Here is a 72,089-nt window from a genome sequence, read left to right on the forward strand (position 1 = left end):
TGCTGAATTAGCTTTACATATATTTCGTTACTTAGATCTGCTCGTCCAAATATCTTGCCATAGCTTTAGACATCGACCTAGGTATTTTTTTCTGGACTTCATAAAAAAGCATATATGTTTTTCCTGTAATATCTAGTAGAAGAACTAATTTGTATGTCTAACAGATGGACAGGACTTGGATAACTTCTGCTCGAAGATTCTCCGCTGCATATGTCGAGGGGGTTGAAAACTTCATGAACTTTATCAGAGCTGAGTACGGTGGTCCGAAATCAGATGTGCTCTGCCCGTGTAGCAGTTGTATGAATTCAGTTACAAGACCCCAGTCAACTGTGCAAAATCATCTACACTTGTATGGGATGTCGGTCACATATACTAGGTGGGTTCATCATGGTGAAGCTGTGAACGTCAATGTTATTGACTACGTGGAAGCAGCAGATCACCATCTTGATCTGCCTGATGCTCAGGTGGAAGAGGAGGAGGAGGTGGTGGTGGCGGAGCCAGTGAGTTTGACCAACATTGAAACAATGCTACGAAATGCTCGTGCATTCCGTGAACTTTCACCTGCAGAAGAAAAACGGTGGGCCCGCATGTTGGAACAATGCAACGTTGCTGTCACCCCAGGAAATAAGCTGTCAGTATTCTCAGCTATGGTCACCTTTCTTCAGGTGAAGACATCTGAGCGGATGACCAACAAATCATTCGATGCGATGTTGGCTGCTTTCCGCAAATCTTTCCCAGATGCGTCTGAGCTGCCACACACCTACAGTAAAATGAAGAATTTCCTTCGTGCAGTTGGAATTGGATATGATATGATCCATGTTTGTAAGAATAATTGTGTTCTGTTCCGGAAGGATTATGCCAACTTAAGTGAATGCCCGAAATGCAAATCATCAAGATGGAAAGATGGCGATGCTGTGAAGAGGGTTCCTCATAATGTTCTGAGACATTTTCCAATTACACCAAGATTGCAGAGGTTGTTTCATGATGCTGAAACAAGAGAGGATGTACTGTGGCATTCTAGGAACCAGGAGTACAGAGATCAGAATGTAATGAGCCATCCATCTCATGGTAGTGAGTGGAAAAGCTTCAATGATAAACACAAAGAGTTTGCTGCTGACCCGAGAAACATTAGACTTGGCTTAGCTTCAGATGGATTTAACCCATTTGGCCACCAGAGCGCCACATATAGCATGTGGCCAGTGCTTGTTATCCCTTACAACATGCCTCCAAATGTCTGCACCAAAGAATCAAACTACATGATGGCCTTGCTCATCCCAGGTCCAAAAAGTCCTGGAAAGGATTTTGATTTGTTCATGGAGCCTCTTGTGGAGGAACTTCAACAGCTATGGAAGGGTGTTCTCACTCGAGACCTATATAGCAGCCCACCAGCTGATTTCTTTCTGCGTGCTGTTGTAATTTGGTGCATCCATGATTATCCGGCTTTGGGCACTATGTCAGGGCGAACGACACATGGTTACAATGCATGTGTTCGCTGTGACAGGAATCCGCTGTCATACGCAATACTTAGCAAGATCTGTTACATTGGACACCGCCGTTTCCTTGCCAAGGACAAGCCGCATCCTAGAAAATACCGAAGACATGTGTTCAATGCAAAGCATGAAAACCGTGATGCGCCAAAGAGGCTCACCGCCGATGAGTTGCAAGTGGAATTAGAGAAGGTCAGGCATATTACACCAGGAAACCATCCTGGTAATGGTAGCGGGAAAAGGAAGCATGGCACGGTAGAAGAGAGATTATTGTTTACCCGCAGGTCCACTTTGTGGGACTTGGAGTATTGGAAAGATTTGGATCTGCGGCATAATCTTGATGTGATGCACATCGAGAAAAATATATGTGACAGCATTATCGGCACACTTCTTAACATTGAAGGCAAGACGAAAGATACCTTAAAATCTAGGATTGATTTGACACACCTGGGTATCAGAAAGGATTTGCAGGTGCAAGATGAAGGTAAACCACGGGATATGGCACCAGCTGTGTACGTCTTGGACAAGGTAAAAAGAAAAGAATTCTGCGAGGTCCTGTCACGTGTGAGATTCCCACATGGATTTGCTTCCAACCCTGAAAGGAGAGTCAGTGCAGATGGAAACAAGGTACAAGGGTTGAAAACTCATGACTGCCACGTCCTACTTCAAAGGGTTTTACCTGTTATCCTTAGAGGATTGGGCCGCCCTGACTTATACAGAGCAGTTGCAGAGTTGGGACAATTCTTCAGGGAACTCTGCAGTAGAAATATCAGGATAGATGCTTTGGAGCGTCTTAGAGACAAGATACCAACTATCCTATGCGACCTTGAGAAGATATATCCTCCAGCCTTCTTTGATGTGATGGTGCATTTGGCTGTTCATCTACCTGATGAGGCACTACTTAGAGGTCCAGTACAGTATGGCTGGATGTACCCTATTGAAAGGCGGCTAGGCACTTTCAAGGGCTATGTTAGGAACAGAGCTAGACCCGAGGGTTCCATTGCAGAGGCCTACATTGCTACAGAAGCATTGACATTCTGCTCAAAATACATTGAAACAGCTGATCAGCTTAGCAAAGAGGTGGGTGAAGATAATCCCGGGCTCAATGTTTTCGATTATTCTGTTTGAGTTACATGGAAGAGTCGACAAGAGGACAAACCTAAAGATTTGGACAAAATGGTTTGGTATGTGTTGAATAACTGTCCTGAGATACTACCTTATATCAAGTAAGTGCAGTACTGCAGCTTATACATCGTAATCTACTAAACTTGCAGCACATTCTTATATATTTAGATGTTTGACGCGATCACTATGTTGTGCAGCATCTACAAAGAGGAGTTACTGTCGCAAAATCCAAGAAACATTGACAAACTGGTTATGGCGGGATTTGCGAAATGGTTCAAAAACCATGTAAGCTTTTGAAGTGCACTGTCAGTTTTTTTAATATATTGAGTACATAAGATGATCAGCTGTTGATGATGCCCTTTACTCACTAGCAATGGGTCCTGATACTTGGGTAAGACATTATGAATCTTGTGTTGTTGGAGATGTGCGCTACAACACCCTTGCACGAGACGAAGGCAGGAAGACACAAAACAGTGCCATCATGAGCACGGATATGTATGACAAAGAGACAACTGAAATGTATGCTAACATAACAGACATTGTTCAGTTGCAGTATATCTCCAGTTCTGAGGATCATCGGTGTGTGGTTCTGTTGTGCTCGTTGGTATAACATGTTTTCCAGGATCGCAAAACCCAGAGCTGATGATTATTTCAAATCCATCAATGTCAAGGCGGCGTACCAGACCAACGAGCCTTTTATTTTGGCAAATCAAGCAACACAGATATTTTTCTTGGAAGACACATTTGCACGTAGCGATGACTAGAGAGTACTGCAAAGGTTTGAGCAGAGGAATTCGTTTAATGAAGTTGCACAACAAGATGATGCTTACACTGCTCCTGATGTACAAGATAACACAGGTGTTCCTAATATCTTTGAGAACCATCATGTCAATGACGCCGGCGAAAAGATTGTCTGTCGTGCTGTGGACATACAAGCGTTGATCAAGAAGAAGCCAACGTTCGAGGACGTTGAGGACGAAGAAGAAGATGACACCATGGGGAATTACGATTCAGACAGATACACATGGCGAAGATGTTGACGCTGCTGCTGCGGATGATGATTACATTGCTTTTGTCGTATTTGCCTGTCAGAAGACGTTTTTTATCTACTATGTGAAATTGTGTTTGCTATGACAACTGAAACCTGATGAACATGTTGTTTAGTATTTTGCTGTGAGAACATCACTTGTTATGTATGCTGATTTGTGTTTGGTGATTGTATGACAACTAAAACATGATGACATTGTTGTTTAGTTGTACTCATATTTGGCTGTGAAACTTGAATTTGATGACATAGTTTGCTGTTGGACTGCAATTTGCTCGACGTCTTCGAATGAGAACAAAGCTGACCCGACAGGGCCTCTGCTATTTATTTATTTATATGAGCAAAAGGGGATACCCCCTGATTTCCGTTAATAGAAATCATTAGATGTTCACAACACTACGCCCAGCCTGCTACACAGGTTTCATTCATTACTAGTTTCAGCAAAGTGCTCATGTCGTAGCCACTGAATACATCACGAGTGCTACATACACTGCAAATAAAGAGACAATCATCCTACAGAGCACATCGATTTTGCCCATTATCTTCACAAGCTCTTTCATCTCCTCATTGCTGTCAAGGCCGTTCAGCAGCTGTTGCTTGGCCATGATCAGAGGAACTGCATCTTTAACCTTCTGCTCTGCATCTTCCTCTTCTGTCGTTCCTTCAGTTACTTGTCCAACACCCCAACCTGCTGGTATTGGGATTCCTCGGCTAACCAAATAATCAACGTAGTTGCATTCCCCCACATCAGCAACTTCCCAGAAATACAAATCACACGAATCTTCCCTTTTCTGCACGAATCAAATTGGAAGATCATCAACCAAACTATTAAAAAAATCAGCAATTGAAAGCAGCAGAACAACACTTAAACATATTATTACCCCATGATTCGGGCATTTGTAGAAGACTCGGCCAGGGTTGCGGATTGTGGTTGAGACGCGACGGATGACTCTGCATGATTTGCAGCAGTGGCACCACACCAACAGCAGCAGGTTGCGATGAGCAATCGGCTGCGGTGCGCGTGCCGGCGGGGGTTTGATGAGACCCATAGGCGATGGTACGGGTGGCGACTTGGCGCATATCTGGTTGTTGCCTGCTGAAGAGCAGGTGGACGAGCAGCCAGCGAACATGGTTGCTGCGGCCAGAGCTTCTGATGCTAGGCAGAGTAAGTAGAGAAGAGGAGAAGCGAACGTTGGATATGTCAGTTTCATTACTTGCAGAGTAGCATAGCACCATATATAGTCATAGTCTAGGTTTGGATTCGAACCGACTACAGGAGCACGTCTTTCTTTTTTCTAAAACTCGGCAATGTCTCTTTACTGGTACACTAGCTTGTTCCGTACGCCTTCCCAAGTCTTCGATTTTCTTTCCCTTTTTTTTGAGAGGAAGGAAGGAGGACAAAATTGAGAGTTCCTCGGACTCGTACCCAAGAACTCTCGGTTGAAAACCAAGGGTGCTAGTCACTTATGTGGCGAACGTTCCCTGTGAGGAGGACAGCAGACGAACGCATTTTCCTCGCAGTTTTCTTCCTGTATATAAAAAAGTATGCTACTTGGTCTCCGCTTAGTCAAAAAACAATTGTGCCAACCTTGACCGTTCGATTGACATTCAACGTCTGTCGTGTTTCATCAGTCTCTTCTTCCTCGAGCCGCCAAAGCCAAACCAGCGCCAGCGGGACCGCCTACTCCCGCCTCCCACGGCTGGCTATGATCTTCCCCGGCTCCTGTTCATTCCCATCCGAGGCCTCACCATCGTCCTCCGCCTTGGTTTGCTTGCCGCGGCGCCGCCCTCCAGTGTTGTCAACATGGTCAACAACCAAGAGTAATAAGGAGATGAGTGTACGTGGTGAGGATGACAGTAGGGACCCAGCAGCGCACACGGTAATTTTGTTTTTTCGGAACGGAGAAGGGTATCAACTGGGTTGTGCGGGACCCGTGGCCCGTCTAGCCCAGGCTTTTATTTCATATGTTTAGCACATGACCAGCCCAGTTTGTTTTTTTCCTTTCTGAAAAATGGCTAGCCAGCTATTTTGTTTTTTGCAGAATTACCAACATAGGCCTACTTGCTTTTCTACGCCCTGTTGGGCCAGAAATCTTTCAAGACGAGGAGGGATGCATTTTGCCCAGAAAATGGGGTATAAGTAATAAGAAATGGGCTATAAGTAATAAGATATGGGCTATAAGTAATAATAAATGGGCTGTAAAATGAAAAAAAAAATACAGCAAACAGGCAATTAGTTCCCAAATACTGTTTTCTTTCAGATTTTGATATTTTAAATTTCATTGTTTTTGTGCGGGTAAAATTTCATTGAAATTAAATTAAGGTATATTTAGATTTAAAATTAATTTGAATCTGGCTAGAAATTTCGGGCTGTATGCTGTTTGGGACAGATTTGGAGGCTGACTTATGGGTCTACTAGGTTGACGTGTACTTTGGCCTTGTCAACTTATTCCACAAACGATTCTAGCAGCAGTGACCGTTGGATGTTAATCCAACGGCCATGCTGCTTCTTCAATATCTGATCTTCTTGCTCCAGCCGCCCAAACCAGCTCCGGTGGGACTGCCTGCTCCCGCCTCCTGTGGCCGGCTGTGCTGCCGCATAGGCCGCACCGCCCCACCCTACTTCATTGCTGGCCAGGCCATTCCTCTTCTCACCCACACCGCCTGTTATTTTCCGGCGACGGCAGCCGGACCAGTAAACCCTCGTACTCCCCACCGCGTGGGCAACCATTGCCGAGTCTTCCCCGGCTCTGTGTCGTTCCCTTCCTAGGCCTCGTCGTCGTCCACCGCCATGGTGCTCTCGGCGCGGCCTGGTCAACGTGGTCAACGAACGACATCCATCGGCCGTGGACTATATGCGCAAAATAATGATTCCTCCACCTAACAGCTGGGACCCACCGGAAGGGCCTCTGTATTTCGCGAAAAAATGTTCCCCCCGCTGACATGTCGGACCCACCAGCTATATCTTCGCACGCAAGGAAGTGCCTCCTTATTACGCACAAAAAAATGAATACCCACCCTGCTAGATGGGACCCATCATAGTGGGAGGATGACTTGTGGGCCAGCTAAGTCGACGGGGACGGAGGGCTTTGTCAACTTAGTCAATATGAACGATTCTAGCTCTAGTGACCGTACGATGTCCATCCAACGGCCATAGTGCTTCTTCAACCTCTAGTCTTCTTGCTCCAGCCGCCCAAAGCAGTGTCGGTCGTGCCGCGTGCTCCTGCCTCTCGTGGCCGGCTGCGATGTCGCGGAGGCCTCACCGCCCCCTACTACTCCCACCGCTGGCCCAGGGTATCCCTCTACTCACCCACACCCCCTGTTATTCTGCGGTGATGGCAGCCTCACGCTGCAGCCGAACCAGTGAACCCTCGTACTCCTCTCCGTGCGGGCTACCACTGTTGCGTCTTCCCCGGCTCCATGTCATCCCCTTCCTAGGCCTCGCTGTCGTCCAGACCACCGCCCTGGTTGTCTCGGCGCGGCGTGGTCAACGTGGTCAACGACCGACTTCCATCAGAAGAATACTGTACATGGAGAGGCTGACAGCTGGGTCCAGGCAGCCGCAAGGAAGTGCCTCCTTATTACGTGCAAAATAATTATTCCTCCACCTGACAGCAGGGACCCACCGGACGGGCCACCTTATTTCGTGAAAAAAAACGTTTCCCCCTGACTGTTGGGACCCACCGGATGGGCCAGCGTATTTCATGAAAAAAACATTCCCCGCGCTGTCAGCTCGGGCCCACCGGAAGTGCCTCCTTATTACACACAAAAAAATGAATACTCCCCTTGCTAGCTGGAACCCACCATGGTGGGAGGCTGACTTGTGGGCCTACTAAGTTGACTGGGACGGGGCCCTTTGTCAATGTTAGTCAATATGAACGATTCTAGCTCCAGTGACCATACAATGTCCATACAACGGCCGTAGTGCTTCTTCAACCTCTGGTCTTCTTGCTCCAGCCGCCCAAAGCAGCGCCGGTCATGCTGCATGCTCCTGCCTCCCGTGGCCGGCTGTGCTGCCACGGAGGCCTCACCGCCCCCTACTATTCCCACCGTTGGCCAGGCCCTGCGGCGATGGTAGCCTCACACCGCAGCCGAACCAGTGAACCCTCGTACTCCTCTCCACGCGGGCTTCCACTGTCGTGTCTTCCCCGGCTCCCCGTCGTCCCCTTCCTAGGCCTCGCCGTCGTCCACCGCCCTGGTGCTCTCGGCACGGCGTGGTCAACGTGGTCAAGGAATGACTTCCATCGGACGTGGACTGTACGTGGAGAGGCTGACAGCTGGGTCCACGGCCGCAGCAAGGAAGTGCCTCCTTATTACGGGGAAAATAATGATTCCTCCACCTGACAGCTGGGACCCACCGAACAGGCCACTGCATTTCGCGAAAAAAGCATTTCCCCCTAACTACTGGGACCCACCAGCTACATCTTTGCACGCAAGGAAGTGCGTCCGGGCAAAAAAACAAAACGATTCGCCCCCCTGACCGCTGTGACCCACCAGCGAGACCTTCGCACGCAAGGAAGTGCGTCCAGGCAAAAAAAATGATTCGGCCCCCTGACTACTGGGACCCACCAGCTACATCTTCGCACGCAAGGAAGTGCGTCCGGGCAAAAAAACGATTCACCCCTGACTGCTGGGACCCACCAGCTACATCTTCGCAGGCAAGGAAGTGCCTGACAGTCAGGACCCACCTGGTCGAAGCGTACGTAGCATTGTCATTCTGGTCGCGAACGTGTACGTACATACTGGTCGTTGTAGAGGCGCGCACGTGTCGTAGTAGAGGCGCGCACGTAGCATGTATACGTACGTACAGCGGCGAGGGTGCAAGAAAGAAAATACGGCCACGTACGTACATACGGGCAGGGTCTCGAACGCCTACTCGTGCATACGTACGGCCAGGGCTTGTGTACATGGCTAGGTCGAAACGGAGAAACAGCGTCGTCGTCGTGCTCATGGGCAGGCAACAGAATGCGTCGTGTTCATGGGGAGGCAACGGAATGCGTCGTGTTCATCGGGAGGCAACGGAACGCGTGGGAGCCAACCAGCTTGGACGGAACAGGCGATGGAAACGAGGCCTGGCGTACCGCACAACGGAGGAAACGGACCTCCTACATTCGGAACGGGTCATGTTGATCGGGAGGGGTGTGGCGGACCGCAAAACGAAGGAAACAAACATCCTACAGTCGAAACGGGGTTCCTGTTGATTAGGAGGGGTGTGGCGTACCGCAAACGGATGAAACATACCTCCTACGGTCGAAACGGGGGTCCTGTTGATCGGGAGGGGTGTGGCGTACCGCAAAACGGACGAAACGGACTTGTGTTGGAGCGCTACGGTCGAAACGGGGGTCCTGTTCATCGGGAGGGGTGTGGCGTACCGCAAAACGGGACTCCACGTGATACTGTTCATCTCCACCGTCGACCTCCTCCAGCCTCCACGGGCTACCGTCGACCTCCTCCAACCTCCACGGGCTCCTGTTCATCCAGCCTCCACCGCACGCTACTCCACTGTCTACTGTTCAACCACCTCTCCACCATCTACTGTTCATCCAGCCCTCCACCATCTACTGTTCATCCATCCCTCCACACCACGGGGTCCTGTTCAACCACCCCTCCACGGGCACCCCTCCACCGTCTACTGTTCATCCAGCCCTCCACACCACGAGGTCCTGTTCATCCAGAGGCAACGCCACCGCTCACTGTTCATCCAACCCCCCCCCCCCCCCCCCCCCCCCCCGCAACGCTCACTGTTCATCCAATCGATCGGCTTTAGTTAGCAGCAGTAGCAAAGGAATCGCTCCATTGGGTTCAGTTAACAGCCATCGATCGATCGCTCAGGTTCAGTAACACGTAGCCTGCAGTGCAATCGCCCGGGTTCAGTTAGATCCCAACGCCTCGCTCAGGTTCAGTTAGAGCCAACGCCTCGCACACACGCGCGTACGTGTACGAGAGAAACACGCATCGCTCGGCCCCCGACCTCCCACCATAATCGGCAACTCCCTAAAATCCCCCCCCCCTCGCTTCTACCATGGTTTTTTCCATCATGGACGGCCCAAAGAATGTCATGCAGCTGTGTCTCCAGCCTGCCCAGGACGAAAAGCCCATTTTCTGTCATGATTTTTTGTCATAGAAGTAGGAGCCCGCCACATCTATGATGATACCGGGTTTTGTCACAATTATCGTCATAGAAGTGTCATATGTATGACAGAAAAAAAATTCGTTCGGCCCAAAATGTCACGTATGTGTCTTTTATTTGTAGTGGAGTGCCCATACCCATGTGATTATTTCCTCGGAGGTGGTGAAGTAGGAGTTGTTGATGATGTAGGCTTGTTGTTCGTCTTCCAAGGCATAGGTTCTCCATCATAAAAGGATGATCGAGTCTCCAGGATCCTTAAATCTACAGCCAAACTCATTCGTTTGAATCTATATTCATACTCACAGTTCTGGTTTTGCAGGTCATAGATTTGGGCCTAGAGGTGCTCGATTTTCTCTTGAAGCTTGAAGATGGTATCCCCAATGACTTTAGCATCTAGTTTGTGATTTTTGATGAACTCCGTGATCATCATCTGGTTGGCGTTGAGTCCATGCTCCACCATCCCTTGACACTTGAAAACTTCCTGCTCCATGGCTTCGAGCTTTGCACCACGCTTACGGTACGCCTTGGTCCCTCCACATCGCGGATGTGCAGCACCCCCTCACACATCTCAATGGTTTGAGGGTGTTGCAGCACCTCCGCGAGATAGGGGTTGATAACCCTCTCAAAAAACTTGTCCTTGGGAGCGCTTGGAGACGCCATGGTGCTCTAGATCTGAAACAGAAACAGCTCGAAATGAAAACAAAGGATATTTGCCTGATACTGTGGTCAAAACCTTCTGGAGTATATATAATGAATTTTTACCGACCAAAATACGTAACATACAAGAAAACAGAGTCCGAGAGGCACACGAGGTGCCCACGAGACAGGGAGCGCGCCCTATAGGGGGGGCGCGCCCTCCACTCTCATGGGAGCCTCGTGTCTCTTTTGGACTACTTCTTTCTTCCTAAAATTCTTAAATAATCCAAAACTGATAAAAATTGCCATTGGAGTTGTTTTGGAGTCAGTTTACTTACCGTACCACATACCTATGCCTTTTCGGAGTCTGGGACATTCTGGAAAGTGTCCCTTATGTATTCCTCAGGGGTTACGGTTTAAATACTATTAGTTTCAACATTGATAGGATTACCTGAGATATAGTGTTTAATTCTTTGACCGTTTACCACCCTCGGATTCGTGCCTTCGAAGTTGTTGATTTTTATAGCACCAGAACGATAGACCTCCTCGATAACGTAGGGACCTTCCCATTTTGAGAGAATTTTTCCTGCAAAAAATCTTAAGCGAGAGTTGAATAATAACACATAATCTCCTACGTTAAACTCACGCTTTTGTATCCTCTTATCATGCCAGTGTTTGACTTTTTCTTTCAAAAGCTTGGCATTCTCATATGCTTGGGTTCTCCATTCATCAAGTGAGCTAATATCAAATAACCTCTTCTCACCGGCAAGTTTGAAGTCATAATTGAGCTCTTTAATAGCCCAATATGCTTTATGTTCAAGTTCAAGAGGTAAATGACATGCTTTTCCATAAACCATCTTATAAGGAGACATACCCATAGGATTTTTGTATGCAGTTCTATAGGCCCATAATGCATCATCAAGTTTTTTGGACCAATTCTTTCTAGATCTATTCACAGTATTTTGCAAAATTAATTTGAGCTCTCTATTGCTCAACTCTACTTGACCACTAGACTGCGGATGATAAGGAGATGCGATTCTATGATTGACATCATACTTAGCAAGCATCTACGGAAAGCACCATGAATAAAATGTGAACCACCATCAGTCATAAGATATCTAGGGACTCCAAACCTCAGAAAAATAACTTCTTTAAGCATTTCAATAGAAGTGTTATGATCAGCACTGCTAGTTGGAATAGCTTCTACCCACTTAGTAACGTAATCAACAACAACTAAGATATGTGTATAACCATTAGAGGCAGGAAAAGGTCCCATATAATCAAAGCCCCAAACATCAAACGGTTCAATAACAAGAGAGTAATTCATAGGCATTTCTTGTCATCTACTAATGTTACCTATTCTTTGACATTCATCACAGGATAAGACAAACTTATGAGCATCTTTGAAAAGAGTAGGCCAATAAAAACCAGATTGTAGTACCTTGTGTGCAGTTCTATCTCCACCGTGGTGTCCTCCATAAGATTCAGAGTGACACTTACGTAGAATCCGTTCCTGTTCATGCTCAGGCACACAACGTCTAATAACACCATCTACTCCTTCTTTATAAATGTGTGGATCATCCCAGAAGTAATGTCTTAAATCATAAAAGAACCTTTTCTTTTGCTGGTATGTGAAACTAGGCGGTATAAATTTAGCAAAAATGTAATTAGCATAATCAGCATACCAAGGAGCAGTACGAGAAGCATTGACGACCGCTAATTGTTCATCAGGGAAGCTATCATTAATAGGCAGTGGGTCATCAAGAACATTCTCTAACCTAGACAAGTTATCTGCAACGGGGTTCTCATCTCCCTTTCTATCAATAATATGCAAGTCAAATTCTTGGAGCAAGAGAACCCATCTAATGAGTCTAGGCTTAGCATCTTTCTTTTCCATAAGATATTTAATAGCAACATGATCAGTGTGAATAGTAACTTTGGAATCAACAATATAAGGTCTAAACTTATCACATGCAAACACAACTGCTAAGAACTCTTTTTCAGTAGTAGCATAATTTCTTTGGGCAGTATCAAGAGTCTTACTAGCATACTGGATAACATTCAATTTCTTATCAACTCTTTGCCCAAGAACATCACCTACAGCATAATCACTAGCATCGCACATAATTTCAAAAGGTAAATTCCAATCAGGTGGCTGAACAATAGGTGCAGTGATCAAAGCTTTCTTAAGTGTTTCAAAAGCTTCTACACAATCATCATTAAAGACAAAAGTAACATCTTTTTGCAATAAATTAGTCAGAGGCCTAGAGATTTTAGAAAAGTCCTTAATGAACCTCCTTATAAAAACCGGCATGACCGAGGAAACTTCTTATACCTTTTATGTCCTTGGGACATGGCATCTTTTCAATACCATCAACTTTGGCTTTATCAACTTCAATACCTCTCTCGGAGATCTTGTGCCCCAAGACAATGCCTTCATTAACCATAAAGTGACACTTCTCCCAATTCAGGACGAGACTAGTGTCTTCGCATCTCTGCAAAACTCGATCAAGGTTGCTCAAACAATCATCAAAGGAGGATCCATAGACGGAGAAGTCATCCATGAATACCTCACAAATCTTTTCACAAAAATTAGAGAATATAGCCATCATGCATCTTTGAAAGGTAGCAGGTGCATTACATAAACCAAAAGGCATACGTCTATAAGCAAAAGTACCAAAAGGGCAAGTAAAGGTAGTTTTAGATTGATCCTTCGCTGACACAGGTATCTGAGAGAAACCAGAATAACCATCTAGAAAGCAAAAATGTGTGTGTTTAGATAGCCTTTCTAGCATTTGATCAATAAAAGGTAAAGGGTAATGATCTTTCTTAGTAGCTTTATTTAACTTACGGAAATCAATTACCATCCTATAACCTGTAATAATTCTTTGCGGGAACAATTCATCTTTATCATTAGGAACGACGGTAATACCTCCCTTCTTAGGGACACAATGGACAGGGCTTACCCATTCACTATCAGCAACAGGATAAATAATACCTGCCTCAAGGAGCTTTATTATCTCCTTTCTTACCACTTCCTTCATCTTGGGATTTAATCGTCTTTGAGGATCTCTAACTGGTTTGGCATCTTTCTCCACTGAAATCTTGTGTTGACATAATGTGGGACTAATGCCCTTAAGATCATCCAGAATATATCCAATAGTTGCACGGTGCTTCTTCAGAGTTTTCAATAATCTTTCTTCTTCTTTCTCTGAAAGGTTAGCACTAATAATAACAGGATATATTTCTTTTTCATCAAGATAAGCATACTTAATATTATCAGGTAATGGTTTGAGTTCAAACACGGGATCACCCTTGGGTGGAGGGGGATCCCCAAGAATTTCAACGGGAAGGTTATGTTTCAGCATAGGCTCCTGTTTAAGGAACACTTCATCTATTTCTTCCCTTTCCTTCATAAACATATCGTTTTCATGGTCTAGCAAATATTGTTCTAAAGGATCAGTTGGAGGAACAGCAATGGAAGCAAGACCAATAATCTCATCCTTACAAGGTGGTTCCCTTTCACGAGGTTATCTACTAAACTTAGCAAAATTAAACTCATGAGACATACCATCTATGCCGACAGTGACAGTATTTCTTTCACAATTAATCTTAGCACTAGCAGTATTCAAGAAGGGCCTACCAAATATAATGGGATAAAAGGCATCTTGTGGGGAAGCAAGAACAAGTAAATCAGCAGGGTATTTAACCTTCCCACACAAAACTTCAACATCTCTAACAATCCCAATAGGTTTAATGGTATCCCTATTAGCAAGCTTAATAGTAACATCAATGTCTTCTAACTCAACGGGTGCAATGTCGTGCATAATTTCTTTATAAAGATCATAAGGTATCGCACTAGAACTGACACCCATGTCACATAAGCCATGGTAACAATGATCTCCTATTTTAACAGAAATAACAGGCGTGCCTACGACAGGTCTACGTGTCTTAGTATCAGGTCTAGCAATATTAGCAGTCTCACCACAGAAAGAAATAACATGCCCATCTAAGTCCTCATCCAAGAGATCTTTAACCATAGCAATACTAGGTTCAACATTAATTTGCTCAGGAGGTGTATAAGTCCTAGTATTACTCTTACAAACAACAGTCGAAGCTTTAGCATGATCCTTTATCCTAACAGGAAAAGGAGGTTTTTCAACATAAGCGGTAGGAACAATAGGATCACTATAGGTAATAATATTTTCTTCGACTGTAATAGGTGCAACTACTTTCACTTCAATAAGAGGATTATATTTAAACCACTTCTCCTTAGGGAGATCAACGTGAGTAGCAAAAGATTCACAAAAAGTAGCTACTATCTCAGAGTCAAGTCCATATTTAGCGCTAAATCCACGAAAAACATCGGTATCCATAAAAGATTTAACACAATTGAACTTAGGTGTCATACCTGACTCCTTACCATCGTCAGAATCCCAATCTTCAGAGTTGCGTTTAATTCTTTCCAATAAGTCCCATTTGAAATCAATAGTCTTCAGCATATAAGAGCCAGCACAGGAAGTATCGAGCAGGTTGCGATTATCAAGAGAAAGCCGAGCATAGAAATTCTGAATAATCATTTCCCGAGAAAGCTCATGATTGGGGCATGAATATAACATTGACTTAAGCCTCCCCCAAGCTTGAGCGATGCTTTCTCCTTCGCGAGGCCAGAAATTATATATGTAATTACGATCACGATGAACAAGATGCATAGGATAGAACTTCTGGTGAAATTTCAACTTCAATCGCTTATAATTCCAAGATCTTGTACAATCACATAGCCTATACCATGTCATTGCATCTCCCTTCAAAGATAAAGAGAAGACCTTTCTTTTGACAACATCATCGGGAATACCTGCAAGCTTAAATAATCCACAAACTTCATCCACAAAGATAAGATGTAAATCGGGATGCAATGTTCCATCTCCTGCAAATGGATTAGCTAGCAGTTTCTATATCATACCCGAAGGAATCTCAAAGTAAATATTTTCATCAAGTTCAGTAGGTTGAGGAGCAACTCTTTGCTCTTCTGGTTGGGGTGGAGATACCCCAAACAAGCCCCTCAAAGGATTAGTTTCCATAGTGACAGGTAACAGAAAATTTCAGCACACTATATAAATGTTTCCTTACCAAGTACCACTCACCAAAAGCGCTACACTCCCCGACAACGGCGCCAGAAAAGAGTCTTGATGACCCACAAGTGTAGGGGATCTATCGTAGTCCTTTCGATAAGTAAGAGTGTCGAACCCAGCGAGGAGCAGAAGGAAATGATAAGCGGTTTGCAGTAAGGTTTTCTCTGCAAGCACTGAATTGTAGGTAACACATAGTTTTGTGATAAGATAAATAGTAATGAGCAAAAAGTAAATAAAGTAAATAAAATGCAGCAAGGTGGCCCAATCCTTTATGTAGAAAAGGATAAGCCTGGACAATTTCTAATAATGATAAAATAGCTCCCGACGACACATTGGGAATTATCGTCAAGCTAGTTTTCATCACGCTCAAATGATTCGCGTTTGGTACTTTGATAATTTGATATGTGGGTGGACCGGTACTTGGGTACTGCCCTAACTTGGACAAGCATCCCACTTATGATTAACCCCTATTGCAAGCATCCGCAACTACAAAAAGAAGTATTAAGGTAAACCTAACCACAGCATTAGACATAAGGATCTGAACATATGATCTTCCACCAAGTAAACCAATTAGTATCAACTACAAGGAGTAATCAACACTACTAGCAACCCACATGTACCAATTTGTGGTTTTGATACAAGATTGGATACAAGAGATGAACTAGGGTTTGAGATGAGATGGTGCTGGTGAAGATGTTGATGGAGATTGACCCCCTCCCGATGAGAGGATCATTGGTGATGACGTTGGTGATGATTTCCCCCTCCCGGAGGGAAGTGTCCCCGGCAGAACAGCTCCGCCAGAGCCCTAGATTGATTCCGCCAAGGTTCCGCCTCGTGGTGGCGAAGTTTCGTCCCGTAAGCTTGCCCACGATTTTTTCCAGGGTAAACGTGATGATATAGCAGAAGATAGACGCCGGAGGCCCACCAAGGGGCCCATGAGATAGGGGCGCGCCCTATAGGGGGGCGCCCCCCTGTCTCCTGGACAGGGTGTGGGCCCCCTGGCCTATTTCTTTCGCTCAGAAATTCTTATTAATTCCAAAAGGTTGTTTTGTGAAGTTTCAGGACTTTTGGAGTTGTGCAGAATAGGTTTCCAACGTTTGCTCCTCTTCCAGCCAGAATTCCAGCTGCCGGCATTCCCCCTCTTCATGGTAAACCTTGTAAAATAAGAGAGAATAGCCATAAGTATTAAGATATAATGTGTAATAACAGCCCATAATGCAATAAATATTGATATAAAAGCATGATGCAAAATGGACGTATCAGCCTCCTCGCGCGCCAAAGCTCTCTGGGACGGACTATCACCAGAGCAGAAGAATGAGATGGCCGCCGTTGCTGGCTGGCAGGCCGGCAGGCAGCCAAAGGCTTAATTACAACGTCCCAATGGACGACGCGGTCGAGGATGAGCCGGCGCCACCCTTGCCGGTGCATTGCACCATGACCATCGGCGAGGCCCGTGTCCATTACATGGACATGGCGCGGGAGGAGCAGTCTCAGGAGGTGCAGGTCGACGCCGCCTACAACCTCCAACTCCTCCAGGTCAAGATGGCAATGGGGCCCCGAAACCCGCGTCCCCGCGGGTTTTTACCCTATTAGAGGATGGGGATGGGTGACTTTCTATCCCAGCGGGGCGAGCTCATGGGTACACTATAAAACCCGGCATATTCCACGGGGTTAAACCCGTTTGAGCACTACCCGAACCCTAAACCCGACAATACCCATCAAAATATGTTTTTAGCATGCACTGATCCATCTTGACTCAGGTGGCCCAAAGCCACAACGCCCGAGTGGCCGAGCCCAATGGTGTCGAGGCCCTAGAGTACAAACTAACCCCTCGCTCAGTCGTTGTAGTGTAGCTCGCTCTTCAGGCTTCTCTCTCCCGCACAACACAACATCTAAACCTAAACCTAGGTCCCCAATCGTCGCCTGATGTTGTAATAAAGTTTTCTTTCAAATATTGTTGTTTTCATTGACTGCTTGTGGGGACGGATTCCCTGTGGGTTTAGAAAACCCGACGAGTTTAGGGGACGGGCAAAAATTTAACCCCGCGCACATTGAAATGTGTTTTCAATGAGCAAAAATTTAACCCCGCGCACATTGATCCATCTTGAATCAAGTGGCCCAAAGCCACAACGCCCGAGTGGCCGAGCCCAACGGCGTCGAGGCCCTAGAGTACAAACTAACCCCTCGCTCAGTCGTTGTAGTGTAGCTCGCTCTTCAGGCTTCTCTCTCCCGCACAACACAACATCTAAACCTAAACCTAGGTCCCCAATCGTCACCTGATGTTGTAATATGCTTCTAGTTTTCTTTCAAATATTGTTGTTTTCATTGACTGCTCGTGGGGACGGATTCCCTGTGGGTTTAGAAAACCCGATGGGTTTAGGGGACGGGCAAAAATTTTAACCCCGCGCACATTGATGGGTGGGACGGGTTTGCGATTTTCTCGTGGCGATGGATTTGGGCAAGCAAAACCCGGTGGGTTTCGTCCCCGTTGCCATCTTGACCTTCAGGAGCACCAGCAGGCGGAGGAGCATCTCAACGCCGGCAGGAAGATCGTGTCGGACGCGGACATGGCGGAGTAGGCGACGCTGCTCGAGCCCTACCGCTCCACCCGCGAGATCTGCCTCGCCCGCTGGCGGTACCGCAGGCGTCAGGCGGAATTGTATGCCGCCTACAAGGAGTTCGACGAGGCAGCGGACGAGGTGTGGGGCAACACTGACGACGAGGCGGGGGGCATCGCAGGCTCCGCCAAGGTCGCGCCCCGCCGCCATGACGACGAAGCCGCCGCGCGTGCGGGCACCACCGTCAGTGAGGAAGAGTAGTGCATGGTTGGTCACCGGCGTCAGGTGAAATTGTATGCCGCCTACAAGGAGTTTGATGAGGCAGCGGACGAGGTGTGGGGCAAGACTGACGATGAGGCGGGGGGCATCGCAGGCTACGCCAAGGCCGCGCCCCGCCGCCATGACGACGAAGCCGCCGCGCGTGCGGGCACCACCGCCAGTGAGGAAGAGTAGTGCATGGTTGGTCGCCGGCGTCAGGCGAAATTGTATGCCGCCTACAAGGAGTTCGATGAGGCAGCGGACGAGGTGTGGGGCAAGACTGACGACGAGGCGGGGGGCATCGCAGGCTCCGCCAAGGCCGCGCCCCGCCGCCATGACGACGAAGCCGCCGCGCGTGCGGGCACCACCGCCAGTGAGGAAGAGTAGTGCATGGTTGGTCGCCGGCGTCAGGCGAAATTGTATGCCGCCTACAAGGAGTTCGATGAGGCAGCGGATGAGGTGTGGGGCAAGACTGACGACGAGGCGGGGGGCATCGCAGGCTCCGCCAAGGCCGCACCCCGCCGCCATGACGACGAAGCCGCCGCGTGTGCGGGCACCACCGCCAGCGAGGAAGAGTAGTGCATGGTAGGTCGCCGGCGTCAGGCAAAATTGTATGCCGCCTACAAGGAGTTCGACGAGGCAGCGGACGAGGTGTGGGGCAAGACCGACGACGAGGCGAGGGACATCACAGACTCCGCCGAGGCCGTGCACCGCCGCCAGTAGTGGACGGTAGGTCGCCGCCACTCGAGTCCCAAGAAGGCCACCGCTCCTCCCCTCCCGTTGAAGCCAAGCTTGATCGGCTGAACATCGTCGGCCGATTAGTCGCTTGGCGACGACGTGAAAGCGGACAACTTTGCTTTCCGGGGCTCCGAAGACGGTGGTTACAAAGGCGGAGCTGGAGAGCGGCGAGGCGGAACTGGAGAAGACGGAGCTTCAGTTCTCAAGGCTGATGGCCAGATGGGGAACAGGTGCCGGCGATCAGTTAGTTTAGGTTTAGAATAGAAGTATGTCCGATACCTTGAGAGTCGGATGAGCTTCGCCTTTAGTTGAAATATGTGCGAAATGTAATGAATTTCGTCATATTGTTGGCTGGATCGACGAGTAGTGGTTCGATCGAGTACTCTATTCTTATTCCTGTCTCATCCGACTCTACTGCCGGATTCAGACGAAACATTTGCAACTCCAGGGGGGGCAGCTTAAGCATCTAGCCCAATCTTGAATCTAGTACTAGTACTAGTTGCATATAAATAAATAATCAGGCAAAACACACGCATGTGTGCGGTGCAGATGTGCATGGCAGCCACATGCACGTGCACATTCCTTCATGTGTCCGTAAATTACAGGTCTCATTGTTTTTGTTTTTTTGTTTTTGCGAGGGACAGGTCTCATTGTTAACATAATTATAAGCATTGCAGTGCAGGGAAAGTAGGATCAAAGGCAGAGAGAATCTAAGACATAATATAAGAGCAATTTTAATATCAATATAATCAAAAAACGTTTTTATATTATGGGACGGAGGGAGGGAATATGTCATTTCATGTGCTGGCTCACTGATGTATCCATCAGCTGGAGCCGCTTTGTGTGGCACTTTGACACCGTGAACTTGTCAAGTGCATCCAGCTCCAAACAAGAAGAGAGCTGTATGATATCTAGCCACACACTCAGATGTGCTGATGGTCACATGGCACAGTCGAGCAAATGCCAACAAGCTTCGCTTGGCTGCAGTGCAGTCCAATCGAGGATAGATGCATCCAACCAGTAATATGGACCCACTGTCTGTCCGTCCGTCTGCTAGCCAAAAGCGACGTATGAAATACTACTAGTGTGTACGGTACTTGGTTACAAGGAAGGCAGCCGCTGGCAAGGAAGTTTTACTTGCATGCACAGGCGAAAAGGGACGCCACTGAAGCTCAGCTCTGTATTCCTTCCTCTGCTTCAATTTCTAGGCTTGCACCATGTCCGTGGCAGCTGGGGTTCTTCTTAGGGACGTGGGGAAGAAGAAGAAGAAGAAGAAGAAGAAGAAGAAGAAGAAGAAGAAGTATTCTATTCTTGTCTGATCCTGCTCTACTGGCAGCTCTTACAGCCAGATTCAGACGAGTATAAAACAAAAAAACATCACAATTGCAACGTCATTACGAATTTATCACCAATTTACAAAATGAGACAAAAAATATATACCGCACGCAATGCTAAACTTTTACATAGCGCACTGTCCAATGCTAAACGCTCTTCTTCCTCTTCTTCTTTTTATGCGAGAAAACTTTCAATCCATTCATCTTCAATCATGGCAATACAACAAACACGAGAAATAATAAAAATCACATCCAGATCCATAGACCACCTAGCGACGACTACAAGCACTGAAGCGAGCCAAATGCACGCCGCCGTCATCGCCCCTTCCTTGCCGGAGCTGGGCAAAACTTGTTGTAATAGACAATCGGGGAGTCAATGTTAAACACTCTTCAATCTACTAGTAGTTGCATAAACAAATAATCGCCCACAGCACAGGCATGTGTGAAGAGCATATCTCCATGGCAGCCACATGTAGGTTTGGGTACAGCGCCAGCAGCAGAACTAAAGGGATCCTAAGAAAGAGAGACTAAGAGGTCAAAGTGTGACATTTGTTGGTCCATCAACACTTGGAGCTGCTTTCTTTCTTTCTTTCTTTTTTACTCTCTCCGCTTCTAAATATAAGCCCGTTCAGACATTTTAATACGAGCTACATACGGAAGTATATAGACATATTTTTAGAGTGTGGATTAACTCATTTTGCTCCGTATGTTGGCCCTATTAGGATCTTCAAAAAAGCTTATATTTAGGAATGGAGGGAGTACATCATTATTAGCTAGCAGTGGCACTGACACCGTGAACTTGTCAAGTGCCTATTAGCATTGGCCGGCCCAGCTCCAAGGACAAAGACACTGTCTCACTTAGGACGCAGTTAAACTGAGCTCAAGCTCATGTGAGCTCAAGTGGACAGTAAAATCGATAAAAGTAAAAGAAAAATCTGAATTTCTATAGTAAACATTGACAAATGTTTTGATAGCTTGTAAAATTTTAATATCAGATGACATTCATGAAAACGTGGCAAAAAAACAAAATCGATGCTTCAAAAGTGTTATTTTCAAAAGCATTTTGGGGCATCAATTTTCAAAAGCACTGGAAAGAAAAGAAAAGAGAAGCTTCTCATCTTAACTGATTTCTCCCTGCCCTCCTTCATTCACACAAGCAGCTACAGTGAGTTAGTGTGAGATTCCAATAGCTCCTGCAGCTGCCACTTACTTAGGGCATCTCCAACGCCTTCACACGCAAAAAATTACGAACAATAAAGGTGCTAGCAGCAACATGAAACGTCAAGCAGATGAACCACAAATACGACTGAGTTACCAGTTCTACAATGTTACAACGATTACACATCATTACAGGGAGAGGTATTGCTATTACATACATCCTCAACCCAAGAAATTAACACTCTTGCTATCAGAGCAAAACCGGGCTCATCAACGCACCATTCACCTACCTACCCTAATCTAGATACACAGAGACAGGCACTTGGGTTTAAGCGGCATCTACCCCTTGTTTTTTACCTGTGTAAAACAAACAGCTATAGTTTCAATCATGTGAATTAGCAATCACCTCTCTAAGCTAGCTAACATCTCCCTTGTCTGTTGGCTGAGAGAGATGCCGATCGGCGTAGTGGAGAAGTCTCCTCAACCTCAGAACCATATCACAGTGGAAGGGGAGAGCGCTGCGCCTTTCCATGTAGACCGGGCTTACTGTCATCCACGAAAGGGAGTGGAGCTCCGCAGCCACCGCTTCCAACACGTTGTGCATGTCCGTTTCGTAATCACGGGCTGATGTTTCATGCCTTACAGCCTGCTTGCTCATGCTGCCAACCCCTCTGCTCATCCTCTCTTGGACAGTGCCTCCATAGTAATCGACGATGCTAACAGAGAGAACCGAGTGCCTGCTGTCCTCCTTGGTGAGTTGCACGGCATTCTTTCTTACTGGTGGGACAGCTTTGGAGACGACATAACCCATTGCCAAGGGAGTTGCTGTCCCTTTGCTGTGCAATAGGTGGGCAAGTGGTGGGGATTCCGATGTAAGGCACGTTGGAAGCTGTAATGTCGCAGGGGAAAGATATCGCATACTTGGTGATGGAACAAGAAGATATGATGCAGACATTGACCCGATGGACTTGACTGGGGCAAACCCGTCTAAGTAACTAGATGACCCAGTGCCGCTGCTTTGATTCCCTTCACCTGTAAGAGAAGAGACGGGAAAAGGAACATTAGTAAATAAGTATGACACTGTCCTTGACTATGGAATTCCTTAAAAGCATGCATGATCCTTTACTTCACTGCCACACTTAGCACGATCAAGATTCAAAACAAATAATCATGTAATGTATTCGTATATGATGAAGTCCTTTCTTTAGTGATTTTTTTTTTTTTTTGATAAAGAGAGTTTCCTCTTCGATTTCTATTATTAGATATCACCTAGTCTTCCTTTCTTTAGTGATGATCATGTACTTTAAAAATCGCCACATTAAATAAAGTAACTTGTAGGTGGAGATATAATAACATAACATACACAGGCAGTACTTACCAGAAGTAGGTCTGGTTGCCAGCAGATCCGCTTGGCATGCAAGATGCAATGAGCTATCTTGCGAAACTGCAACCAAACTGATGCTACGAACCAAGTGCAATGAACCCCTTGAACTGTCCATTCCAGTTTGTTCCGCTAGGATCTGCTTTTTGTTGCCTGGCTGACCTTTCGTGAAGCTAGATTTTGAATGGGGGCTGTATAATGTACTTGGTGAGGAAGGCATGTTTCTGTCCTGGATTAAGCCCATATCTTGTTGCTCGAGTGTTGGTCCATTAGAATTTGACGTAATACCATCAGGTATAGATCGCCGTAGCTGCACAGGCCACTTCTTTACCTCGTTACCACCAAAAGAATATATTGCCTTTTGCCACTCTGCATAAACAATACATAGACATTATGAACACATAGATAACAACACATTATGGCCTATCAAATGAAAAGTACAGAGTTAATGATCAAATTGGTTAGTACCCTGGATTTCAAGTTCAAGGAAACCTCCAATACGGGTTATTATTATATCTCTTGATCTCGTATTGCTAGCCTCTGGTGAAGAAGACATTATTTGACAACCCTGCTGCAGAATTTGAATGAATAGGCTTTGGAGAACTGTAGTGTCCTGGCGGCTACTAATACCACCAAAAGGAAATATTAAGCTGTCTAATAACTCTCCTCTAGAATCTGTCCAGATGCATACTAACCATCGCCAGTCCTCGGTCCAGCCATAACAGCAATGAAGACTCGGAGCACTGTCATTCTCAGACCCTTCAAGTAGCGGGCTTGCTCCACTATCAGTGCCACCTGAAATTGAGCTGTAAGCCCTGCTGCTACTTGCATCAACTCCAAATCTTGAAGATTCCATTGTATCATTGTAATCAACAGCCCCAGGCTCTGCCAGAATGAAAAGCGGCTCAAAGGCATACTTCCTGTCATCCTGAGCGCATAATTCAGGGATTTTGCTTGGATCAGGCAATCCTACAGCACGGCCAGGTTGCCATGAGTTGTCCCATGATACTGACCTCATGGATGCATCAAACTCTGTTTCTCTAGAGAGAGTTTGTCCAGACATCCGAGGAGCTAGACATTCTTTCCAAAGGGTAGGACCAGGAGATGCAGTATGCATCATCGTCGACTGAGGCCTACTCATATAAGTAGGTGACTGGAACATGTCACTCGTGGAAACAAACCGCGGGATCCGTCGAGCCTTATTGTACACAGTGAAAGCTATGTCCTTGAAAGCAGCAAGCTCATTTGGTTTATTGAGTCTCAGTAAAGTTTCAACAGTAACAATCTGCAAGACAAGCTTCGGTATACTGAACCCAGAGAGCATTACAACATTGGATGCTGATGCTTCATCAGCAGAAGCACTGCTGTTTAGAGCTTTGGCGACCTGAGCATATAGGAATGATTTCCTTTCTCTCTCTGACGATAAGATAGACCCAAGGGCAACAGAACTTTCTACCAGTGTCTGTAGGACTGCAGATGGTTCAGGAAATGGGCAGACCACATAAACTACCTGCGTACATAATGGACCATGGGTGTTAAAATAGATTAGCATTGTGATTTTGGGGAAAATACCAACTTAAAGTTTATTTTTGTGGCACAGCACTACTCCAGGCAAAGCATTAAAGAAATATCAATTCATCCACCTTGAGGCCATCATGCATATAACTGAATGATTAGAGGTCCAGAGCATGTGATTTTTTTTTTGTTTTGGTAAATACAAGTGAATAGAAATGAACTGTTGGATCATTACTGCATCCAAAAACTTAAAATTGAGTTAAGATATATCTCCAAAAGAATTGGCAACGGATATATGTGAAGTGTACTGCAATGGTAGCATTTATTAGTAACAAGTGCAGAATAATAATGGCATCCTACATAAGTTGTCATAAGAGGAAACAAATAATGGTATATCCCATGACAAGAGCCTCAGTTGGATCAAGAAAATAGGAAAGCTGTATTTGGACAGAATGGGAATGACAGAAGCAACATGTCTACAAAGTGACAAATCATATATACAAAACAACAATGATAAGTAAATTATCATATCTGATTAAATAAACATCCTACAATAAGTTGACTACTAATATGTATTTCTCGTTTGCCAATTCCTTTTGTACAAGTATGTATAACAATATTTATTTCAGCGGGCTTCTCTGCGTTGGTTCTCATAAAAAGAAAAGGAAAAAGAAATACTGATCAGAGAAGAGCAAATAACGAGAAGAATACATGAATATAAACCATGCAGAGTATCATCACAGAACAATACAAGTGAGACATGCGGCTATTGTTTTGTAAGTCCCTTGGATCAAAGAAGTGGAGAAGGAAGAAAAAGTAAAAGGACTTACAGTGCAAGGTATGTTACTGCTCTCTTTCTGATTTGTTGAAATGTTTAAAGTAAGCTTTATATCCTTAATTATCCTTGCCAGAGATGATAAAAAACTTTTCACACTCCAACTTTTTGAAAGAGCTTGAAAGTATTCAGTTACTGAACTGATAGAAACTGAGTGGCTGCCACTAGACTTCAATTGATCAGGGCACTCAACGAGAACAAGTCCTGAAGACTGATATTTTCCAGGAGATTGTTCTATTTGCCCCCCACTGTGTTGTGGCGAATGAGTACCCAGTTTGCAAACTTCATAAACTGTAAGAATGCAAAATAGATAAAAGTAAGGAACAAACTTTCAAACACAATGAATTAGAATAATTATATGGAGATTATGAGATTACTAAACTATGACTAATTGACAAGTCACCCCAGTAATGACAAAATATTGTTATATTATTTTGGATGTTTATATCTATTACAATGTTGTGATCGAATAGAAAGAAATCAATTATATTGCATCCATGAAGCCATAAAAGTTGGTACAGTGTTATCTTAAAGCATAATAACTGGCTGTAAATATTGCCTCTGAACGAAACGTATAGCTTGCACAAATAGTAAATACAAAGGTAGGAAAGGTGGCATTAGGCCTAAAACTCTATACATGTCTCATTGTCAATTTGTCATACAGCCAACACAGTGAACCAATGATGTTCATTGGATTCATAGACACTTTGCAGGCATATGTGTAGAAAATAATCAATAGCTATCAAGATTTTAAGTTGATGAACTTGAGTTCTACCTTACTGATCAACATTAATTACCGCTAATTAGCACCGATCATTGCTAGCTATAGAGAAGAAGCAACGTTATAGACACTTACTTGTTCCAAGCTGCATGAAAAAATCAGTCGCTGCAGAAGTAAGCAAATCAATATCGGGGCACAGTGCATAGTAAGTAACCTGAAAAGCGAACAAATGAGAAATATATGAATCCCAAAACTGTAAAACCCATTCCAGAGTAACCAAAACAAAGAAACACTTAGTACTCTAGATTCAAGAATGGCTATAGAACTTAGGGCCAATTTGCAGTTGTGTTGTGTTGTTCTATTTCCTGATACGGAATACTTAAAGGGCAGACCGGTGCCCGTAGCTCCTGCTTGCGCAAGGTCCGACCATTTTGGATCTTTAGTACGCAGCCTTTCCGTGTGTTTCGCCAAGAGGCTGTTTCCGGAACTCAAACCCGTGACCTCATGGTCACAAGTCCACACTTTGACCTCATGATATGGAATACTTGCATTACAAAAAATATTTACCAATTCTATTAACATGTTGCTTTTATGGATCCAGAATGACAGTACGAATATGCTTTCAGGCAGTTGATATATCAAAAGGTAATAAAAATATAGTGGGCTATAAGCCACCACAGTGCCAGATTATGCCTTACAGGCTTGGCCGAAGCATAAGGTTCCAAAGGAGCCTTCTCCCACAACTTGAGGCAATTAGCAGAGGTCTTTAACCAATCATCCTGATAACTGCAATTTCAGTACATACATCAGTAACGCATGCAGACAATTAAATGTTAGCTCATTTAATAAATATTTTCAGGGAAACAAGTCTGCTACCCAACAAGAAGAGATGGCGAAGGGAGGACGGCGATGGTTGGTCTAACACGGTGATATCCCTTATGATGCTCCTCTGAAGTGCCTGCGTTGTCTCTAGATGAATCATGACTTGCTCCTTCTAGCAAAATTATACTTGTAACATAACAAATAAGTTGAAGACAAGTTGAGAGATATGGTAGCAGGAATACCTCGATCACTGCTAGACTGGGGTGGGCTCATTGCATCTCCACCAATGGGTATAGAATTTGAAGTCTCTCGAATATCACCAGTAGTATAATGGAAAGAGTATGCATCTCCCATGGCAGCAGATTCTGCTATATTACTTCGACCCCTGCACCAATCAATTACTGATAATGGGCCATCCATGTTTGCAAACGCTGTTTTAAGAGCTGATTTTATATCCGACTGCAACAAGCCAATCATGGATGATTCTGAAACCTGTATCCAAAAAGGGACATGGAGACATGATGCATGGATAAGTAGAAATGGCAAGAAAAACAGAGCACCAGATTTTTACCTCTGCAGAAAGTGGATCAACTAAATCAACACCAGCGCAATCCTTGGAATGACACGTTCCTAATAGTCCACCACAGCCAGCATGAACCATAGAAGGATCACAAGAAAATCCGCGTCTCCTCTGCTCATCCAAGGAGAGCCAGAAAAAAGAACCATCTCCATCATCCATATCAAGTGCGATATCAACAAATGAAGTAGATTGCTGAACTAGCAGAGCCATGGCACTGAGGAGTTCCACAATAGGTTGTCTTTGTACAGATGGGCTTGTGCCAGAAAATGTTTTAGCGGACAAAGAATCAAGGGGTTTTGCCCCTTTAGGTACCACAACAGACCTCCAAACTCCCACGTTTTCCAATCGGGACCTATCATACATTTCATGGTCAACGTCACTAGACAGCCTAGCTGGTATACTTTCTTTCCTTTTCATGTCATATTTGGGGACAAGATCCGAGTTACTACTGCTCTCTGTCTGCATAGCACTGGACAAGGCACTTTTTAACTCAGCAGATGCTTTGGTTCTCAGAGACACTAGTGTATGCCTTATTCTGCACATGGCAGCCTGAAATGTGATGCATTCAATTTCAGTTGCAAGCGCGGTCTTCATAGATAGGAGGAAATACCCAACATTAAGCATGTTATCACTCTTCTTTTGCAAAGTCAGAGAAGAGCTAAATGAAGTTTCACCAGAAACAGGTCTTGATGTTTCTCCCTTGCATGATTGTTCGTCTGCATTGTTTAAGCTCTTTTCACTCTCATTTTTCCTACCTTGCACAAGTGTGTATAAGCTCGATCGACCAACATCACGTGAAAGATTAGCTGGTGTTAGTTTATCAGACTTCTCAGACTTGTCTCCTGCAGACTCAACTTTAGAACTTTGTGTGACATCATATGAATAAACTCTTGAGCTAAAACCGCAACTCCCTCTTTTTTTCGATCGGGGCAAGTAGGGATTTGTAAACAGTGTTGCTGGCGTCTCGCAACTGGAAATTTCAACAGCTGCATATTCTGGTGCAAACGTGAGTGTAGCTTCAGCTCTGGTGAGAAAATCAGATCTACTAGATGATAATACAAAGGACTGGGACACTGCAGGTGATGCAATTTCTTTGAGAGGCTCCTGAACTTTAGAAGCAACATCCTGAATAGGTGACATCGTATGGTGGCTAAATGCCTCCATAGATGTGAAACCAACAGGAGAAAGTCTTTGTTCAGGTATATCCATAGCTATGGATGGACTATCTATGAATGGCATGTCTCCATATTCTGAAGCAGGGGTTACTAAAGCATGTGATTCAGCAGTACCTGGAGGCTACATAAAATGGAACATCAGGATTATAGCAGGTAAGTCAGAAAGAAGTGATCCTAAAACACAAATATCATCGTCATACAGTTTTCTACTTGCATGTCCAGAAAAGGTAGTATGTCATTTACATTTAAAGAAGGGTTCTGCATTGTGCTCATTGTTTAGATCCAACAAGCAGAGAATTCCACGTTTCATGGCTAGTAGACAGGGTAGAAGGTTAAAAGGAACAAGTTGCACATTATTTCACAAGCTTTTGGTGATATCATAAGCAACATGTTTCAACGCATGAAATATGTGAGTAAGTCAATAAATGGTCCTTGATTACAGTCTAAAAGCTTGACAAAGCAGAAGTGAAGTAATTGGCTACAATCTAGAAACTTAAACAAGCAGCAGCAACAATAGCAACCTTTTGTTAAAAAATGCACAATATTGCAGGAGCGTGAAATGCAACGAAGTCAATACAATATATTAAGTTGCAGAAAACAACTAGTGATGTATTTAACGGAATTAAATATTTTATAAGTACTACAGATTCCTAACAGTCATATTATTGCTGTCATATGCATAATGAGTTCATCATTACCACAGAGCTTCTCATACAAGACCAAGCATAGTCACTCTAAATGTTGTAACCTTGCTTCATCTACAAATAACTACTACGAGGATGATAGGGTACCTACCTCACCAAAATCTAACTCATCCTCTTGAAAGAAGTCACTAAAATCTCCAAACTCCGAGAGAAGTATATCGATGTCCATCACAACCCCCTCTTCACCCCAGCCCCAAGAACATCCCCCCTGACTATTTGTACCTTGCATGTTTTCCCTAACTTCTTTGCCAGCATGAGAAGAAACTTCCGTTATTTCAGAACGAGAGCGCTTGGATACCTAATTGAATGAATACAAAACATCAAGACTTCTTCAGCACAACGTTGGCGTGGAATTGTACACAATAATGTGATTGTGCGGTAATGTTATCAAGCATTAACATAGCAAAATGAGTTAATAACACAAACAGCGTAACATGTATATATGGAGATTATTCACCAGAATAGAACTTCATGCATGTAATGTGGCAAGAAATTTTGGTTTTGTGGTATTTTAGCATCAACAGATTGGTATATGCTCACAAATTAAACTTCTATGCAATGAAATTTAGTGTTGTGATAGTTTTACGCAAATAATTCTATGCACAAGATGGCATGAACTGCATAGCATGTGTTCTTCCATGTAATGAAATTTCTGCCAGCATCAATTATCAGTTTCCAGATTTTGCTCCATTTTATCACCATCAATGCTTAGATTATTTGCTACGTAACATGTTATGCACTTCCAAAAATAAACTATGCACATATTTGTTCAGCAAGTCATATTCCCGTAGCCTCTATTTCACATGTAAACCTCACTAAGGAGTGAAGATGACAAAATATTTTATGCAGTAGTATACATACTTAGTTTTCTGTAGGAAAAAAGGATGCAGCTACTCATAGCTGATCATTGTTTTACTTACAGCATCATCATTTACACAAAAATTAACTCATATTTCACGCGTATAACTAACTAGAAATAAGTCGATAAGCATGTTCGTATGTCAATAGTGGCATAAGAGTCTTCTGTTAATCACAAGAATGATGTAGCAAAGCATGGTACTACCACTACAAGTTAGCAGCTACTGAGAAGAGGGAAAAAGTAGTGTTGTACTAAAAATTATATATTAAAATGCAATTCTTGAGAAAAAAACTCATTCAATATGGAACAAGTTTGTAAATTAAGAGGAAAACAACACAGTACCACCTTGCTACCAGCAATGTCATTGTTCAATGGCAGATCAGACTGACGGCATGCTGCAGAGTCAGCATCTGCTAAAAGATCACCACCTTTAGCAGCAACTGCATGCCCACTTCCATTAGAAGTGCTACTGACACTACTGATACTACTAGCCATGCCATTGGAGTTGCTATTCCTTTGTCTTCTTAGTCTTAGAAAATTAGAGTTCACACCAAGTCCACGTGAAGATCCAAAGAAAGAGCTGCTAACAGAACAAAACAATTAATGCGGGAGAAATCGGACAAAACAAATTTGCAATCATGATGTATTAAAAGAAGTACTTCAAAAATGTCACGTAATAATAGATGATACAGATCAACTCTTTTGTTGCACCCAGAGATTATAATCCATGTGCACGATTGAATCTATGTAATTCTTGCAAATAACTTTTGGGTACAATGAACCATGGCAACAAAACGTGTTATATTGCATAGAGACTCCGGATGTGCTGTGTGGATGGTGATCCTTAACAAAGAGTTAGTCCAAATTATCACAGTTCCACAACCGCAAGCTGAGCCTTAGAACCTCAAAAAATTGGATAAAATTAGTTGACACTTTTTCTAGGTCTTCTTATTTTGTGGGGATGAAGCAGTAACCCTGATTACAAAATAAGTGCCTTCGTTGATGATGGTGATCTTTAACAAATAGTTAGTCCAGCTTAGCACAGTTTAGCAACCGCAAACTGAGCCTCAGTAACTCTAATTTTTTGGATAAACTTAGCTGCCTGCGGGAATGTGGCAGTTGAGACTTCAGAGCCTTGATTACAAAATAAGTGCCTTTCAAACAACACTAACAGCCTGTTTGGTTGGAAGCCAAAATTTGCAACAATGTGCCACACTTTTCTTAGCCAGATTAGACAAGTATCTCATAACCACAGCTAGACATGCCAAAAATGACGTCATGAGAACATAAGTTATGGCATGGTGGGCTAGGTTATGGCTCCACTTTTCTTGGCCACAAGCCAGCCTGTCAGGCAAAAATATTTGGCATGCTAGGACACTGTTAGGCATCAACTGAAATGGTCCTTGGTGCTGTTTTTCTCCAGTTCAAGAGAAGTTCTGGCCCTCAAATGAGAGCAAGCCAGAAAGGAGTTACTGTAAGGAACATGGGTACGCGATATTACAATTTACAGCAAGGTGGGAGGCAACATACTTTTTGTTCCAATTATTTTATCCTAGTTCTAAAGAAATGATAGTTTGCGCATGCTCATCAATTTAAATTTCTAAGTTCTGAAAAATGGCAGGATTTACCTAGTTGTTCTATGTCCACACCTGGCTCAGAAAGTAGGAGGGTGTTTCTATGTCTTAACATAACGAAAAAATAATCAGAATTTCATGTATTCCTCTTAAGAAAAATATTTTCTTGTTATTTTTTAGATCTTGTATTCTACTATTTGGTTCTTACAGATATAGGATAACATCAAAACAGCATTTCAATGCCGTTCTTTCAACATTTTACAGAGTTCATTGTAGATAACAGCACTTCAAGTTGGTCTCTAACGTTTTGACTTATGTGCTGTTCCAGATAGTCATTGATTGATAGAAAAAGCAATGTATGTGAGACTGACCTGTTCCGGAAGTAAGAAGACGGAGAGAAGTTCCAGAATGGCCAAGCCTCCCATGATGAACTGCCCATCCAGTCCTGTGACCACATTCTGTGGGCAACATAATTTAAACCATGCACTCTCCAAACATAACAAGATCATTAGAGCAAGACTATTACCTTTTACTAGAAAAGTGAACAAATGCCTGATGAACCATTGGTACCATAACAGCCTCAGGTGGGTATATAAATGTCCTTTCAAGAGCTGGAAGGCCTTCAGCAGATTCTAACTTTTGCTGCCCATCAGCACCTAAATGAGGGTCGTTCACTGAATCTAATTCTTTCTTAATCTCATTATTTTCCGATTCAGAAGTTTTGTCAGTTGAGGTAGGTGGAAAGCCAAGGGCAACTTCAACATAGTAACTTTGACCTCTCAGCTGGCAGATGGTGGGTTGAGTGAAACCTGGTAGATTAGGTGCCGATAATTTGCTGAAATGTTTACAGAAAGTTACCATGAGAACTGTGAACTGCTCTGCATATGAATATCCTTAAAAGAAACACAAGATCTCACTGACAGGTAACACCCAAGATGTGCAAGCAGGTCTAAGTGTCTAACTCATGAATGAGAGGTCATATCAACAGGCATAGAATGCCAAAAAAAAGATATTTAGCATATAAGTCAATTTGAGTTTTGAGTTCTGAAATACCTTGAATATACTTGTCTCGCGAGGTCACTTGGGCAACAACCAACAAGCCTACCCAGCATTCCACTAGGAGCGACAATAACTGCAGCATTCAATTAAACAGATCATGAATTTGAATATGGATGATATAAAACATAACTTTCATCCAAAAAAAGGCATAAAACATAATTTACATAAACAATGAAGAAACTGACAAAAGCAAAGTTACAAATCAAAGTTATCATGAGCTTGGTCACAGAAATAGAATGCGCAGTGAAGTTAGTTTAACTATTTAGAGAACTATTTTATATTTCAGCCTGGTTCATGATGGTGACTCCAACAATATAAACCACTATATGGCTGTGCTTCTGCCCATTTTGTCAACGTCACAGCACACAGGCTAAGAGAAATACAGAACTATCACCAGCAGCGTGATTACTTAGAAGGGTCTAACTGTCAAACTAACCAATGTAATCGTGTTTTTTAACTAAAGGGATCCCTTTAAATAACAGTACGATACAAAAGGACCATCGATAAAAGTTGAACAATTGGAAAACTAAATCAAAATGTATGCCATAAGCTAGCATACCACCTCTCGTGAAGTTCTATGTGTAAAGATGAAATTTCAAAAACACCATATTACTGAATGGCTCCCCACTCTAAATGAGATTCGCTTGTCATCTTTTAATCCACCTTATAAAGAACTAAAAAGTAAGATAAAACAGTGGGCAGTCCCTATTTGTAAATCGGATATCCCAAGGACATTTTCAAGTTCCCCTATCACAAGAAAATCATGTCAGATCAGAATTGTGAATAGCACAAATATATTATCCTTTTCCAGCAGATAAGACAGTAGATATTCTAAGGATGTCAATACAGCAAGACATGTAAAGATAGAATTAGTGAATGAAACAGTACCTGGAAGACCTTCACCAACAGAACGGGGAGTGTGTGTGAGAACTTTCTCTATATCATCACTAGATAGGTTCCGCATATATCTAATAGAATAAACCATTTAAAGTAAGACCACTGGTACTAAATAAACTGAAGAAAGCCAACGATATGAGATATGACGGGACATAATAAGAACTGACCTTGCAGATATAATAACATGCACAAAGATTGCTTCCTCAGTGGCCGCAAAGACAAATTCTACTGTAGGTTGTGCTCGCCTATAACACAATGATAACAAAATTAAATGGAACGGAAATCAAGAAAAGCAAAGTTGTCCATGGAAAATAAACAGAAAGCAATGAAACTACATGCCAGACGCATCTGTATCCTCCATGTCACACTGACATTACTTTTTTCACCCGTCGGATCAAAGAGGAATGGTTGCGAGTCTGATGGATTGTAGCATTATCACAAGTTGATATGGACTTCTTCATCATCCAATTACTAGAAGTCAAGAAAGGTCAACCTACTGAGTCATCTCGACACTTATTTTGGGACGGAGGGAGTATGTCAGAGGATACGAATTCATGCAGGCCCCACTCCAATGTTTTTATACAAGATAAATGGCCAACAAGTATCTGAATATTAACATTACATTCTCGGCATCATATACAGATTGGCAAAAACAAGGGATGCGGCTATTTTCGAAATCACTATAGCAGAAAGAAAAAAGAATCTATTAAGTTGAAACCCTATGTTGACAATTCGGTTATTGTTTAAACAAAGTTTTGTATCACTAGATGGGCAGGGGCCTTTTCATTTCTTCAAACACAGGAATAATGACCAACTTCACTCTATCCCAATATACCATACACTATCTATTGTAGTGCACAACATTTGAACTTTAACAGACACGTTGCATAAGTTGCTGAACAAAGATTGTAAGAAACTAGTTAACAAAGAATACAAAATGAATAGATAAAGGCATAGCAACTTAGTCACGAACCTAAAGCTATTTTGATTTCTTGTAGGGGGGGTGTATTTTGTAAATACATCACCAAATCTTGCATAGGAAAGCCCTCTTAGTGCTCTGTGCAAGAGAAATTGTCAGATTGGAAATTCATCAATGAGACAGCAAATTATAAATTACAGATTCATACTATAACAGGTATAATGATACCTCTCCAAAGAATTTCTTAAGGCCTGACATAGTGCAGCTGCAACCTCTTCTGAGTTGCCTGGAGCCACCCATAAACCACTTGAAACAACTGCAAAACAGAATAAGCAGTAGAAACAAGCAAATAAATAAGCAAAGTAGACAGTCTAAGACTCCATGCAATAAGAAATATCAACAACAATCAACCTCTTAATTTAGCTACAGCGGGCTGGGTCATTTCAGGTACTGACGAGTGACGGCCAGAAAGAAACAACCAGAGCTTGATCTTCTCATCTGTCATTGTTACAAAAAAAAAAGTTTGGCATAAATATGCATAGGCTAGACGTATGTAGAAAGAAAGATGGATGCAGGTAGTGCACATGATTATTACCAGGGTTATGCTCTCCTTGAGATGGATCCCAAGGACCAACAAAAGAATTTGTCCAAGTACTTAAGAAACCTTCATTCTGCAAGCGAAGATACGCTGACAGCACAGTGCTATTAAGAGCATCTTTCTGCTCGGCTTTTGAACTGGACGAGGAACAGGGATCACAAAAAAGAACACATGCATCAGAACAAAAATAACAAGTGGCAACAAGCAACTAAAGGACAGCACAAAAACGGCATATGGAGGGTACAATTAACACCTTCTATCAGAAGTAGCACTATAATCTGGTTCAACAGGAAGAAATTGAAACCATGATACAGTCTGAAGCTCCCCCTGCAAGCACGAAATATATACATAAGAATTAAGACTAAACCAAAGAAAGCCTATCTGAATAATCTACAGACTAATCCCATAGCAAGCTGGCAGACTAAGTAGGTCAAAAAATATCTCGCTTCCATACTCTTAAGCTCTAGCAGAAACCTACAGATATGAAATGGAACACCATTCGCAGTTTGGAAGTGTGGCAGGTAATGCCTCTCCTGTGCTGTAGTTTGTCATGTTTGAGGAGGGTGGTTCACTAGCTCTCCTAACTTCCCAACTTTGCAATCAGTTCCAAGTTCTACTTCTACTTCATAAAAAAAAGCTACAAACCATTACAGAAATTGAAGAGAGAAAAAAGGGCATTTGTAAGTCACAAAGATAGCAGTGAGAAATAATATGTGGAAGATCCCACAAAAATGACCCATGCAGAAATATTATCCCTATTGGGCAAACTGCGCTGAATAGTTTCTTTCAGGGTATGCTGAGTGTTGTTGGGTGTGGGGTGAGAGGGGTTTTTTCTCCCTCTTCCTTGTACTATTTTCTTCCTTCTTATTCTTAATGAAATGATGCGCAGCTCTCCTGCGTGCCCGAGAAAAAAATGCATCAGAGCAGTTGCCGTACTACATTTTGTTCACTTTTTCACACCATCATCATGGTGGGTATAGAACAAAAGTCGTTTGCAAATGATGATACTACATTCGTTCCTTTTTATTAGGTGTAACTTTAACACGGTAACCAAAGCACTGATTTGAGGATAATTTGGGACAGAAATGGTTATACAATGTAGGTTAGAGGGGTAATTACTGGCGGCTAATTAATGATCCTCCAATTCAGGACGGCTGGAATTGGCATCAACAGGGGTAAAAAGGAAATACACCTAATGAAAAGGCTGTCGGGAGTATAACGCATCGAGAACTTGCAAGTTGCAATAATAGAAACACTAGAGTTTGCATTTCGCAGTACAATGAAATACAATCAAACAAGTTATGGGGTCACAATTCAACAGAACCCACGCGGGGGCGCGGGGGGGTGTTAAACTTACAATTTTGAAAATGTTGGTCCACATATTCAGTGTAGAAGGCAAGGACACTTCCTTTATAAAATCACCAGTGTTCCTGCCTGTACAGTACAAGGTGAAATCTGCAACATGGCTTGCTGCCTGTCATACAAAGAGTAATGACATAATCCCATATATAGAACAGAAGAACAAATGAAGAAACTAGATGAAAGAAATGGGATCACACTAAGTTATCTGAAAATAGTGGGATTCTATGGTTGTCATTCTTAATTCCAAATCGGAGTACAAGATATGATAATTGAACAATACTACAACAATGGGAGTCTATCATTGTCATTTTAAATTCCAGAACCAGTATTCTGCCATTCTAGTTCCAAAGCCTTAAGAAGTTACACCATTCCACTCACAGATGAATGAGCAAGAAGTTTCTATTTATAGGGTAAAAACACAATCCAATTGCTTTCAATAACGGTTGCAGTTAACAAATTCGAGCTCCCCACAGGGAGTGACCGACACGCACGAAACAGGGAGCAAGCTATAGATTGCCGAACTCCCTACTACTTTCGACATCTCACACGATGCTTACCCTTGTGGAGTTCCCACGGCCTATGATGCATAAACTCGTTAAATAAACAATAGGCCCGATCTCCTATCTAGGGTTTGTGAGTGAAAGGACGGGAGACGAGATCAGAGAAGAGGGCGGGCTGGCGAAGAGGAGAGGAGTGCTTGGCGGAGGAAGCTCACATTGAGTTGCCTGGATGCGTCGCCGATCTCGTCGGCCCTGGTCGCGGCTGGCGTGGCGTGGAGCTCACCCTCGGTGGCATGTGCGGGCAGGGGGGGGGGGTGCGGGGGGGCGCCTGGGCCGTCTTCGTCGCCGCCGCCGGCGACGGCTGGGACTGGCGGGGGCAGAGGGTCCGGCATGCGGCGAGGGAGCGGTGGGGCGGGTGTCAGGGAGCCGGCGTGGGGTTAGCGGCTTCGGGGCACCAGAGGCGCAGGCGGCGTGGGCGTTCAATGAGGATCTGTTGAATCGGATCTGTGGGGGCTGCGATGGATGAGGATTTGCTGAATCGGATCTGTGGGGGCTGCGATGGATGAGGATTTGTTGAATCAGATCTGTGGGGGCCGTGGGCGTTCAATGAGGGTCTGTTGAATCGGGTCTGTGGGGGCTGCGATGGATGAGGATTTGTTGAATCAGATTTGTGGGGGCCGTGGGCGTTCAATGAGGATCTGTTGAATCGGATCTGTGGGGGCTGCGATGGATGAGGATTTGTTGAATCAGATTTGTGGGGGCTGTGATGGACGGGGTCGGGGCAGTCTTTGGAGCGCCTCGTCACCGGCCTCACCAGATACTAAATACCTTAAGATGAACCTTCCACCAATCATCATCGGCTACAACAGTTCCTTTCACGTCATCCCAACCTAGCCCAGTTGCTGCACTTTTCAACACCATGAATTGTGTATACTACTATACTGTCTCTTCAACATGTCCCGTTTGTTTTTGAACCGAGTCTTAGTAACTCCCTGTCCTAGCCAAGAACTTGTCTCCAAGATTTTTATCATAACCTCTACGGTTCAAACATCCCCCTGGCCTCTTATGATTTTTAACCAAGTCTTCTTTGCACATATACTGGCATAAAATGGCTGTGTGGTGTGCATATCCCAATTTGCCTTTTTCCTTTTTCATCCATTTCACATATCACAAATTTCAATCAAGCATATATAAAATAAAAGGTAAATTGTCACACACTTCACTGCTGCCATAACCAGGAAGTTATAATAGTAGTACATGTTTCACACACAAGCTGCTGTGTGTCAACATAACCAGGAAATAATGCACGTTGAGAGGACAGACACAAGCTATGCATCATATGAATCTACACATAGGTTTTTCATGCTGGGATTTATTAGTAATAAGTTTGCTGTGAAAGAAAAAGTTTGCTTCTTTACCTCCGGTTGGTTGCAGGGGAGAGGGGGAGAGCAGCCTCAAGGCGTGCTCCCGCTGCTCGAGGTGGATGGGGATGGCGGACTCGGGCAGAGGTGGAGCTCCTGCTGCCCGAGGCGGATCCGGGGCGGCGGTGAAGCTCCTGCGTTGGCCGTTCGCCGTGGTCGACGAGGGGCCGCGCCGGTGGAGAGCAGCCGGCCGGCGGTGGAGCTCCTGCGGCGGCCAGGGAAGACAGAAGAGGAGGCGGGCGTGGGTGGGGCTCCTGCGGCGGGCTGTGGCGGTGGCTGAGGAGGGGCCGCGCCGGTGGCCGGCGGCGCCAGCAAACCCTAAATCGCGAGATCGGTGGCGCTGCGCATCGGGGGTGCCGATTCAGATTTTTGCGGTGGCAAAGGTGGGTAATTCCCTCACAAATCCAGGGGTAAAGTTGTCACTGTTCTCACCATTGTGCCAAAGTTCAGCACTATTTTGACTCTGTTTAAAAAAAAAACGGATTTGTCATTTTTCCTACCGCCGTCATCCCTCGCGGTAGGATACCACTAGCTACAGTCGAGGTCAATTGCGATAGGAAGCAGGTCAACGTGTCTGCGTCGTCACGACGCTAGCTGACATGGACAAGTGTTACCACCAAGGGTCGTGGTGGTACCTCTTTATACCCCTACCGCCATAGTCGATGACGGTAGACCCTTGGGAGGTAAGTGGTCGATGGGGCGGCGGGTGGGCCACCCATCCTCTTCCTCAGTTCATCTTCAAACAGAGAGCTTGCACCACTCTCCTTCCCTCCGTTTTCCTCAGCTTGGGCATCTTTTTGACAGATCTTGAATGCAAAACGAAGAGGAAGGTAATCTTTTTCGCCCCCTCCATTTTTTGTCAAATCCTTTAAGTTTTGATGTATTTTTTGGCACTAGGTGTCACTTATCCACGTCAGCGAGCGTCATGGCGGCACAAGCACATTGGCCTTGATCTGCTTCTCATTTGCCCTTGTGAATGTCATTCGTGGAGATCACCATGCTCAGCGGTAGGCAAATGTTTAGTGAAATGTCATTTCTCCCTTCTTTGAAGCAATAGATTTGTACATGGAGTACCCGTACGAGCACTACGTTGAGTCATCCGACAAGGAGGATTATGCCTACGAAACTACAATAATGCAAGCGATCCTTGAAGACGTGGAGCATGCCGAAGAGCGTGCTCCTAGTTTCCAGGGATCGATCAAGGTGACCGAGTGCTGAATCAGAACAGGGAAAGGGGTAATTTGATGCTGAGGGACGACTACTTTTCCCCCATTGCCCTATTTGCAGATAATTTCCGTCGGCGCTTTTGGATGCCAAAAAATGTGTTTGAACGTCTCTACAATGGCATCAAGACCTACGATGACTACTTCATCTTAAAGAAGGATGTCCTTGGAAGATTTGGATTCTCTGGTTGCCAAAAGTGCATGGCTGCTTTGTGAATGCTTGCATATGGCATGATTGCAGATTTGTGGGACGAGTACCTCCGGATGTCTAAGAGCACAACCACACTCGCCACGGTAAGATTTGATTCACAGGGATAGAAAAAGGACAGTATTAGAAAGATTGTTGGGGAACGTAGCAGAAATTCAAAATTTTCTACTCATCACCAAGGTCAATCTATGGAGATTCTAGCAACAAGAGAGAGGGGAGTGTATCTTCATACCCTTGAAGATTGCGATGCGGAAGCGTTACAAGAACGCGGTTGGAGGAGTCGTACACGCAGCGATTCAGATCGCGGTCGATTCCGATCTAAGCGCCAAACAACGGCGCCTCCGCGTTCAACACACGTGCAGCCCGATGACGTCTCCCGTGCCTTGATCCAGCTAGGAGGAGGGAGAGGTTGGGGAAGAGAACTCCAGCAGCAGCACGACAGCGTGGTGGTGGTGGAGCAGTGTGGTTTCCAGCAGCTCTTCGCCAAGCACTACAAAGGACGAGGATGTGGAGAGGTAGGGCTGCGCCGAAGAGAGAGAGACTCATGTCCTTGGCAGCCCCAAAAACCCCACTATATATATAGGAGGAGGGGAGGAGGGTGCGCCCCCTCTAGGGTTCCACCCCTAGGGGGCGGCAGCCCTAGATGGGATGGAGGGGCGGCCAAGAGGGGGAGAGAGGGGAGGCGCGCCCTAGGGTGGGCCTTAGGCCCATCTGCGCCTAGGGTTTCCCCTTCCTCCTCTTTACTGCGCCTTGGGCCTTGGTGGGAGGCGCACCAGCCCACTCAGGGGCTGGTTCCTTCCCACTCTTGGCCCATGCAAGCCTCCGGGGCTAGTGGCCCCTCCCGATGGACCCCCGGAACCCTTCCGGTGGTCCCGGTACATTATCGGTGACACCCGAAACACTTTCGGTGACCAAAACCTCACTTCTTATATATCATTCTTTACCTTCGGAACTCCTCATGACGTTCGGGATCTCATTCGGGACTCCCAACAACATTCGGTAACCACATACAAAACTTCCCTATAACCCTAGCGTCATCGAACCTTAAGTGTGTAGACCGTACGGGTTCGGGAGGCATGTAGACATGACCGAGACATCTCTCCAGTCAATAACCAACAATAGGATATGGATACCCATGTTGGCTCCCACATGTTCCACGATGATCTCATCGGATAAACCACGATATCGGGGATTCAAGCAATCCCGTATACAATTCCCTTTGTCAATCGGTACGTTACTTGCCCGAGATCCGGTCGTCGGTATCCCAATGCCTCGTTCAATCTTGTTACCGGCACGTCACTTTACTCGTCCCGTAATGCATGATCCCGTGAATAACTACTTAGTCACATTGAGCTCATTATGATGATGCATTACCGAGTGGGCCTAGAGATACCTCTCCGTCATACGCAGTGACAAATCCTAGTCTCAATTCGTGCCAACCCAACAGACACTTTCGGAGATACCTGTAATGCACCTTTATAGCCACCCAGTTATGTTGTGACGTTTGGTACACCCAAAGCATTCCTACAGTATCCAGGAGTTGCACAATCTCATGGTCTAAGGAAATGATACTTGACATTAGAAAAGCTCTTAGCAAATGAACTACATGATCGTGTGCTATGCTTAAGATTGGGTCTTGTCCATCACATCATTCTCCTAATGATGTGATCCCATTATCAATGACATCCAATGTACATGGTTAGGAAACCATAACCATCTATTGATCAACGAGCTAGTCAACTAGAGGCTCACTAGGGACGTGTTGTGGTCTATGTATTCACACATGTATTACGGTTTCCAGTTAATACAATTATAGCATGAATAATAGACAATTATCATGAACAAGGAAATACAATAATAACCATTTTATTATTGCCTCTAGGGAATATTTCCAACAGTCTCCCACTTGCACTAGAGTCAATAATCTAGTTCACATCACTATGTGATTGTAATGAATCCAACACCCATTGGGTTTGATCATATCTCGCTTGTGAGAGAGGTTATTAGTCAATGGGTCTGAATCTTTCAGATCCGTGTGTGTTTTACAAATCTCTATGTCATCTCCTAGATGCAGCTACCACGCGCTATTTGGAACTATTTCAAATAACTGCTCTACTATACGAATCCGGTCTACTACTCAAAGTCATCCAGATTAGTGTCAAAGTTTGCATCGGCGTAACCCTTTATGATGAACTCTTTTACCACCTCCATAATCGAGAAAATTCCTTAGTCCACTAGTTACTAAGGATAACCTTGACCGCTGTCCTGTGATCCAATGCTGGATCACACTTGTACCCCTTGACTGACTCATGGCAAGGCACACTTCAGGTGCGGTACACAACATAGCATACTGTGGAGCCTACGTCTAAAGCATAGGGGACGACCTTCGTCCTTTCTCTCTCTTCTGCCGTGGTCAGGTCTTGAGTCTTACCCAATACTCACACCTTATAACACAGCCAAGAACTCCTTCTTTGCCGATCTATTCTGAACTCCTTCAAAATCTTGTCACGGTATGTGTTCATTTGAAAGTACTATTAAGCATTTTTTATCTATCCTTATAGATCTTGATGCTCAATGTTCAAGTAGCTTAATCCAGGTTTTCCATTGAAAAACACTTTTCAAATAACCCTATATGCTTTCCAGAAATTCTACATCATTTCTGATCAACAATATGTCAACAACATATACTCATTAGAAATTATATAGTGCTCCCACACACTTCTTTGGAAATACAAGTTTCTCATAAACTTTGTATAAACCCAAAATCTTTGATCATCTCATCAAAGTGTATATTCCAACTCCGAGATGCTACTCTAGTCCTTAGAAGGATTGTTGGAGCTTTGCATACTTATTAGCATCTTTTAGGATTGACAAAACCTTCTGGTTGTATCACATACAACCTTGCCTCAAGAAAATTGTCGAGGAAACAATGATTTCGCATCTTATCTGCAAGATTTCATAAATAATGCAGTAACTGCTAACATAATTCCAACAGACTCTTAGCATCGCTACGAGTGAGAAAGTCTCATCGTAGTCAACTCCTTGAACTTGCCGAAAAAACATCTTAGTGACAAGTCGAGCTTTCTTAATGGTGATACTTACCATCATTGTCCGTCTTCCTTTTAAAATCCATCTGTACCCAACAGCCTTACGACCATCAAGTGGTTCTTCCAAAGTCTATACTTTGTTTTCATTCATGGATCCTCTCAGATTTTATGGCCTCGAGCCATTCATCGGAATCCGGGCCCACCATTGCTTCTCCATAGCTTATAGGTTCATTGTTGTCTAGCAACATGACCTCCAAGACAGGATTACGTACCACTCTGAAGTAGTATGTATCCTTGTCGACCTACAAGGTTTGGTAGTGTCTTGATCCGAAGTTTCATGATCACTATCATTAGCTTCCACTTCAATTGGTGTAGGCGCCACAGGAACAACTTCTTGTGCCCTGCTACACTCTAGTTGAATTGACGGTTCAATAACCTCATCAAGTCTCCACCATCCTCCCACTCAATTCTTTCGAGAGAAAATTTTCCTCGAGAAAGGACTCGTTTCTAGAAACAATCACTTTTGCTTCCGGATCTGAAATAGGAGGTATACCCAACTATTTTGGGTGTCCTATGAAGATGTATTTATCCGCTTTGGGTTCGAGCTTATCAGGCTAAAGCTTTTCCACATAAGCGTCGCAGCCCCGAATTTTTAGGAAATGACAGCTTAGGTTTCTCTAAACCATAGTTCATATGGTGTCATCTCAACGGAATTACGTGGTGCCCTATTTAAAGTGAATGCATCTGTCTCTAATTCCTAACCCATAAACGATAGTGGTAATTCGATAAGAGACATCATAGTATGCCCTATTTAAAGTGAATGCAGCTATGATGTTCGGACACACCATCACACTATGGTGTTCCAGGCGGTATTAGTTGTGAAACAATTTCCACAATATCTTAATTCTATACCAAACTCGTAACTCAGATATTCATCTCTATGATCATATCATAGACATTTTATCCTCTTGTCACGATGATCTTCAACTTCACTCTGAAATTACTTGAACCTTTCAATAATTCAGACTTGTGTTTCATCAAGTAAATATACTTAGCATCTACTCAAATCATCTTTGAAGTAAGAACATAATGATATCCACTGCATGCCTCAGCACTCACTGGACTGCACACATCAAAATGTATGACTTCCAACAAGTTGCTTTGTTGTTCCATTTTACTGAAAACGAGGCTTTTCGGTCATCTTGCCCATGTGGTATGATTTGCATGTCTCAAGTGATTCAAAATCAAGTGAGTCCAAACAATCCATCTGCATGGAGTTTCTTCATGCATGCATACCAATAAACATGGTTCACATGTCTCAAACTTTTCAAAAAATGAGTGAGTCCAAAGATCCATCAACATGGAGCTTCTCCATGCGTTTTATACCAATATGACTCAGATGGCAGTGCCACAAGTAGGTGGTACTATCATTACTATCTTATATCTTTTGGCATGAACATGTGTATCACTACGATCGAGATTCAATAAACCATTTATTTTAGGTGCAAGACCATTGAAGGTATTATTCAAATAAATAGAGTAACAATTATTCTCCTTAAATGAATAACCGTATTGCGATAAACATAATCCAATCATGTCTATGCTCAATGCAAACACCAAATAACAATTATTTAGTTTTAACACCAATCTCGATGGTAGAGGGAGCATGCGATGCTTGATCACATCAACCTTGGAAACACTTCCAACACATATCGTCATCTCACCTTCAACTAGTCTCCGTTTATTCCGTAGCCTTTTATTTCGAGTTACTAACACTTAGCAACTGAACCGGTATTTTAATACCCTGGTGCTACTAGGAGTACTAGTAAAGTACACATTAATATAATGTATATCCAATATACTTCTGTCGACCTTGCCAGCCTTCTCATGTACCAAGTATCTAAGGTAGTTCCGCTTCAGTGACCGTTCCCCTCATTACAGAAGCACTTAGTCTCGGGTTTGGGTTCAACCTTGGGTTTCTTCACTAGAGCAGCAACTTATTTGCCGTTTCATAAAGTATCCCTTCTTGCCCTTGCCCTTCTTGAAACTAGTGGTTTTACTAACCATCAACAATTGATGCTCCTACTTGATTTCTACTTTCGCAGTGTCAAACATCGCGAATAGCTCAAGGATCGTCATATCTATCCCTGATCTGTTATAGTTCATCACGAAGCTCTAGTAGCTTGGTGGTAATGACTTTGGAGAAACATCACTATCTCATCTGGAAGTTTAACTCCCACTCGATTCAAGTGATTGTTGTATTTCAGACAATCTGAGCACAAGCTCAATGATTGAGCTTTTCTCCCTTAGTTTGTAGGCTAAGAAACTCGTCGGAGGTCTTATACCTCTTGACGTGGGCACGAGCCTGAAATCCTAATTTCATCCCTCGGAACATCTCATATGTTCTGCGATGTTTCAAAATCGTCTTCGGCGCCTCAATTCTAAACCGTTTAACATTACTGAACTATCACGTAGTCTTCAAAACGTGTATGTCAGATGTTCGCAACATCCACATACGACGTTCGAGGTTCAGCACACCGAGCGGTGCATTAAGGACATAAGCCTTCTGCGCAGCAATGAGGACAATCCTCAGTTTACGGACCCAATCCGCATAATTTCTACTATCAACTTTCATCTAAATTTTCTCTAGGAACATATCTAAAATAGTAGAACTGAAACACGAGCTATGACATAATTTGCAAAGACCTTTTGACTATGTTCAGGATAATTAAGTTCATCTAATGAAATCCCACTCAGATAGACATCCCTCTAGTCATCTAAGTGATACATGATCCGAGTCAACTAGCCTGTGTCCGATCATCACGTGAGAAGGACTAGTCATCATCGGTGAATATCTTCACGTTGATCGTATCTACTATATGACTCATGCTCGACCTTTCGGTCTCTTGTGTTCCGAGGCCATGTCTGTATATGCTAGGCTCGTCAAGTCAACCTAAGTGTTTTGCATGTGTAAATCTGGCTTACACCCATTGTATGCGAACGTTAGAATCTATCACACCCGATCATCACGTGGTGCTTCGAAACAACGAACCTTCGCAACGGTGCATAGTTAGGGGGAACACTTTCTTGAAATTTTATGAGGGATCATCTTATTTATGCTACCGTCGTTCTAAGCAAATAAGATGCAAAAACATGATAAACATCACATGTAATCAAATAGTGACATGATATGGCCAATATCATTTTGCTCCTTTTGATCTCCATCTTCGGGGCGCCATGATCATCATCGTCATCGGCATGACACCATGATCTCCATGAAGTTTTCTTGCCAACTATTACTTCTACTACTATGGCTAACGGTTTAGCAATGAAGTAAAGTAATTACATGGCGTTATTCAATGACACACATGTCATACAATAAATTAAGACAACTCATATGGCTCCTGCATGTTGTCATACTCATCGACATGCAAGTCGTGATTCCTATTACAAGAACATGATCAATCTCATACATCACATATATTTCATTCATCACATCCTTCTTGGCCATATCACATCACACGGCATATGCTGCAAAAAAAAGTTAGACATCCTCTAATTGTTGTTGCAAGTTTTTTACGTGGCTGCTATAGGTTTCTAGCAAGAACGTTTCTTACCTACGCCAAAACCACAACGTGATATGCCAATTGATATTTACCCTTCATAAGGACCCTTTTCATCGAATCCAATCCGACTAAAGTGGGAGAGACAGACACCTGCTAGCTACCTTATGAAACTAGTGCATGTTAGTCGGTGGAACCTATCTCACGTAAGCGTATGTGTAAGGTCGGTCCGGGCCGCTTCATCCCACGATACCGCTGAATCAAGATAAGACTAGTAGTGGCAAGTAAATTGACAAAATCGACGCCCACAACAACTTGTGTTCTACTCCTGCATAGAAACTACGCATAGACCTAGCTCATGATGCCACTGTTGGGGAACGTAGCAGAATTCAAAATTTTCTACGCATCACCAAGATCAATCTATGGAGATTCTAGCAACAAGAGAGAGGGGAGTGTATCTTCGTACCCTTGAAGATCACGATGCGGAAGCGTTACAAGAACGCGGTTGGAGGAGTCGTACACGCAGCGATTCAGATCGTGGTCAATTCCGATCTAAGCGCCGAACAACGGCGCCTCCGCGTTCAACACACGTGCAGCCCAGTGACGTCTCCCGTACCTTGATCCAGCAAGGAGGAGGGAGAGGTTGGGGAAGAGAACTCCAGCAGCAACACGGCAGCGTGGTGGTGGTGGAGCAGCATGGTTTCCAGCAGGGCTTCGCCAGGCACTACAAAGGATGAGGATGTGGAGAGGTAGGGCTGCACCGAGAGAGAGAGAGAGAGAGAGAGAGAGAGAGAGAGAGAGAAAGAGAGACTCGTGTCCTTGGCAGCCCCAAAACCCCCACTATATATAGAGGAGGGGAGGAGGGTGTGCCCCTCTAGGGTTCCACCCCTAGGGGGGCGACAACCCTAGATGGGATGGAGGGGGCGGCCAAGAGGGGGAGAGAGGGGGGGCGCGCCCTAGGGTGGGCCTTAGGCCCATCTGCGCCTAGGGTTTCCCCTCCCTCCTCTTTGCTGCGTCTTGGGCCTTGGTGGGAGGCACACCAGCCCACTCAGGGGATGGTTCCTTCCCACTCTCGGCCCATGCAAGCCTCCGGGGCTAGTGGCCCCTCCCGATGGACCCCCGGAACCCTTCCTGTGGTCCCGATACATTACCGATGACACCGAAATACTTCCGGTGACCAAAACCTCACTTCCTATATATCATTCTTCACCTCCGAAACTCCTCGTGACGTCCGGGATCTCATTCGGGACTCCAAACAAAATTCGGTAACCACATACAAAACTTCCCTATAACCCTAGCGTCATCGAACCTTAAGTGTGTAGACCATACGGGTTCGGGAGGCATGTAGACATGACCGAGACATCTCTCCGGTCAATAACCAACATCGGGATCTGGATACCCATGTTGGCTCCCACATGTTCCACGATGATCTCATCGGATGAACCACGATGTCGGGGATTCAAGCAATCCCGTATACAATTCCCTTTGCTAATCGGTATGTTACTTGCCCGAGATTCGATCGTCGGTATCCCAATACCTCGTTCAATCTCGTTACCAGCAAGTTACTTTACTCGTTCCGTAATGCATGATCCCGTGACTAACTACTTAGTCACATTGAGCTCATTATGATGATGCATTACCGAGTGGGCCCAGAGATACCTCTTTGTCATACCAAGTGACAAATCCCAGTCTCGATTCATGCCAACCCAACAGACACTTTCGGATATACCTGTAGTGCATGTTTATAGCCACCCAGTTATGTTGTGACTTTTGGTACACCCAAAGCATTCCTATGGTATCCGGGAGTTGCACAATCTCATGGTCTAAGGAAATGATACTTGACATTAGAAAATCTCTTAGCGAACGAACTACACGATCTTGTGCTATGCTTAGGATTGAGTCTTGTCCATCACATCATTCTCCTAATAATGTGATCCCGTTATCAATGACATCCAATGTCCATGGTTAGGAAACCATAACCATCTATTGGTCAACGAGCTAGTCAACTAGAGGCTCACTAGGGACATGTTGTGGTCTATGAATTCACACATGTATTACGGTTTCCAGTTAATACAATTATAGCATGAACAATAGACAATTATCCACTACTAGGGAAAATCCTAGCAGCAGCGCGGGTTTTAGGCCTATCAGTAGTGCGGGAAGGAGCGCTACTGATAAGGCGCTACAGCTAAACCTTAGCAATAGCGCGCCTAGATCCACGCTACTGCTAAATTGACTTAGTAGTAGCGGTTCTTCAGAACCGCGCTACTAGTAATTAGTAGTATTCATACACCTTTATTTCTTTTTTATTTCATGTTGTATTCATACACCTTTACACAAGTTTTCATACAACAGGAATTTAGAGATTGTTTTTACATCATAATGAGTTATTACATCACGGGGTGAAAGAACCGTGGACTAGTTTCAAGTGGATGTCCATCCACTTGAAACTAATCCGCGGTTCTTTCACCCAATGATATAATAATATCATCATCATCATCATATCATTAACAACTTATCATCATAATACATCATTGTCATATAACACCTCCTCAAGATCATCGTTTCATCAATGACATCACATAGCAAATTGGTCACTAGTCGTAATCACAAGTACTCCTCATTATCAACTCTAACACATTACCACATAATAAACATATTGTACCTCATAGGACCTACTACATTCGATTAAGACCTACTACATTTTCTAAGGTAAAATAGCAAAAAACAAGATAGCCCCAGACTCTCCATTATGAAGAATGAAGATTAGCCTGTCTCCAATTCTTGCCTTTCGCTGAATGTTACTTCCAAGAACCTCCTTGCGAATGTCCATACATTTCTTTCATTCTTTGATGATCATGTGTTCACCGGTTTTAGAAATCCGATATGCACAGGTGAGCTACCTAGATTTACCTGGCAGTATGTTCAGAACTGAGAGGCGACCATTCAGAGACATCAGATGAGGCACACAATCCATCGGAAGTTTCTGTTGAAAAACATAATAATAACTTCGTAGTTAGCAATGATGTACTAGTTTTAGAAGTATGCAAAAGATGCACAGATGTCGCAATAGTAAAAAATCTTACCAGGGTATCTCCAGAGAAGTTACCGTGGTTCAACACATGCACTAGTGGCACGTATTCACCATAATTTGGAGGAGTTCGATAATAGTTATTGTAATTCTCAAGAAGAGTACAAAATGCGATCAGATGATTTTTCTCCTTATACGTTAATTCGGTGCCATCGGTGTAGTGGGTTTTATCTACCATCTTCCGCACAGTATTTGAAGAATCAAAATAAGCTGTCAATGGAAACAAGCTATCAACTATTTTGAAATAAACAATATAAATTAGTTAATAATTATGTTTGAGAAACTCACATAGCGGTACAATCGGAAGCGTATCAACAAGGACCCAAATGTCCATATTGTCTTGCTCGATGTCAGGATCACCAAGATCCATGGTGACAATCATACCCTCATAAAAACCATACATTTTGCAAAGTGCTTCCCAATTTTGGCAATCAAAATGGGTTACGCTCTGATCATTGCACAGATTTACTTCAAAATCCATATCATGATGGGTCCTTAGGTGTATTTTTTTTGTTTCAAAATTTTCATGGTCTTCAAAACCCATCCTCTCCAAGACAAAGCGTCTTGCATGGCATGGAATAAGCTAGTCGAATTGTAAAATATGAAAATTAGACGTTGAAATAGTTGAAGTCATGCTTAATTACGAAAAAAACACTTGTCGTTGTTGCGTACTGTTTCAACATCAAAGGTCTCCTCGAGCTTAATGCTGAAGCACCGATCTTCGTCCAGCTCAACGAACCTGTCGCACATACCTCGATCTTCGTGGCACCGGCTGCACTCCCCCGGGAGACTGTCGTCGTCTGAGTACGACATTTCCTACGTTCATAATTCAAAGATTAAACGTGTACATATTCTAGCACAAGTCATGCCAGAATTCACGAAAAAATCCGGCATGACCTTTGCTAAAAAAAGGACATATCGAGCGCCTGAAATTTGCCGGAACGGAAATTAATCAACACTCCGGCAAAACATAGGCCACTCGGAGATGTAAACTGAACATGAACGGTCACTTGGGCAACCACATATCCTATTTAAGCAACAACACAAGATATACAAGGATATTTGGCTGGTCTCACCTCGATGTCGGAGGGGGTCGGTGACTGGGACGACGGCGGGGATGTCGGAGGGGGTCGGTGACGGGGACGACTGTGGTCACCTGAAACCGTATAAGTTATCACTAGTACATCACGAATAATTGCTTAAACTAAAAAAATAACAACAAATATGGCATGTTCAACTAGTTTTATTAATTCAACTAGTTCTTACTAAATATAAACTTACTATAAACAGAAAAAAACTAGTTCTTTCTAAAAATAAAGTAGTTTAACTAGTTATATTAATTATCTTACTAAAAATACATTAGTTCTATTAATTCAACTAGTTCAACTAGTTTATTAATTTACTTAGTAAACTAGTTCAACTACAACTAAAGTAGTTTAACTACAACTACTATTAATCATACTGCCCTAGTTAACTAGTACCATCACTACTAGTAATTAACATCTACTACTAAAAATCTAGTACTAATGTGAACCCTAAATTAACACCTACTACTACTAAAAATCTAGTACTAACTAAGCAACATATAGTACTAGCTATGAACCCTAAATTAACATCTACTACTACTAAATCTAGTACTAACTAGTGGCAGGGGGTAGGGGGCGACGAAGAGGTAGCTACGGGCGGCGAGGGCGGGATCGGGATCGGGAGGCGGCGGTGCTGGGTGGGCTCGGGTGGCGGCGGTGAGGTCGAGGGCGGTGGGAGGAGGGCTGCCGACGGCGAAGGGATGAGGGGCGGCCGCAGGCGGAGGGAGGAGGGTGGCGGCGGAGGAAGGAGGGGCGGCCGCAGGCGGAGGGAGGATGTGCGAGGAGGGAGGAGGGACGGAAGGAGGGGAGTACCTCGGCGGCGGACGGATGAAGGTGGCGGCGGCGGCGACGCACGACGACGGTTATCGGCACGCAGGCGAGAGTGAGAGTGTGAGTGAGAGAGAGGGTCGGTCGTGCGCGTGGGGATAAGGTAGGGATAGTTGTAGCGCGTTTGCCGAAACGCGCTACAACTAATCTGAATAGCAGTAGCACGGTTCATTATAGGGCGCTACTGCTATAACTAGCGGGGGGGGGGGCGAGGTCATGGAAATTAGAGCAGTAGCGCGTTTTGCGGTGGACGCGCTACTGCTATTTTCCTTTCAGCAGCGCGTTTTGCTATCACTCGCTGCTGCTAAGTAGCAGTAGCGTTGTATTTTGAGCAGCGCTGCTGGTAAGTTTCTGTGTATAGGCTTTTCCCTAGTAGTGATCATGAACAAGGAAATACAATAATAACCATTTTATTATTACCTCTAGGGCATATTTCCAACAAAGACATCTCCACTTGAATCTTAGGGCGTGTTTGGTTCGAGTTGTGAACAGTTCCTGTATCGCATACACTTCTCAACCCAGCCTGGTTGAGCAAAAACATGCCCTAATGCACCATCTACAAGTTGTTTGGTTGCCTGCATCTAGTGTCCCTATATTAGGTAATACGCAAGTGCACTTTGTTTGGTTGCCTGCATTGGTCCAAGAGGCACATGAACATGGCGTTTGGTTGCATATGGCGTACATGGTGTGCTTACCTTGTACCCTAGTTGGTGAGCTTACCCACAATGATCACACCTAGCACACCAACGCCACAACGCAACAATGGCGATGAACTGGGCGAAGATGATGAAATTCTTCAGCTTCAGCCCAAACTGACGATCCAGCTCTTAGCGCCTTCCACTTTGACACCTCCAACCTTTCCACTGTCAACAGTGCTTCCTTCATGCTTTCGCACCCAGTCGAAGTAAGCTTGTTTTGCTGCCTGCCTAGTCTTGAACCCTCTATGGCTGCTGTTGCTATACGATGCCACTTGTGCACTTCTTCCCATGAACTGTAAACCCTTGGAGCCTTATCGGTGAACACGACATACCACTTGCCCTAGCAATGCACAAGAGTAAGAGTTGAAGCGGCAAATCAATGGAGCACACAAAGTAGCAAACAAAGCAGCACACAAACAACAATGGAGTAGAAGAGAAGAAGTAAAGCATGCATGATCATCCGGCATAGCAAGTTCTACCTAGCACTACCTTGGTGTTAATCTACCAGCACATCCAAAAGAGGGTGTCGTCCTACCACCGCAAGTTCACCATCAGCATGAGGGGTTAGTATATACCAACCCACCAAAATATACAGACCATCAAATAGTTTTTCAGCCCTAGCTACACAAAATGTACGTCGTCATCGTCGTCATCGTCATTGTCGCCACGACCATCGCCGTCGGGGATCATGCACGGTCACATGCAACACTACTCTAGTAGTAGTGCTTGCCTAGCCAGCTCCTGAGCCACAGCACCCTGTGAGCGTCTGCCATGACAACGAACCCAACACCATGGGCCTTGTTGTCAAGCAGGTGGCTGAGAGTTGCCATGAGAGCCTCGTCGCTGAAGCCACCCTAGGTCATGTCAGCGCCATACATGTCAGGGTGGACGTCGAGGGGCTTGCACTCCCTGATGGTTGTTGCCACCTCCTTCACCGCCTCAGTCATGTTGCAAAAGACATTGATCTCCTCCATCAGGCCTCCTATCTTCCTCTTCCTATCATGGACGGGGTCAAATGGCTTGTCGAAGGGCTTCACAAAGGGCTTGTCAGGGCCATCAAGGACCTCGACGTCCGGGGTCCTAGGGAAGTCTGGCATGGGAGAACCAAGAGGCTCCCCCGAGCCCATGGCATGCTTCCTAGTTGCCAGCCCGAAGGAGAAGATGTGTTGCATCTGGCTGTAATTCCGTATGGGTGTGTTAAGGAACTTAGCGTCCCTTGGATGGTCCTAAAAAATGAAACACAAGTGTTGTTAGTTGCTATTAGGAGTAGGCAATGGTAGACGGTATGAGAAGGAAGAGGGATGTGAGTTAACCGCGACATGGTCGGCGTAGTGCTCTGCCTCCATAACTATGGAGCAAGTGTTCTCATCCTATGAGGCGCCGCTAAGGTCTCTCAGCTTGGACACTTGGATCCATCGACCTCTCCACTTTCTCATGTGGTTGTACACCTGGGCGGCAGACACCTCCTGCCCACAGAACTTGAACACCTGCTTTGCAACAGTGTTCAAGTGCACCTCCTTGAAGCCCTTGTCAGTCATAACTCCACTAGAGATGAGCTCACACATCTTGTTCAGCACGAACGTGGACATGAACGGCTTCCACTTCATGTTGTTCGACCTACCATCCCTTTTTGCCTTTGCTGTTGCTACCTTCAGTGCAGCGGCAACATGAGTTGGCTCAACGAGCACTACTAGCACATAGAGGGAATCAGACGCGAACACCTCTAAATCAGGTGCCATCTCGGACATAGGCTGCGAGTCCTCGACAAACGATGGAGCAAATTGGCTGTCGGATAGGACAAGGGCCTGACTAAGATCTTGCGTCTGCGTGGTCATGTCCTACAATCATAGCACGCATTGACAGTAAGCATAGCACACAACATACCAGACAATCCATGAAAGCAGGAGCATACATGTACATGGTTCATCACCATCATAGCAAGCACATGCTTCATCACTATCATACTAAGCACATGGTTCATCGCTATCATACTAAGCATACCGGGACAATCTATGAACACGAACATACATCTACTACAAAAGCTCATGCTACAAAATGGACCACCAATAGCTACAACTCACAAATCTAAGCACGAATCAACGCAAGCACAAGGTTCAACTTCAAACTCTACTACTAATCTGGCCCACCACATGCTTGGACATATAGCCCTACCACAAATTGCAACCGTAACATAGCAATCAACCATATGAGCTCACAGAACAGACCACTAATCAACCATGCATCTAGATCAAACCCTAGCTACGGCTCAGATCTAGCTACAAGGAACAGAGAGAAAGGGGGATTGAACTCACAGAGCCCATGGCTGCAGCTCGAGGACAAGAGGGGACGGTCGTAGAAGATCACCGCCGTCCGGTGAAGGAGCGCCGACGCCGTGGACCGCCGACCGATGAAGATGCCCCGCTTACCTGCTCGTCGATGCCGATGCGCGTCGGCGGGAAAGCTCGAAGGGAGGAAGAATGGTGGCGGGAGTTGGGGCGATGAAGGAGGGGGCTAAATAGGGGTGGACTCGGCGGGAGGTGAGCCGAAATCCTCCCGCCGGTTTTTCGGCGACGCGGGCGAGCTCGCGCCATCTCCCTGGTCGCACGAGGAGAGAAGCGCGTCGCCCTCCCCTGCCTCGCCCGAGCCAGGCTCGCGAGCTACTGCCGATTCGGGCGTTTCCTCTGGGCCTGGCCTGGACGTGCTTTAAGTTCCATGCCATGCGGGCCGCACAACACAGGCAACCAAACGGGCCAAGTTCTTTCCGCGCGGGCCAGGCTGGGCCATATGCAGGCAACCAAACACGCCCTTATAGGATTAGAGAGTGTTTGATGCCACAAGAAAAGCAAAGCAACCATAAAAAAGGAGGTTTGAGTGTGGAAATTTTTATTCAAAATGGAGTGCAAAGCAGCTGTCTAAGATTTCCCTAAGGATTCCAATCCTACAAATCAAACAGACAATATAGGAAAAATTGAATCCTCTAGGGATCAAAGGAATCCTAAGACACACAAAGACTGAAAGGTCAAAGTGTGTCATTTGACAAAACACAGTGATGGTCCTATCATGGGTATGATGAGCTGCCACCTTCAAAAGACAAAGGCTGTATCTAGCCACTCACAGGTAGAGTAGTGTGCACACTCAACAGATTTCACTTGGCTGCAGTCCAAGTCCTTGGTTGCAAGAAATCAATTGCAGTATGAGTATGTACCACCAGCTTTGCTGCGAAATTTACTTACACCCTGCAAAAAAGCATGCCACTGAAACTCTGAAAGTGTGCTGTGTGTTTCTCTGCTTCAGTTCTAGGAGGCTTGCACATGTCAGTGGGGTTCTAGCTTCTTAGGCTACATACATACATACATACATGTGTGTTCCCTTCTGTATGAACAATGGAACCGAGAATGAATGAGGCGCTGCCTAGCCATTCGAGGTCAGCAGGTCCAAGTAGACGTCGAACCCCTGCGTGGACACGCTCCGCTTCAGCTTGTCCAGCGCCCGGTTCTGGAGCTGCCGGATCCGCTCCTTGGACAGGCCGTACATGTCCCCGATCACGTGGAGCGTCTTGGGCTCGCCGTCGTAGATCCCGAACCGGTGCTCGATGATCTCCTTCTCCCTCGTGGTCAGGACGCCCAGGAACTCCCGCACCTGCTGCCTCATCATTATCCTGTCCACCACCAGGTCCGGTGGATCGATGTTCGGGTCCTCCGTGATCTCCTACGGCGTTCATAAATTATTACAGCTCAGCTTTTGTTTATTTGACCGGCGAAAAGATCACAGCTCAATCGATTCAGTCCTGGAACAATCTACAGTATGTTCTATACATAGTGTTTTGTTCACTGGTGTGTTGCAAAGATCATTGGGAATGAATGCTAGTACCTGGAAGGTGACTGCGTCGTTGGACCAAACTTGATCCTGCATTGATCGTGGCTTTCTGGTCTTTGCTTTGAGTTTCGCCAGCTTCTCGATCGTGATGCCGGCACGCCTAGCTACATTTTGGTTAGTAGGCTGCTCCCCTTCCAAGATGCACTCCAGCCTTGCTTTCCCCACCTTTTTCAGACGTGCATACACACTCTCCTGCACAAGAAAACAATGTCACACCATTACATTGGAAAATCTATAATTTTTAGGAATTAGTCATGCCAAAATAAAATGAACCTGTCCCCTCTGAAACATGGATTGTAGGACTAGAAGATCAAGGTGAACTGAGTTCAGGTCATACCGGCAACCGAATCAGTCTCGAATGCTTGAAGATAGACTTTTTGATTGCTTGGCGTATCCACCAGTACGCATACGTCGGGAACCTGCATCCCTTGCTTGGATTGAATTTCTCGAAGGTCTTCATCAACCCACAGCATCCGTCCTGGAAGCAAGAACAGGAAAGAAACATTTACAACGACAGGATATCCCTGGTTTTGCAGCCATGAGTTGATCCTCCTTTCCGGAAAAGAAAAGAAAAATGTAAAGAGTAAAATTAACCTGAACTAGGTCCTCGATGTCAAGGCCATATCCCTGGTATTTCCTAGCTACGTGTATCACAAGGCGGAAGTTGGAGCGGGCCATCTTCTCCCTGCAGCGCCTTCCGATGTGTATGGACGACTGCAGCTCCTTGCAGCTCATTCCCACGGCCTGAGCCCACTCGGGAAGCGTCGGCTCGCGGCCACACTGCGCTTCTAGCCTACGCTGAGCCTCCTCCAGTTTCATAAGATTCTGTGCATGGAAAGTCATCGTATCTTCGTATTAGCAAAGCTGAACTATCTTTTGATCTGGGCATCAAGGACACAAGGATACAATGTTACAAGGTGTTGTACAAGGAAAAAAGAACATGCCTGTATCTGGCTGAACAAGTGTCTCTCTTCCTTTGCCGTCAAGAACTCTGTCGTCTCGCGGTCTCGTAGGAACAACCTGAAGGGTTCATCTGGACCGAGAACCCTGCCATACTTCTTTGGCTTCTCTTTCTTCTTTGAATCAGCAACACTGCACTGCACAACATCAGTACTGCTTGTTGATGCCTGAGGAACATTCCGCTTCTTGGATCTTCTCTCAAGCAACCGTGTAGACCGAATAAACACTTGCCCATTGCTCAGCAGCTTCTCGTACGGGTGGGTCGACTCCACACTGGTTGCAAGCGTTACTGGTGGTACATTCAGCTGGGTGGTTGAAGGTCTTGATCCATCTGCCAAAAAGGCCACCTCCTTCATCAAGGTCACCGAGGTTGCGCCGAGATCCAAAGTTGGAACTGATTTTGCCGATGGCGTTGAAGTTGAAGTGATTGCAGAGGTGAAGTTGTTCTTTTCACTGCCAATCAAATGTGATTCAGTTAATGTCAGAATAAGCAGCAAACCAATCAATTTGCGCAAGTAAGCAGAAACAGGGACTTTGATTACCCAAAGGCCTGCTGGTAAATGACTTGCCGCTGCAGGCCTCGCAGATAGCTCTCGAACTCGCCCTCTGCCCCCTCTTCGGCTTTGAAAGTCTTCCCTTCCGTGTGCTGCTCCAAGGCCTTAATTAGTTGAGACAGACAAGACAGAATTTATTAGCACTAGCAATGGGACAGAGTCCAGTGTAGAAGTATTCATTTACTATTTATTTAAATGAAGAGAATGGTGTTTCTATATTTTTAGCCATCAGGAGCTCTTGACCACACATGAAAGGAGGAACCAACCATGTCCAGCAGGAACTCCAGCAAGGCCTTCTCGCCCTTCAAAGACACGGAGCCATGGGCCTGCTCCTCGGCCACGAGCGAGGGCGAGTAGTGGCACGCCGTGGATGCTCTGCCGCCGGTGCTGTCGTGTATCATCGGAACTGCACAAAAACAGATGAGCCTCAGGCCTAGGCCAACAGATACCAGAAAGAAAGGAGAGGCGAGGAAAGTTTGTAGCAGTAAGATACCCAGTACTGAAGATACCTGATGCGCGGGAGGGGGATGGGGAGGAGGCGGCGCCCCTGAAGTTTGGAGATGAGGTGGGGAAGAGCGGCGACGAGAGCAAGCTCCGGCTGGAATTCATGTCCGGGGAAGAAGAAGAAGAAGCAGCAGCTCACAGGTGAGCAGAGCTTGGTGTCTGTCTGGTTCAGTGTCCTCCTCCTCCTCCTCCTGTCCTATCCGTTTTCATCAGAGGTGTTTTGATTGGTGAGGGAGATGGTGTTCACTAGATGAGGGATCAGCGATGATGATTCCCTCTCCCTCTTTACCACCTACCTAGAGGCTAGACTACTTCCCATGCTCCTACTCCAGCTGAGCAGAGCAGTGAGCAACAGCGGCCGATTGATTGAGTGATATGGTTATGGAGGGAGGGGAGAGGAGTGGAGGCTGCTGTAGCGAGCGAGCGAGCGAGAGAGGATAAGGCGCGCAACCAGCACCATGGATTTTGCTGCCAAGCCGGACCCGCAGATCCACACGTGTGCAAATCGCTTGATTTCCTTGTAGTGATTATCCTCAAAATAGCAACTTTTTTACTTTACCTGAATGAAGGTTGGATCCGCCGGCGGCGGGATGCGCCTCGCCGGGCTCGCGGTCCCGGTCGTCCAACCGGTGGCGACCTCGACCTCGGTGGAGCTCGAGGTGGGCATTCCGCCGAACACCCTGCGGGCACGCAACGCTGGTCGACGAGATTACGGCCTGAGCTGACCGATTCTTGGCTCTTTAATAATGCAGCCCGGAGCGCTGCCCGCGAGCCAGTCGCTGAGGTTCACGCCGCCGATGCACGCCGGCGACGAGGCCGTCGCGGAGGCGCGCAGCAGTGTGGACCACCGGCGGCGCAAGGAACTTCTTTGCTTTTTTTTTTTCCTTTTTTGAGGTAACCCTTCTTCTTTGCTTTGCGGCGCAAGGAACTTATTCGTTTGGGGTGAAACGGATAGATTCAGCGGTCCAAAACGAATCTTGAATTAATAGATGAAACATAAATTGAACCCTCAACTTTGAATTCCGGAAATTGACATTCTAAACTTATCAATCCCGGTCTATTTTGGACCCAGACCTATTTGGGGCACCGGGAATATAACAATTCGGCCAGATAAGGTACTACTCTCACTGACGAGTATTTGGGCCGCCTCACTACTTGCATTTTTGAAAAATGAAAAAATGTTCGTGTTTTAAAATTGTGTATTTTTTAAATGTTCTTCCTTTCAATCATAAAGAAATTCGTGCATTTAAAAAATATACAGTAATTTATTTATTTTCCTGTTTTGTATTTTCTGTCACAATTTTTTTTAAATAGTGTTTTTCGAAAATTGTTCAGAATTTTTTAAAAAATAGAGCGCAGATATTTTGCGACATCGTGAGCAAAAAATTTAAACTATAAGATTTTTTCAATCTTGAACTGTTTTCCAAATTTTGAACATTTCAAAACGTGAACATTTTCTGAAAGATGGAAAAAATAATAAAACCTAGGAGGAACCGTAGCAAACATTTTTTGAACAACTAGGAGGTACTGTAGCAGAAAATATTGAAGACATGCTGCCCTAAACAATTTCTTGTACTGTGAACATTGTTTAAAATTTCTGAATAGTTTTTCAAAAAATTGATTGTATTAAAACACAATCAATTTTTAAAAAGAGAACACTATTTCGGACTTAAATATTTTAAAATAAAAACTGGTACAAATTCTGAAACCTCAACATTTTTTTCAAGTTTGTACAATGTAAAAAAATGTTATTGTCATTAAGTAAATGTAAAACGTGTAGTTTGCAAAATGTTGTTGTGTCACATTGTTCAAAAAATGTTTTTTGAATTTCGTAAATTATTTGCTTTTAAAAAATATTCTGTATTTCAAACTGTTCACGTTTTTTCCAAGAAATGTTTCGTAATTTTTCAAAAAACAAATCATATATGAACGATACTCTCTGTTCTTATAAGTAATGTGCTATGTCAGATCAATTGCATCCTTCAGTTGCGTTGGCTAGCTGCGGCCGCCACTAGCCCAAGCAACTGCGTTGATGGGCTGGCCCGATTTATCCTAGTATCCAGCAAGTCAGTCAAGTATCTTTTTCAAAAAAAAAAAGACAGTCAAGTATCCTTGCCACATCAGCGAGTATAGCCGCTAAACACCTTCAAGGTTTAAAATAGACCGAGATCAGAGAGTTTGGTGTGCTGATTTCTGGGATTACAAGTTCAGGGTTTGATTTAGCTTTCCTCTACAAATTCAAGGTTTATTTTGAACTTTTTTCCGCTTGGGAGCAAACTCAAATTGTAGTTCAAACGGACATAAACTAGTCGCATATTTGGGCCGGATTTGATCCAGATGGACACTGGACGAACACGCATGCGTCGCCTCGTCGTCTGTCTACGGGCCTGCGTGTCGGCCCCTGATACGTCTCCGTCGCATCTACTTTTCCAAACGCTTTTGCCTTTGTTTTGAACTCTAACTTTCATGATTTGAATGAAACTAACCCGGACTGACGCTGTTTTCAGCTGGCATGGTGTTATTTTTGTGCAAAAATAAAAGTTCTCAGAATGACCTGAAAATCCACGGAGCAACTTTTTTGAATTAATAAAAATACTGGCGAAAGAATCAGCACCAGGGGGGCCACACCCTGTCCACGAGGGTGGGGGGCGCCCCCCCCCTAGGGCGCGCCCCCTGCCTCGTGGGCCCCATGAAGCTCCACCGGCCTCAACTCCAACTCCATATATTCACGTTCGGGGAGAAAAAAAATCAGAGAGAAAGATTCATCGCATTTTACGATACGGAGCCGCCGCCAAGTCCTAAACTGTCTCGGGAGGGCTGATCTGGAGTCCGTTCGGGGCTCCGAAGAGGGGAATCCGTCGCCGTCATCATCATCAACCATCCTCCATCACCAATTTCATGATGCTCACCGTCGTGCGTGAGTAATTCCATCGTAGGCTTGCTGGACGGTGATGAGTTGGATGAGATTTACCATGTAATCGAGTTAGTTTCGTTAGAGTTTGATCCCTAGTATCCACTATGTTCTGACATTGATGTTGCTATGACTTTGCTATGCTTAATGCTTGTCACTAGGGCCCGAGTGCCATGATTTCAGATCTAAACCTATTATGTTTTCATGAATATATGTGAGTTCTTGATCCTATCTTGCAAGTCTATAGTTACCTATTATGTGTTATGATCCGACAACCCCGAATTGACAATAATCGGGACCACTCTCGGTGATGACCGTAGTTTGAGGAGTTCATGTATTCACTAAGTGTTAATGCTTTGGTCCGGTACTCTATTAAAAGGAGGCCTTAATATCCCTTAGTTTCCAATAGGACCCCGCTGCCACGGGAGGGTAGGACAAAACATGTCATGCAAGTTCTTTTTCATAAGCACGTATGACTATATTCGGAATACATGCCTACATTATATTGATGAACTGGAGCTAGTTCTGTGTCACCCTATGTTATAGCTATTACATGAGGAATCGCATCCGACATAAGTATACATCACTGATCCAATGCCTACGAGCTTTTCACATATTGCTCTTTGCTTAGTTACTTTGCCGTTGCCACTGTTACAATTACTACAAAACTGCTACTGTTTCTTTTTCTACTGTTACCATTACTTCCATACTACTCTGCTACTTTTTCTACTGTTACCGTTACTTCCATACTACTTTGCTACTAAATACTTTGCTGCAGATATTAATTTATCCAGGTGTGGTTGAATTGACAACTCAACTGCTAATACTTGAGAATATTCTTTGGCTCCCCTTGTGTCGAATCAATAAATTTGGGTTGAATACTCTACCCTCGAAAACTATTGTGATCCCCTATACTTGTGGGTTATCAAGACTATTTTCTGGCGCCGTTGCCGGAGAGCATAGCTTTATACTTTGAGTCACTTGGGATTTATATCTGCTGGTCACTATGAGGAACTTGAAAGACGAAAGAACTAAGATTTATCCCTCAACTACGAGGGGAGGTAAGGAACTGCCATCTAGCTCTGCACTTGATTCTCCTTCTGTTTTCAGTAAGCTTGCGATACCTAAACCTGCTTCTACTATTAATTCTGATATGTCGCATGTTATTGATGATGCCACTTCTACTATGCATGATACTTATGCTGAAACTACTTCTATGCTTGATACTACTGTGTCATTAGATGAATTTCTTGATGAACAACTTGCTAGGGCTAGAGAGAATGAAATTCTTGAAACTGATAGTATTGATGAAAGTAATGATGAAGATTCTCCCCCTAAATATGAATTACCTGTTGTGCCTGAGGGTTATGTTATGGATGAAGAAATTGCTAGAGATTTTCTTGCTTGCAATGATAGATCTGATCTTAAGAAGTTATTAGCTAAGCTGAAACAAAAGTCTCTGAATGCTAGAATGAAACGACCCTGCTTTTGCTACTTCACCTATCTGTGTTACTGATAATGATTATGATTTCTCTCTCGATCCTGAGATAATTACTTTGGTTGAATCTGATCCTTTTTATGGCTATGAATCTGAAATTGTTGTGGCACATCTTACTAAATCGAATGATATAGCCACCCTATTCACTAATGATGAGAAAACTCGCTACTACTATATCCTTAAGATATTTCCATTCTCATTAAAGGGTGATGCTAAAACTTGGTTTAATTCTCTTGATCCTGGTTGTGTGCGTAGTCCCCAGGATATGGTTTATTACTTCTTTGTTAAATATTTCCCCGCTCATAAGAAACAAGTGACCTTAAGGGAAATATATAATTTTGTGCAAATTGAAGAAAAGAGTTTCCCACAAGCTTGGGGGAGGCTTCTCCGATTACTTAATGCTTTGCCTGATCATCCTCTCAAGGAAAATGAAATACTTGATATCTTTTATAATGGACTAACCGATGCTTCCAGAGACCACCTGGATAGTTGTGCTGGTTATGTTTTCAGGGAAAGAACTGTTGATCAAGCTGAATTGCTATTGAATAATATGTTGACTAATGAAAATAATTGGACACTTCCTGAACCAACTCCTAAGCCAACTCCGAAGAAAAGAGGTGTTCTATTTCTCAGTCCAGAAGATATGCAAGAGGCAAAGAAATCTATGAAAGAAAAAGGTATTAAAGCCGAAGATGTTAAGAATCTATCAAAGCTGAAGATATGCAAGAGGCAAAGAAATCGATGATCGGCAAGCCATAGAAAATAAATGGATCTTCAAGAAGAAGACCGACGCTAACGGTAATGTTACTGTCTACAAAGCTCGACTTGTTGCGAAAGGTTTTCGACAAGTTCAAGGAGTTGACTACGATGAGACTTTCTCACCTGTAGCAATGCTTAAGTCTGTCCGAATCATATTAGCAATTGTTGCATTTTATGATTATGAAATTTGGCAAATGGATGTCAAAACTGCATTCCTGAATGGATTTCTAGAAGAAGAGTTGTATATGATGCAAGGTTTTGTCGATCCAAAGGGTGCTAACAAAGTGTGCAAGCTCCAGCGATCCATTTATGAACTGGTGCAAGCCTCTCGGAGTTGAAATAAATGCTTTGATAGTATGATCAAAGCATATGGTTTTACATAGACTTTTGGAGAAGCATGTATTTACAAGAAAGTGAGTGGGAGCTCTATAGAATTTCTGATATTATATGTGGATGACATATTGTTGATTGGAAATGATATAGAATTTCTGGATAGCATAAAAGGATACCTGAATAAGATTTTTTCTATGAAAGACCTCGATGAAGCTTCTTACATATGGGGCATCAAGATCTGTAGAGATAGATCAAGATGCTTGATTGGATTTTCACAAAGCACATACCTTGATAAAGTTTTGAAGAAGTTCAAAATGGATCAGTCAAAGAAAGAGTTCTTGCCTGTGTTACAAGGTGTGAAGTTGAGTCAGACTCAATGCCCGACCACTGTAGAAGATAGAGAGAAAATGAAGGTCATTCCCTATGTTTCAGCCATAGGTTCTATTATGTATGCAATGTTGCGTACTAGGCCTGATGTATGTCTTGCTATAAGCATAGCATGGAGGTACCAAAGTAATCTCGGAGTGGAGCACTTGACAGCGGTCAAGAACATCCTGAAAGACCTGAAAAGGACTAAGGATATGTTTCTCGTTTATGGAGGTGAAAAAGAGCTCGTTGTAAACGGTTACGTCGATGCAAGTTTTGACACTGATTCGGGTTACTCTAAGTCGCAAACTGGATACGTATTTTTATTGAATGGAGGAGCTGCCAGTTGATGCAGTTCCAAGTAAAGTGTCGTGGCAGGATCTACGTGTGAAGCAGAGTACATTGCTGCTTCGGAAGCAGCGAATGAAGGAGTTTGGATGAAGGAGTTCATATCTGATCTAGGTGCCATACCTAGTGCATCGGGTCCAATGAAAATCTTTTGTGACAATACTGGTGCAATTGCCTTGGCAAAGGAATCCAGATTTGGCAAGAGAACCAAGCACATCAAGAAATGCTTAAATTCCATCCGTCATCAAGTGTCGGAAGGGAACATAGATATTTGCAAGATGCACATGGATCTGAATGTTGCAGACCCGTTGACTAAGCCTCTTCCATGAGCAAAACATGATCAGCACCAAAGCTCCATGGGTGTTAGAATCATTACTATGTAATCTACTCCCTCCGTCCCATAATATAAGACGTTTTTTGACTCTACACTAGAGTGAAAAAACGTCTTACATTATGGGACGGAGGGAGTAGATTATTGACTCTAGTGCAAGTGGGAGACTTAAGGAAATATGCCCTAGAGACAATAATAAAGTTATTATTTATTTCCTTAATTCATGATATATGTTTATTATTCATGCTAGAATTGTATTAACCGGAAACTTAGTACATATGTGAATACATAGACAAAACATAAAGTCCCTAGTATGCCTCTACTTGACTAGCTCGTTAATCAAAGATGGCTATGTTTCCTAACCATAAACATGTGTTGTTATTTGATCAATGTGATCACATCATTAGAAGAATGATGTGATGGACATGACCCATTCGTTAGTTTAGCATTATGATCGTACTACTTTTTTCATGACTTCACTAGTAGAAAAAGGACCTAATGTGAGACACATTAGTCCCGGTTCGAACGGCTATGCATTAATGCCGGTTCGTTTTGAACCTTTAGTACCGGTTCGTGCCATGAACCGGTACTAAAGGGGTGGTGGCAGGCTGACGTCAGGCCGGGACCCCGCGATCACCTTTAGTACCGGTTCGTGGCACAAACCGGGTTTGACCTATAGTCCCGGTTGGAGACACAAACCGGGACTATAGGGCAATTTTCAAACTCTACCCCCCTCCCCCGTGTATTGCCATTTCAGTTTTGAAAAATACAAAAGAAAATGATAAAAAATTCAAAAAATAAAATTCTTCGAGATGTAGTTATATTACTACATCTACTAGTTAGGAAAATTAAAAAACTTAAATTTGGACATGTTTTGCAAAAAGTGTAGGGAAAATGTAAAACAGATATAACTTTTGCATACGATGTCGGAAAAAAACGTATAATATATCAAAAAATTCAGCATGAAAATCCGCATCCGATTTACAAAAGGAAAAATAGATATGCTCAAATTATGCTCAGTTTTTTAGAATCCTCAAATTCCAAAAGAAAAAAAAGATATGCTCAAATTATGCTTGTTTTTTTAATTTTGGTTAAATCTGGTCAAACTATGGTCAAACTACTTATTCAAAAAGTATTAATGTTGCTACATAATTATTCAAGAATATTAGTGTTACTAAATAATTATTTCAATTTTTTGATTTTTTTGTCAAATCTGGTCAAACTATGGTCAAACTATGGTCAAACTTATTCAAGAAATATTAGTGTTACTAACTGTTTTTTAGAATAATAGTTCCAAACTCAAACGGTGAAACATGTGACCTACTGCTCAAGCTAAACTGCTGAGGGTTAATAGGATTGACAGCTTACATTTGTCAGGAAAACAACAAGTGTAGAGTTGGAAAGTAGGGGGAATAGAACTCCGAAGTTAAGCGTGCTCAGGCTGGGGGAGTGAGAGGATGGGTGACTGATACGTCTCCAACGTATCTACTTTTTCAAACACTTTTGCCCTTGTTTTGGACTCTAACTTGCATGATTTGAAAGAAACTAACCCGGACTGACGCTGTTTTCAGCAGAACTGCCATGATGTTGTTTTATGTGTAGAAAAGAAAAGTTCTCGGAATGTCCTGGAAATCCACGGAGGCATTTCTTGGAATTAATAAGAATTTTTGGCGAAAGAATTAATGCCAGGGGGCCCACAGCCTGTCTACGAGACAGGGGGGCGCCCCCCCAGGGCGCGGCCTCCTATCTCATGGGCCCCCTAGACCTCCACCAACCTCAACTCCAACTCCATATATTCCGTCTCGGGGAGAGAAAAAATCAGAGAGAAAGTTTCATCGCGTTTTACGACACGGAGCCGCCGCCAAGCCCTAATCTCTCTCGGGAGGGCTGGTCTGGAGTCCGTTCGGGGCTCCGGAGAGGGGGATTCATCACCGTCGTCATCATCAACCATCCTCCATCACCAATTTCATGATGCTCACCGCTGTGCGTGAGTAATTCCATCGTAGGCTTGCTGGACGGTGATGGGTTGGATGAGATTTACCATGTAATCAAGTTAGTTTTGTTAGGGTTTGATCCCTAGTGTCCACTATGTTCTGAGAATTATGTTGCTATGACTTTGCTATGCTTAATGCTTGTCACTAGGGCCCGAGTGCCATGATTTCAGATCTGAACCTATTATGTTTTCATGAATATATGTGTGTTCTTGATCCTATCTTGCAAGTCTATAGTCACCTATTATGTGTTATGATCCGACAACCCTAAAATGACAATAATCGGGATACTTCTCGGTGATGACCGTAGTTTGAGGAGTTCATGTATTCACTATGTGTTAATGCTTTGGTCCGGTTCTCTATTAAAAGGAGGCCTTAATATCCCTTAGTTTCTGTAAGGACCCCGCTGCAACGGGAGGTTAGGACAAAAGATGGCATACAAGTTCTTTTCCATAAGCACGTATGACTATTTACGGAATACATGCCTACATTATATTGATGAATTGGAGCTAGTTCTATATCACCATATGTTATGACTATTGCATGAGGAATCGCATCCGGCATAATTATCCATCACCGATCCATTGCCTACGAGCTTTTCGTATATTGTTCTTCGCTTATTTACCTTTCCATTGCTACTGTTACAACTACTACAAAAACCCAAAAACATTTATCTTTACTATTGCTACCGTTACCTTTATTATCATACCACTTTTGCTACTAAACTTTGTTGCAGATACTAAGTTATCTAGGTGTGGTTGAATTGACAACTCAACTGCTAATACTCAAGAATATTCTTTGGCTCCCCTTGTGTCGAATCAATAAATTTGGGTTGAATACTTTACCCTCGAAAGCTGTTGCGATCCCCTACACTTGTGGGTTATCAAGACTAATTTCTGGCACCATTGCCGGGGAGCATAGCTCTATCTCTGAGTCACTTGGGATTTATATCTGTTAATCACTATGAAGAACTTGAAAGACGCTAAGACCAAGATTTTACCCTCAACTACGAGGGGAGGTAAGGAACTGCCATCTAGCTTTGCACTAGATTCTCCTTCTGTTATTAGTAGGCTTGCTACACCTAAACCTGCTACTGCTATGAATTCTGATATGTCGCATGTTATTGATGATGCCACTTCTGCTATGCATGATGAAACTACTTTTGTGCGTGATACTATTTTTCCATTAGGTGAATTTCTAGATGAACAACTTGCTAGAGTTTAGGGAAATGAAAATATTGAAGAACCTATTATTGATGATAGTGATGATGAACGTTCCCCCAATGATTATGTATTACCTGTTGTTCCTAAGGGTTATGTTATGAATGAAGCATCTGCTATGGAAGTTCTTTCTTGCAATGATAGAAATGATCTTAAGAAATTATTAGCTAAACGGAAGCAACAGTCTCTTAATGCTAGAATGAAACCCGATCCTGCTTTTGCTACTTCACCTATCTGTGTTACTGATAAGGATTATGAATTCTCTGTTGATCCTAATATTATTACTTTAGTTGAATCTGATCCTTTTTATGGCCTTGAATCTGAAATTATTGTGGCACATCTTACCAAGTTGAATGATATAGCCACCCTGTTCACTCATGATGAGAAGTCTCGCTATTTATATATGCTTAAGATATTTCCGTTCTCATTAAAGGGTGATGCTAAGACTTGGTACAATTCTCTTGCTCCTGGTTGTGTGCGTAGTCCCTAGGATATGATTTATTACTTCTCTGCTCAATATTTCCCTGCTCATAAGAAACAAGCTACTTTGCGGGAAATAGATAATTTTGTGCAAATCAAAGAAGAGAGTCTCCCACAAGCTTGGGGGAGGCTTCTCCGGTTACTTAATGCTTTGCCTAATCATCCTCTTAAGAAAAATGAAATACTTGGTATCTTTTATAATGGACTAACCGATGCTTCCAAGGACTACTTGGTTAGTTGTGCTGGTTGTGTTTTCAGGGAAAGAACTATCGACGAAGCTGAAATATTATTGAATAATATGTTGACTAATGAAAATAATTGGACTCTTCCTGAGTAGGGATGGCACCCGCAGGGTTTGGGTATGGGTGGAGCCACCCCATACCCTTACCCGTCGCCCGAAACTTTACCCATCACCAATACCCATACCCGTCAACGGGTACAGCTTTTCCCCATACCCATCACCCGACAGGGTAAATGGGTACCCGTGGGTAAAATTATCCAAATTTGCAACACATCAATTTGAGCATTACATATAATCATAAACAACAACTTATAATAACATCTTGGTCTTCATCTTCATACATTGGGGCAGATGTATCATCGACCCATTCAAAAGGAACATCTACTTGGATGTTGGTGCTTGTATCACTGCAAAAATCAATGTTCATGTACATGAATATATCACATCCTCTATATATGAAAAACATATTTCTGCGAAAATAAAATATTTGTACTCAATCATCACACATAAAACTTCATATTTATCATGTATATCATGCATCTCTATGGAGAAATCAAGGGTAATGTGTACTGATGTACATGAATATATCGCAGAACATACATACAAAAGTAATTGTTGTTGGAAACAAAATATTCCATACTTAATCGGTCGCTTGCGTGCCGAGCTAGGCGTGCGTGTAGTTTCAACAAATATATTCAAATTGTAAGATAAGTGCTCGTTATCATAAAATCATAAACAAAACTGAAACTCACCTAGCCAAAATAGCCTTGCTCGTGTTCTTGTGCGCGAAGTGCCTTGCAGATCGGCAATTGCTGAGCAGGCTAGGGCGTCGCTGGTTCATGGACGTCTCAAACGTAGTGCTGCGACTGTGCTACTCCTTGGACCCCGGAGCATGAGATGGCAAACCTTGACGTCGGCCGGGTAGTTGATTCTTTCCTGGCGCGCGGAGGTGGAAGGCACCATCTGACGATAGGGTTGGGCTTGCGCTCGAGGTAGGAGTGCCACCCTCCTGGCCGTGGTGGTCGCCGAGCTGCAACTCCACCTCGTGGTTCCCGTCCACGTGCAAGCTCTGGAGGACATGAACGAGGTAGTGGTGCGAGGCCAGCAAGCGGGCGGAGGCGCTAGAGCGGTGGTAGGCGGGGGTGAGAAATGAGATCGATCTGCTGGCTGTGACGAGCCTGCGAGGTAATTTTGGATGTAATCACGCCAATATAGCCATATAAGGAAGGAGGCAATTCTGGACATCAATCAATCACCTAGATATGCTTTTTTAGAATCAATCACTTTTTTGTGGGAATTAGAATCAATCACCTAGATACGTATCAAGTATGGGATTCTGAATGTGGGCTTGTGGCTTCGTTGTGGGCTAGCTGCGTTATTTATGTAAAAATCGTTTAATATGTTGCTAAATAATATTTATTTCCTGTTAATCATATAATATGCGGGTCTATGGGTACATGGGTATGGGTTATACTAAACCATACCCGTACCCGCTATACCCAATGGGTTTTAAATTTTCCTATTTGTGTACCCATGGGTATTTTTCTGACTCATACCCTTGCCCTAATAGGGTTTTACCCGCCGGGTACATGGGAAATGGGTACCCATTGCCATCCCTATTCCTGAGCCAGTTCCTGAAGTAATTCCTGAACCAATTGAGCCAACTCCTGAGCCTATTCCTAAACCCACTCCGAATAAGAGAGGTGTTTTATTTCTCAGTCCTGAAGATATGCAAGAGGCAAAGAAGTCAATGAAAGAAAAAGGTATTAAAGCTGAAGATGTTAAGAATTTACCACCTATTGAAGAAATACATGGTCTTAATTTACCGCCTGAAGAACCACATTGTCTTGATAACCCGACACAGGTAGTAAAGGTAAATTCTCTCTATAGATATGATAAATTTGAAATACCCTCTACTAAATTTCATAGCCCATGCTTAGATGAATTTGATGACTTTATGGCTAGACAAGAAAGTTGTAATGCTTATGTTGGTAGAGAGTTAAAGAATAATGCTTTCGAGATAAGACGCGTAGGTGATAATCTGGCTAGAGTTAAAGATGAACTTCACCGCGTTAGCAATTATGCTTCTATGGTTGCTACTCAAGCTGAGCAAGTACTCAAAGCTCAAAATGATTTGCTTGATGAATTGAGTAATAAAAATGACTTTGCCGTTAGAGTGGCCATCCGATGATTTTATGGTCGAAGCAGGCTTCAAGGAAGAATTTGACGCGTATGTGCGTAATGCCGAGCTGGAGGACTTCTTACAAGATAAGTGTCCTCAATATTATCAATTGACTGATTCCTTTGTGCGGAGGTTCGAATATATTTCTGCACATAATTCTCCTAGTGTCATGTTTGATATTTATGATACATCTTATACCATTGATTTAGAGGATTTCACAACTGCTTGCAAACTCCCGCAGTGGGGTAGTATTAATGATGCTCCCAAATCTGAATTTTGAGATTTTCTTGCTAATATTACTGTGGGAGAATCTAGGGACGTAGCACAAGCTACCTGTTGACGCTGAAACGCGTCACACGAACACGTCACCGTGTACCTCCAACGCCGAGGGTGATGCACCGCAGCTCACGTTGAAGGAGACCCGGCCGGAAGCGCGGTACGCAGGCAATCCGGCGGGTGCTTTTGAGGACCCGAAACCCCACGCGCCCGGGAGGGACCCCGTATGGGCGCGCGGCGGCTATGGGCTGCCCTAGGTCGACCTGACCGCCCCTAGGGCCTCGAGGTTCGCCGCCCTGCAACAAGAAGAACAGACGAAGAACGAGAAAGAAGAAGAGCTAGAGTTAAGGAGAAAAGATAAAAGATAAAAAGTGGTAGATGAATTGATCGATTGGTGTTGTTCAATCGGCCATCACCCCTCAGGTATATAAGAGGCGGCTGGACTTTCCGTGCAAGCAAAAGGCTTGGATTCACGTCCAAAACCCTAGTCAAATTCGGATTGGTTTTGTCCGAACTTTCCAAAACTGTTCGGTTTAAACTGGCTGCACCTTGCGGGTAACTTTTGAGGTGGTAAACGACCTCGTATGGAAACGAGCCCAAAAGCAATCTTGACTGTTTCGACGAGACAAACAACTTTTATGTTGAACGTTTTTTGATTAGAGTTCATCTTGAGGGTCAAATCGCTCGTGCAACACAGGCTGTTATTCGCGCTACCCATCAGACATGGTGTCTGGTGGGGCGCGCCACTTTTGGCTCGTGATAGTGCTGTATTCGTATGGCTTTAACTTTTGCATATGAACTTGGATTGGGACGATTCTTATATCAAAATCGATCGTTTCGACGAGACGAAGACAATCCATGTAGATCATTTTTCCGTACGAGGCAGTCTTGGGGGCGTAATGTGCCGAATAGTGTTCTGAATACAAAATCTCAGTATTTCGAACACAACTTCGGCCTTCGAGATGAGATCAGATGGCGATGGCCCAAACTTCA

The 72,089-nt window shown here is 44.1% G+C and overlaps 2 protein-coding genes across 5 annotated transcripts; both read right to left on the reverse strand.

Annotated features, from left to right (window-relative positions):
* Window positions 1-21,717: 21,717 nt before the first annotated feature.
* LOC123114471 (mediator of RNA polymerase II transcription subunit 13) lies at window positions 21,718-38,905 on the reverse strand. 4 transcript variants are annotated; one of them, XM_044535958.1, is made up of 23 exons: window positions 38,521-38,905; window positions 36,598-36,714; window positions 35,494-35,567; window positions 35,238-35,377; window positions 35,054-35,140; window positions 34,871-34,958; window positions 34,697-34,780; window positions 33,891-33,968; window positions 33,715-33,794; window positions 32,821-32,899; window positions 32,294-32,602; window positions 32,139-32,225; window positions 30,539-30,773; window positions 29,426-29,632; window positions 27,447-28,751; window positions 27,118-27,367; window positions 26,930-27,047; window positions 26,752-26,839; window positions 26,189-26,267; window positions 25,328-25,623; window positions 23,451-24,492; window positions 22,980-23,351; window positions 21,718-22,633 (listed from the first exon to the last, which is right to left on the reverse strand). In XM_044535958.1, exons 2-23 carry the CDS (start codon window positions 36,619-36,621, stop codon window positions 22,017-22,019), a joined length of 5,739 nt encoding a protein of 1,912 aa, XP_044391893.1. In that variant the 5' UTR covers window positions 36,622-36,714; window positions 38,521-38,905; the 3' UTR covers window positions 21,718-22,016. The 4 variants fall into 4 exon arrangements, with proteins under 4 accessions (XP_044391893.1, XP_044391895.1, XP_044391894.1 ...); XM_044535960.1 differs by having other exon boundaries at window positions 26,930-27,011; window positions 30,536-30,773; XM_044535959.1 differs by having other exon boundaries at window positions 26,930-27,044; window positions 30,536-30,773.
* Window positions 38,906-55,503: 16,598 nt separating this feature from the next.
* Window positions 55,504-59,033, reverse strand: LOC123114472 (RNA polymerase sigma factor sigF, chloroplastic). The gene is made up of 8 exons (XM_044535962.1): window positions 58,166-59,033; window positions 57,923-58,062; window positions 57,645-57,760; window positions 57,087-57,555; window positions 56,737-56,967; window positions 56,480-56,620; window positions 56,137-56,334; window positions 55,504-55,974 (listed from the first exon to the last, which is right to left on the reverse strand). The coding sequence occupies exons 1-8, from the start codon at window positions 58,263-58,265 to the stop codon at window positions 55,678-55,680; spliced, it is 1,692 nt and encodes a 563-aa protein (XP_044391897.1). The 5' UTR covers window positions 58,266-59,033; the 3' UTR covers window positions 55,504-55,677.
* Between the last annotated feature and the right edge of the window lie 13,056 nt (window positions 59,034-72,089).

The sequence above is a fragment of the Triticum aestivum genome, chromosome 5B, assembly GCF_018294505.1.
Source record: "Triticum aestivum cultivar Chinese Spring chromosome 5B, IWGSC CS RefSeq v2.1, whole genome shotgun sequence".
NCBI classification, from domain to species: Eukaryota; Viridiplantae; Streptophyta; class Magnoliopsida; order Poales; family Poaceae; genus Triticum; species Triticum aestivum.

Coding starts and splice junctions, on each gene's coding strand:
- LOC123114471 (XM_044535957.1), bottom strand. CDS start 36,621: ATGTGGACCAACATTTTCAAAATT. Junction 32,900..33,714: donor TGTTGGTGAAGGTCTTCCAG/GTACTGTTTCAT, acceptor TGAATGCTGCAG/TTATTGTCGCTCCTAGTGGA. Junction 32,226..32,293: donor GTTCACTTTTCTAGTAAAAG/GTAATAGTCTTG, acceptor TGTTGCCCACAG/AATGTGGTCACAGGACTGGA.
- LOC123114472 (XM_044535962.1), bottom strand. CDS start 58,265: ATGAATTCCAGCCGGAGCTTGCTCTCGTCGCCGCTCTTCCCCACCTCA. Junction 57,556..57,644: donor ATTTACCAGCAGGCCTTTGG/GTAATCAAAGTC, acceptor TTTGATTGGCAG/TGAAAAGAACAACTTCACCT. Junction 56,968..57,086: donor ACTTGTTCAGCCAGATACAG/GCATGTTCTTTT, acceptor TTCCATGCACAG/AATCTTATGAAACTGGAGGA.